The 60,948-nt window shown below is 61.4% G+C and overlaps 1 protein-coding gene across 1 annotated transcript; it reads right to left on the bottom strand.

The window, feature by feature from the left end:
• Window positions 1-29,599: 29,599 nt before the first annotated feature.
• KIF26A (kinesin family member 26A) lies at window positions 29,600-60,407 on the bottom strand. Its single transcript, XM_075530930.1, has 15 exons — window positions 60,366-60,407; window positions 59,915-60,157; window positions 50,977-51,399; window positions 45,215-45,399; window positions 39,630-39,822; window positions 36,579-36,791; window positions 36,043-36,136; window positions 35,615-35,877; window positions 35,348-35,531; window positions 34,780-34,945; window positions 34,467-34,626; window positions 31,498-34,144; window positions 30,488-30,693; window positions 30,082-30,232; window positions 29,600-29,918 (listed from the first exon to the last, which is right to left on the bottom strand). Exons 1-15 carry the CDS (start codon window positions 60,405-60,407, stop codon window positions 29,737-29,739), a joined length of 5,352 nt encoding a protein of 1,783 aa, XP_075387045.1. The 3' UTR covers window positions 29,600-29,736.
• Between the last annotated feature and the right edge of the window lie 541 nt (window positions 60,408-60,948).

Raw genomic sequence — 60,948 nt, forward strand, 5'->3', positions numbered from 1 at the left:
CAAGGGTAGAGAGGCGGAGACATGGGAGCAGGTTGGCCCAGGCAAGGGTCTGTGGCATCCCGGGAGCCACAGACCCCAGGGAGGGGAGCCCACCAGAGAGACAGACACAGGCTCTGTCTCTGGGATGTGAGGTCACCAAGTCCCTGTCCCTTAAAGCTGGCGCTTCTGCAAAGGCAGCCGAAGGCCTGATGGAGACAGGGTGGCATGACAACTGTGACAGCCGGCTTTCCACAGACCCCTCACAGTTCGGACTCTGGGAGACCTGCTGGCATCATGGGTTTGTTGCGGGGTGCTGACCTCGAGGTCTGCAGTTCAAAGCCACCAGCAACTCTGAGAGAAAGGAGCGTCTCTACTTCCCTGATGAGGGTCCCGATGGCCATGGGCTTGGGCCTTTGTGTTCTGCTTGGGCTCTGGGGAAGGCTCTGTCTGCTGGTCTTGAAGAAATGGTTAATCCAGGGCGGCGCATCGGGGCTGCTTGCTGCTGCCCGGGCTTGCTGGTTTCATCTCTGCTGTCTCCAGAGATGGACCTAAGACCCCTCCACTTGTCCTGTCTCATCAGCTTCACAAAACAACCTGGTCACTGATGGGTGACAGCCACAGGCAGGGAAGTACATGTTGACAACACGGACTTGAGGAGCCAGAGTTCAATCCATGGCGCACATTGTCCTGAGCACCAGCCCCTCGCCCAGCTCTGGGAAGCAGTAGCAAGGCGGGTCCCAACCTGGGTGCAGAAGCCCTCCCATCAACAGACCCAGGCCCAGCACCTGCTGTCCCATGCTGCCTGCCCCCACCAGCCCACAGGCTTGGCTGGAGCACATCAGGGTCATAGATGCCCCCCACGTGCCCCAGGGTCCTGCAGACAGAAGCCCTGGGGTCCGATCGCCCTGGGGTAGTCCGGTGAGCAGCCTCCATCCTGCAGGATGGCGAGTACAGAGATGGGGATGATGATGGAGATGGTGGAGATGGCGCTGGTAACGGTGGTGATGAGGATGGCGAGGGTGAAGATGACGGAGGAGCTGGAGCTGGTGGAGTGAGGAGGAAGGTGAGGAAGGCGAGTGGTGGTCATGAGAATGGTGCAAGTGGTGATTCGATGGCAGAGATGACAGAGGTGGTGCCGATGGTGGGAGGGTGACGACTGTACTAACAGTGGCAGGGGTGGCAATGAGGATGAGGAGGATGATCAACTCATCACTGGTGAGTCCGTTTCAAGGCCCGCAGCACAGAGCCAGGCTGCCCCACTGGCTTCGGAGGCTGTGCATCTTTAAGGAAGCAAACGGCCTCATCGTTCTCCAGAGGAACGGCTGCTGGGTTCCAGCCACCGAAGTTCAGTAGGCAGCTGAGCACTTAGTCACTGCGCCACCAGGCTCCGCGTGAGGCCGGAGGCTGGCTTTCATGGCTACCACTGCGTGCTGGACACCTCCCATGGGTCTCTCCTATGATGCTCCCAGCATCCCCGCTCCCGGGAGCAAGAGCAGCGGCTCCTGCAGGCTGCAGCTCACAGAGCTGGACGCTGGGGGGAGGTGGGGGTGCTGGCGGGGCTGGTGCACAGGCACTCACCAGGCTGCCTCTGACCCTGCTCTCACCAGGCTGCCTCTGACCCTGCTCACCAGTTTGCAGCTGAGGACAGTGAGACCCTTGAGAGCGGCAGGGCTGGGAGGCAGCACCAGCTGCTGGGGAAGGAGAGGTGGGCAGTGGCCCAAGTAAGGGGCAGCCAAGAGCTGAGGCCAGCAGCCACCATGGGCCTCAGTCTCCTCATCTGATGGACTGACAGGTGTGGGGTGCCATAGGTCAGGGAACAGCAGGTCTCTGAGCAAACAGGAAGCCCCCAGATCTGTCTGCTTGCCTGCTCCTTCCCAAGCTGCTCCTACTGGCTGTGGCCAGACCTCTGGGACTGGACATTGGCGGGCACAGGCTGGGCCTGCATGCCAGAGGCTGGGTTGGGGTTCAGGCTGGAGCTCCTGGAGGAGGCAAGTCCTGAAAGGGTTAAGGACTCCCAGCCCCCATTGGCTCATTATCCTTTCTAATGCTGATCAATACTCTTCCCTGCCCCCAAGCGGAGCCCCCTCATCTCACATTGTTCTTTATCAGATGCAGGGGAGGGGTGCAAATCAATGGATCCTCCTGGATCATCCCTCTCCCCAACCCAGCCTGCTGACACTGTCAGTCCCTCCCCCACTGCCACGGCTAATGGGATCCCTGCCTCCCGCATGGGGGCTCCTGAAAGGCCCTGGCTGCTCAGAGCCCTGGCTGGACCCACCGAGGAGCTGCCAGCCAGCGCAAGGCTCCCACTGGCGCCTTTGTCTCCCATAATAAAACAGGACGGTTTTATTCTCAGCCCGTTTAGTTCATCAAGCCAAGCGCTGATAATCTGCGTCCCCTCCAGGTGCTGGCTGGACGTGGGGACAAAAGACGTAAATAAGGAGTGATGATGATTGGATCTCTTGGGGTGCGGGGAGCGGGGGGGGGGGGGGGGGGGAGGGGGGGGGAAGCCAGCATTACATCTGAGGGAAAGACCACCAGGGCAGAGGGAGGGGCAGCAGTCAGTAAGGCCCAGCCTTTTCCACAGAGAAGCTGGAGGTGGGAGCAACGCGAAGTACCTCAGTTTCCCCACTGGACACCTGCCTCACATACTGCACCGAAGGAAAGGATACATTCGGAGGTCTGTTACTGCCAAGAGTACCTCTAAGGGACAGTTAGCGTCGCTGCCAGCCATAGCGCACTGCTGGAATCAAGATGTTAGGTCGGTGATGGATGTGCAGCTATCTAGACAGACAGATGGAGAGACGGATGGATGGATGGATGGATAGACGGATGGACAGATGGATATATATGGATGTGGATAGACAGATGGACAGACAGACGGATCTATATGGATGATGGATGGAAGAGTAGATGTATAGATAGATGATGGGTGGGTGAATAGATGGATGGATCGATGAAGGATGAATGGGATGAGCAAGCATATGGATAAAGAGATAGATGCAGAGGTGATGGATATTGAGCATAGATGATGGATGGATAAATAGATACATAGGTGATAGATGGGTGGGTAAATAGATGGCTGTGTTGATAGGCTCACATGGAGCTTGTGAACAGCAGAACACTGCCCAGTCCTGCTTTATATTCATCATCACTGACATGCCCAAGTTCATTGCTAAGCCTAACGTGCCAATCCGTCCCTCTGGGGTCTCCCTCACCCTCCCTTGCCTCTGTGACACCAAGCATGATGTCCTCCTTCAGCAGGTGACCTCTCTTGAAGACGTGTCGGAAACAAGTGAGTCACCAGTGTGATCATGACCCAGATGGTTCTCACTGCCTGCTTTCCAGTAGGGAGTCTCACCAGGCCTTTCTTCCAAGGCCCTCCATGTGGAGGCTCCACTAATGCCTGCTAAGAAGCCTGCCACCTCCAGTGACAGGCAGGTGGTAGCTGCCCATGAGGTGCTGGCAGAGCAGACCTAGACCCCACGGAAGCCAAGGGTCCGTGGCTGCAGGTGGTCAATCACCGGCTATACAAGGCAGCATGCACAGGCCAGGGCCATCCAACCCATCCCACAGGCAGACGGTGGCCAACCCCTCCGATTCCATGAGCCCTGCACAACATGGTCATGCAGAGGTGGCGGTGCTGGGTCCTAGGGCCGGGGACACTCCCCAGGGACAGCTCAGGCAGCCCTTGACATCCCACTCCCCCATGGTGATCGTCCATCCCCTCCTGGAGAGGGATGCTGGCATGTGGGCAGGCCTAAAGCTCCTGGAATGGGCCTCTCTGACAGGGAACAGGGTTGGGGCCCACCCCTGTCCTTGTCCCCACCCTCACCCCAGGAAGGCACCCCAGTAGGATGGGCTCTAGGAATGGCAGGGAGCCCTCCCAGCATGGGGGTTCAGCCTGCTTTCAGACTCCTGGGCACCAGCTGCGCAGCAGCTCCTGACTGGCCCTGGTCCGGTGACTCCAGACCTTGGGAAGAACCCCCTTCCAGGTGCCACCCTGAGCATGTGTCTTGGCTCCCAAGGGCTGCTGGAACAGAAAGACCACACAGGGGGAGGGGGGCTATGACAAACAGAAAATCATTACCTCATCTTTTAGGGAGCCGGGAGTCTGCCAGCAGGGCTTCGCTCTGGGGGCAAGCAAGTCCCATCTTTCCAGGTTCTGGGACACTTTCTCCCCTCCTCCCCTCCACCTCCTGAATCTCGGCTCCTTTCTATTCAAACAAGATCCAGTTAGAACTGGCCATACAGGAATCCTGCCTTGTTAACATAACAAAGAAACCCCAGTCTGATCGGGCTGCATCCCTTCCCCCCCACCCCCCAACCAGCACTGCACTTCCATGTCCAGGGCCTTCAGCAGGGTCCAGGAGCTGGGAAGGCGCCAAGCCTCACGCTGCCCGCACACCACAGGGGCATACGTGAGGGGGCCACCAGGGCCCTGTCCCCACGTGAAGTGCTAATGAGCTAGCCCTGGTTTCCTAAGACAATATTAGCCCTACAGAACTGAGCGCACACGTTAATAAGCCCTTCTCTGCTAGCAAGCTGGCAGCAGGGAGCAGTGATTTATCTGGTGTTTGCCCAGGGGCTCGGTGGCAGGCGGCACAGTGGAGGGACGGCTCCCAGCCGGGCAGCCACACACCCTGCAGGCTGGCATCTTCTTCAAGCCTCAGGCCTCCTCCCAGGGCTCCCCCGGCCAGTGGTGGAGTAGGGAGGTAGCACTGAAAAGGCAGGTGGCGGGGAGCAGGCACAGAGCTGGAAGGCTGTCTGCTGCAGTCCAAGGGCCTCCTTCCTGACTTGTTCGGCAATTGCTCAGAGAGTCTGCCAGGTTGCCCCGATGGCCGAGAGCAGCTGTTACAGGGCCTGGGCACCACAGCCTGGGACACAGCCATGGTCTGGGCATAGGGGAGTGCTCGAGCCCCTCCCTGTGCCCAGTGTCTGGGGCTGCCTTTTTGACACCGGTATGAGCCTTCCCTGCGAGTGTCTTCGTGTCTGTGAGGCCAGCAACCCCCATCGTTCGGTCCACGCCACAACCCGGTAAGGCTGACCACAGCTGCCCCCTAGGGCATCCCTGGAGGACTCCTGTCCAGGCAGGTGAGCCCTCAAGGACTAAGGGTCTCCTGCCCCATTCCAGGTGTCCCCACGGCCTCAGAGGCATGGGAAAGACCCTCGGGGCAGCCCCTCTGTGCGGCAGGGGTGGCTCCCGCAGTGAGAGAGGAGCGTGGTGCTCACGTGCCCATGTCCAGCCCTCACAGCACCGGGCCACGGGGCTCACCACCCCCACTTCACAGGGGCACACTGGGCCCCCGACTGTGAGCAGATGCCCCAGGTGGGATCTGAAACAAAGCTGCCAGGTCCAGGGGGAAACAGCCAAGCGTGCGGTCAGGGAGCTCATACGCAGCGGGCACCCCACAGAGGACCCTCACTCCTGGCCCCGCTCCAGTGAGGAGGTTTGGTGGATTTGCCCAAGTGCCCTCTCCTCAGTGACCTCCCCCGAGTGCAACTCGACGTGGGCAGGGGTGGGGACCTGTCTGAATTGCCCCCACCCCCGGGTCCCCTGAGCCCTGTGTGTACTTCGGAGGGTGTCCGCTAGGGCTGGGCTTGAAGAAGGGAGACCTCCCACAGTCCTGCCTGTGTGGCCACAGCCCTGCAGGGCTCTGCACCCCCAGCCATCCTGCCCTGCTGGCACCATCTCTCCCTCCATGTCTTAAGGGTAGGGCCACTGTGGGGGTTACAGTGGGGGAACTGTCCCAAGTCTCACACACAGAGCCATCCGCAGGCTCCAACCACTCACCTGTACCAGGTGGTCCTACAGCAATACCCCCCCACCCTGCTGCCACGGGGAGCCTACCCCTCCCCTACCAGGTGAGCAGAGGCCACATGGGGTCTGTACATGCTGACTGGGGTCCCTAACATGCCTTACAACAGCCCCAAACCAGGACTAGCAGGGCCTTCCCTAGCCAGAGCACATGCCACTACCTACCACCTGCTCTATGGGCCAGAGGTTCTGCCTGCTGGCCACCCTGCCCTCTCCTTCACAACCCCCCCATGCACCCCTTTTCCTCCTCCCACCCCTTTTCCTCCACCACCACCTCTCAGGGGCCTGGGGACCTCAGAGCTTGGCAGGCCCATCATTTCTTTCCGGTCTAGGAGTCCCCCCACCCCCTGACCACAGCCACCCTGTCCCTGTTTGGACAATAGGTGAGGCCACCTGAGGCTTTGGCCCCAGCCCGGGTCCCTGTCCCGTGGAGAAACTAGGGGTCTGCGCCAGGCCCAGAGAAGGGAGAAAGGCCAAGCATGGGGTGGTGATGAGTCTGAGGAGAGGACTGGGCCCCACCCACTGCCCCAGGCTCCTGGCACCTTTGTGATAGAAACACGGGTGACTGTGTGACCCTCAGACCCTCTGTCTGGGGATGAGTCCAGCCCAGTCCAGTCCAGCCTTCAGCCAAACAATAGTCAGGCCAGTAAGGGCAGCAAGGAGCTCTGGGGTTGTGGAGGGCCACCCCCAGGTCACTGGTTCACACCCATAGCTGCTGCACATTAGAAAGACAGGCTGCCTGCCCTCTCAAGAGTTCCCGTCTCTAACCACAGGGCAGCCCTGCCTCCTCCAGGGTAGCTGTGAGCCAGAGGTCTTTCCGTGGAGAGGAGACCTGGCAGCCCAGGGACCTTGAATCTGGTAACCTTGAACCACCAACCACAGGAGGCCCCAGGCAGCATTTGCCCAGGGGGGCAGCTCAGAAGACAGGAAGGGCCAGCAGGGAGGACATGGGAGAGACTGTGACACTGAGGGGTGGCCGCCAAGGTCGCCAAGCAAAAGGGGACTCAGTGTTGCCTGGAAACCCGCCAGTTTGTGCTGAAAGTTTCAGCTGCCCACAGGGGAGAGTGACCCAGGCAGAGACACCACGTTCCTGCCTCGCAGGGAGGGGCTGGAAGGTCCCTATCAGGCCACCAGCCCTGGAAGAATGTCCTCTCATTTCTGTTTGTCTCTGACTGTTTCTGTCTCTCTTCCTCTCTGTCTCTCTCTCTGTGTCTCCTTCTCTCTCTCTGTCTCTCTGCTCTGTGGGAAGGTCCTTCGCCCCTCCTGTTCCTCCATCTCTGCAGGCCCCCCCAACCCGCATTAGGTGGCTAGCTCCCCTCACCCCCTCTCTGTCCCGCCTTTGCTTTGAGGTGATTTGTGTTAGACACACCCACACCGCTCTGGCCTTCTAACAAAGAAAGCACCACTGGGGGAGGGGGCTCAGATTCTGACACATGTGTCTGGTGGGGGGGGGACTCAGTGCAATCCATGGCACCCACTCTGTAGACCCGCCACTGCCCCCAGCCCCCCAGGCCTCCTGCCCATTAGTGGGGTGGCAGGCCCATCTGCTGCAGACGTCCTTCCGGCCTCCGCCCCAGCCCAGACCTCCCTTCCTGCAGGTTTCTGCTCTCTCTGAGGCCTGGGGCCAAATCTAATCCAGCCCTGCCTGACCCCCCAACTTCCTGCTGGGACTGGAGGGGCCGGAGGTAGGGGGTGGAGCGGCTCCCAGATTGCAGGCAGGGAATCTCATTAGCCAAACCCTGCTGAGGGCACCAGAGGAGGGAGGGCAGAAACCGCCCGCCACCCAACCCCTACCCCCACCCATGGTGGGCGGCCTACTCTGGAGCTGAGGGACAGAAAGGCCTGCCCTGGCTTGTTTGACAGCTTGGCGTTTTCATTTAATTACTAATATCATGATTATATTTTATATAGTTGTTAGATAGCAAGAAATAGGGGCGGGGAATGTCCCTCTCCATACCTGAAGGCCCCTTACAAGAGGTTGGAGGAGAATCAGGAGGGCCCTTAGCCAGCCATAAAGACTAACTGGCCATGTGCCCAAGTCACCTGTCTGTGACTCCTCCAAGTGTTAATCCCAAACCCAAGTCAGGTGGGCGGTACACCTGGGAAGCCCAAACTAGGCCCAAGTGGGATTAATTCAGCCACTGGGGTCAACCAGTAGCTTTGACCACACCTTCCAGCCATAGGCCTCAAATACCTGGACTGTGAGACCTCCCCCCACACACACTCCTTATTCTTCACCCATCCGACTCCTGTCCTGTGCCCTCTCGGCAGTGCTGGGTCTCCCTGGCCTCAGGCTCCCACGCGTGGGTGCGCAGTCCACGAGGTTGCCCCTGTTCCGTGCCTGTAACACCTGAAACTTCTCCGGCCTTTATTAAAACCCACTTGGATCACAAGCCAGGCTTCTGCATGAATTCTTCTCACACAAAGTCAGGAACCGAGGTGGTTCCGTCCCCCGCCCCCCCACCACCAGAGAGACCTCACACAGTGACATATTGTTCTTAGGTCAAACCCAAGAGCTCCGCTCTCCTGTACTTGGGGTCACTGAGGGCACCGCCCCGTGGCACCGAGCACTAAGGGCCATGTTCCTGTGACTGCAGTGAGACTCAAGTCCCTTCACGATCAGTCGTTAGAAAAACCTCTTCACAAAATGCAGCCCCCAAGGACGTCATTCATGCAGGCTATCTGGAGAGACAAGGAGGTTCTCCTGCGGGAGCTCACCGTCAGCGCTCATGGCAGCAGCGGCCAAGGGACCAGAAGACGGGTTGCCTCAGGCAAGCCTGTGTTAGATTGGGGAAGGGAAAGCGAGCTCACCTTGGGCGCACGGAAGAATCACGACCAGTTGAGATGCAAACACAGCAAAAGGAGTTTTAGTTTTGGACTAGGTCGAGCTAGGGCCTTTTCCCTGCACTGCCCTGCGCAGTGGGACCTTGCGTCCAGAAGGGAATCAGCCCCGAGTTCTTTGTTTCCTGGGCTTTTATGGGGCCAGGGACGGGGGGCAGTCCAGTGTTGCTGTTCTTTAAATTTATTGGAGAAAACTTCTGGCATCAGCGTTGTCCAGTGGTGGTTGGTGAGCAGTTCCGCGCGTATTCTCTTGACTGGTCAATTGGGGGTGGTGGTCGCTGCTCCCTACTGGTCAGTCTGGGACAGGAGATGCCTTCTCTGACAGAATTACCTCAGTGTCCAGGAATCTGGAATTAGAGCTTAAGCCTGCCCCAGACTTTGGTTTTATACAGCCTGTCATGGTGCTGGTGCTGGCAGTTGTAAACCAGGACTCCACACCTGCTGCACAAGACTTCATCAGAGGATTGCAGAGCAAGGTGGTACTTTGAGGACTGGGTGGGGGGGGGGTGCCTGGCCCAAGCCCTGGTGTTCCCCAGCGCATCACACGCATGTGAAATTGGGGTGCTGACTACGGATGGCCGTCAAAGAATTGATGTGTTTCGTGGCGCTGGAGGAGAATACGGAAAGTGCCCCGGATGCTAAAAGGACAACGGGACCTGTCTTGGAAGAAGTCAGGCCAGAGTGTTCCTGGATGGTGAGACTTCAGCTTCCGTACTCTGGACGTGTTGCCTCTGAAGGCCCTCTCTTCTTACCTGACTGCTAGTCAGGAGTTTCTGGGTCCCCGCTATCTGGTCCATCAACAACCACACCCCGAGACACCAAGACTCATGACCTTATTGCTGTTGTTTGCTTGCTCTCCGTCAGCAGTTGCTTCCCGAGGCTGCCCTGAACCTGAGCTCCTGCAAAGCACCTGTCTGTGACTTCTCCAAGTGCAAACCCCAAAGCCAGGCGTGTCTGAGTTCCATGTGCTATGACTTCAAACAGGGATCCACGGAGACAGTGGGTCTGTCAGGCCTGGTCTCCTTGCGGACACACCCCCACAGGAAGCCTCTCTTCCTCCTGAACCTGGCCTCAGGGACTGGCTGAAGCACTTCAAGGTGAAATGCGTGCATTTTCAAGTCCACAGGTGCCGTCTCCATGGGGACAGCTCAGAAGCAGCAGCCACGCCCTCTGAGTCCCCCACCCAGTCTCACCCTCCTACCTCCCAGCCATCCCACCACCAGTCACATACAGGCAGGGCCCTAAGCTAAGCCCTTCCCCCTCCTCCCACCCTAGCCGTGGGGGTGTCCTTAGGTGTCACGGGTTGTTTCAGCACCCAGTGACCCAATGGACACCAGAGAGTGAGACCCACCATCCTCACAGTCTTGGCCAGTATGGCCAGCCCTGGTCATCTCTGTACCCGGCATCCCTTCTGGCCAGCCTGACACCTCTAGTCCCCACAGCCTGCACTGTGCTCTTGCCCCCCTGGGTGGGGGCCGGGTGAGGACCTTCCTAAAGATCTCTGTCCTGTGCAGTGAAGTGCAAGATCACTGGGCATCTACTGGGCAAACCACAGCTGCATGGACCACAGACTCAGCAGCTGAAGGGCCCTGAGCTGGGCTTCCAAGGAAAGGAAAGGCCCCCTGCCTGGTGATGGGGCCTAAGTCAGACCAGGAGTATGGGGGGAAAGAGAGACACTCAGGCTGGGCAGAACCAGCTGGCACCTCTCGTCCCCACACCCTGTGCTTATCTGCTTCTCTCAGGACTTTCTACTATGCCCATGGAACCAGGAAGGGTTTGCCTGGACCCCTGCATGCCTGGAAGAGTTGAAGGGGGAGAGGTCACAGAATAACAGGGTCCCAGGGGTCATAAGCCACCCCAAAGCCTCACTAGTCCTGGGGGCCCTTGAAGGACGCCCACTCCAGGCCTCCCTGGCTACAGTTCCCCAAGCTTGGAGGGAGGCCAGGCTGGCAGGCACATGTGCCTCCTGGACAAGCCACCAGGTGTCAGGATCAGGCGGGGCAGTGGGCAGGGCTCCTTCCACACTGTGTCCCGGAGCCTGTCCGGACATGCTGATCAGGCTTCCTGGATCGCACCTTGGCGGACGTCCTGCTGGGAGAACTGAGGGCATCCATGTGGGGTGGACTGGGGAGCAGGACTGCACTCCTGCTGAGTCAAGGTCACCACAGGGGGTCTGGCCACTCTGCCTCTGACTCCATGATTTTCCTTTGCAGAGGGCGTGGGGTGCGGGGAGGGGACACTCCCCAACAAGAGGTCCTAAAGGATGCGTGAAGCCCACCCTGAGCCGGACTCCTGAGAGCGGCTCAACCCACCCCAGCCTCCCCGAACAGACAGATAGGAGCACGCTAGGCTGCTAACCCAAAGGTGGGAGCTGGAGCCCAACCAGGGGCAGCTCAGAGAAAGACCCGCGGTGGGTGGGGCGCTGGGCGGTTGGCTATGAAGAGGTTGGGGAGGGGTTCATCAGGATAGAAGACCCCCACCTCCCTACAGGACAGACTCCCATAGGCCCATACATCCAGGGGTCATGGGGACCCAGGAGCTCTTCCCAAACCCAACAACCGTGTGGCCAGTCAAGCAAAAGGGAGCCAGACCAGATTCACCCAGGGGCGCCCCTGGGGAAGACAGGCACACCAGGAAGTAAATCGTGGGGTTTATGAATATGCAACAGATTTCTGAGGCATGGTCATGAATATGCATTAGGGCAGAGTTAGGATTCCCAGCCAGGAGACGCCTGGTCAGATGGCCCCTTCACTTTAAACGTTGTCCAGGTCAGTCTGGCCAGGTCCTTCTGCCGGTTTGTCTCTGACTTAACCCTTTCACTCCAGAGTCAACTGTACTACAGGTTGTGATTGTCCTTTCTGTGCATGTCCTGGTGGGGGCATGGGGGCCGGGACATAGGGGTGCAGATCTGGTCATAGTGTACATCATTTCAGGGGTGTGGGTGGGGGGAAGATACTTGCCCGGGAAGAAAGGGCTTAAAAGACACAGGACCTCGAGATGGAAACTGCAGGTTAATTGTGGGCAATTTCTTTCTATTTCTATAGGAGCCCTGGTGGCTCAGTGGTTATGAATTGAGCCTCTAACCCCAAGGCCAGCAGTTCAAAACCACCACCCACCCTGAAGGAGAAAGACGAGGCTGTCTATTTTCGTAAAGAGTCACAGTCCTGGGAACCCACAGGGGCAGTTCCGCCGTGTCCTACCGGGCGGGTCGCTGAGCGTCAGTGCTGTGAGTTTGGTTGGATTGTGTGTATGTTTATATCCCCAGGGTGGCCTCACTGGGCAAGATGTGGGATTACAGTTCCAGGGGGCTGAGAAGCTGGGGCGTGGTCTCGCTCACTGTCAACCTCTCCCTCCTCACTAAGCCCTGGGCCTGCCACCAAGGGGCCATAGCATCTGGCCACACACCAAGTCTGGACTGACTGGTCATTTGAATGATGTGGCCTGTGCCACCCAGCTCCATCTGAGATCCTCAGAAGCCTGGGGGTTGCCCACCTGTGAGGGAATGTGCCAGCTGGCCATTCTTCGTGCCCACCCCCAACCAGGGCAGCAAATCCAGAGCCCCCACCACCCTCCCCCAAGCCAAACACCACTTCAGGCTGAGTCAACACAGCCAGGGGCGCTTCCAGAGGCAATAAATCCTGGGCTGGAATCAGCGGCCCGCCAACTGGCCCTATATCACGGGAGCAGCCGTTGTAAATACAGAGCCTGCCGGGCCGCCTTGCTGGCTCTGCGCATCTCTGTGGCCTGATTTATTCATGAGCCAGATCGGCCCAGAGGCCCCGCGGCTGCAAATTGACCCAGCCTGGTGCTGCCGCCTGCCCGGCTCCCCACGACACATGTTGTATATTCATGATCCCAGAGCCCCGGCACGGCTGCTGGCCAGCCCAACCGCTGGAGCCAGAGCTGGCTTGTGGACAAACCCATGTCCCTCCTGCAGGGGACTCCAGAGACCAGGTCACCGCGGGTGGGGGGGGGGGGATGACCTGCTGGTCCCCACAGACTAACTGTGACAGGACACACCTCGTGGGCCTGATGGAGGCCGGGGTCAGGGCAGGTGCTGAATGGAATCAAATGCTTCCTCCCTCTCTCCCTCCCAAGGGGCCCTCTGGCCAGCTCCCCCTGCCCTCCCCCCACCCGCCCTTGCTGCATCCTCACCCCAGGGCCTCCAGCCACCCAAACTCATCCCACCAAACAAGTCTGGGGACCCCCCCCCCACCGTCCTGCCTCCATCTGGAGCCCACCCAGACATCCGCAGGCCACTAATTACCAGGCAGCCGGTGGCTCTGGTCCTCCATTAGCATTCATCCCCATGCTCTGCTCCCCACCCCCACCCAGCCACCAGCTGTAGCCTCACCCTCCCCGCCAATCACGGCAGTGACCTGTGAGCCCAACACCTGCTAAGACCCCTGTCTCTGTCACGTTAGAAGTGGCCGCAGAAGGACACGCCACCAAAAGCATCCCGAAGCCGCCGGTCATTAAAGATTGATGGAAGCCGAGAGGAAGCACACTGTGCAGATGCCAGCCTCTCTTCCCACGGAGGCTGCGGGTGGGAGAGACTGTGGGCGGGGAGAGAGACTGCAGGTCAGGGAGAGACTGAGGGCCAGGGGTGACAGCAAGTCAGGGGAGACTGTGGCCTGGAGAGACTTCAGAGCTGGGGCCTGGGAGCGCTCAGCTATTGACCACCAGGCTGGCGATTTGAAGCCACCAGCGGGTCCTTGGGAGAAGGAAGAGGCTGTCTGCTTGCAGGAAGTTGGAGCCAGCAGCGGGGACCTGCCCACCCCCAGCTCTGCTAAAAGAAGGGTGTGTGGCTCCTCTCCGGCTGCCCTACCTGGACCAGGAGGGTGATCTCAGGGAGGGGCTGTCTCCCCAACTCCATCCTCTCCACTCCTCCACCTTCCCAAGCTGCCTGCTGGCAGCGTCCTACACTCCTTCCAGCTCATTCCAAGGTGTGAAGAGGCAGTCACAGCTGACAGCTTGCTGGACAGAGGTGTGAGGGCGAGAGAGCCCATCCCCATTAACCCACCTCAGCCTCCTGCCAGGCCGCCAGGCCGGGGCTGCATCTCTGCCAGCAATGGCGGGGACTCGAGCCTCTGTCCTATTGACTACTGGACCAGCACAGCGACAACAGCTGGACCTCTGGACAAAGCCGGGCCCTTGCAGAAACCGACAGCTGACTTTGACGTGGAGCAGAGGGGCTGCGTCCACCACACCACTGTCACACAGAGCACGCCCCGAGGGCGGCAGCAGGCCCTCTTTAGATTCTAAAGTGGTTCTGAACCTTCCTAAGGCCTTGACCCTTTCATACAGTTCCTCATGTTGTGGTGACGCCCAACCATAAAATTATTTCCGTTGCTACTACATAACTGTAATTTTTCTACTGTTATAAATAGTCATGTAAAGATCTGATATGCAAAATGTATTTTCATTGTTACAAATTGAACATAATGAAATCATAGTAATTAATCGTAAAACAATATGTAATTCCATATTGTGAAATAATTCTTTCTAATGACAAAATCAATGAAATTTTGTCTTGAAACATGGTGTAGCATGGGTAACAGTCTCCGCACCAGGTACTCGTAGGTGGGTGGACCTGCATGTGGATGGACCTGCCTGGAGACGGAGAGAGGTGTCTCGGTTCCTAAGACCATCAGAAATATGTTTTCCGATGGTCTTAGGTGACCCTCATGAAAGGGTTGTTCAACTCCCCAAAGGATGGAGACCCACAGCTTGAGACCCACTGCACTAGGAGGTGGGACAGAAGCACTAAACACCCACTGATTAGACCGATTAATGTGTGTTCTTTGAACCCCTGAGCCTGAGCCCCCCCCCCGCCAGGAAGCCATCCCCAGAGGGAGGGGTTTGCTGCAGAGACGCAGGCTGGGCCGTTGCCTCTCTGTGACCAGTCCCTTGGGGCGGGCAGGATGGGGAGCTGCGAGACTGAGGCCTCTGTCCTTGAGGCCAGGGGCTGCTCTCCACGGCTAGCAGTCACTTCTTCCGCTGGCACGCTGGTGCCTCAAAAGTTACTCCTGCCACCAAGTGCAGAGGGTCTCCTCCGCCCCGACTTCGGTGGCTCCATGGAACCCCACAGACCACCTCCCTGTCTCAAGGGCTGCCGCTTAGACACCTGAATCACATCTGCAGAGCCCCTTGTTCGCGTAGCAGAGCATTGTGGGAGTGACGCCCATGGAAGGGGTCCTGGGACCAGCGCTCGCCAACTGGCCCAGAAAGCTGCCTGGTAGCCAGTGCAGAACTGAGAGGACAGCGGTCACAGCGCTGGACACGGAGGCACACCTGCTGTCAGAAGAAGGGGCAGCACATCCGAGGCCCCATGTGGCCCAGACAGAGTATGTGGGCATGTGGAAATGTAGACAGCAGGCAGGGGGGGTGTGGGAGTAGAGGTCAGATGGGTGTTATGTGTGTGGGAGTAGAGGTCAGGTGGTAGGTGTGTGTAGGTGCTCGTGGGGGTTAGTGGATGTGGGTGGCCACATTCCAATCTCTTGACCCCTGAAGGCAACCCCTCTGTGTCCTCAGCCACCTGGGGATGGGCCCTGTCCTCCCTCTAGCCTGGCAGTCCTGGGGACAGTGCTGTACCCCATCTTGTCCTGACATGCTCCATCGCTGACCCTACCCCCTATATGCCCAAGCCAATCCTTCTCGGTCACCCCAGATTCACTACAATGCAACTGAGGTCTGAGTCACGCAGCCTGGCCCTTCCCACTGGACTACTGACCCCCACCCGTGGTCCTGGATGCTCTAGGGCCGGGGTCCTCAAACTTTTTAAACAGGGGGACAGTTCACTGTCCCTCAGACCTGTTGGAGAGCCAGACTATAGTTTTGTTTGTTTTTTTTTAAACTATGAACAAATTCCTATGCACACTGCACATATCTTATTTTGAAGTAAAAAAACGAATGGGGCAAAAACACCTGGCGGGCTGGATAAATGTCCTCGGCGGGCCACATGGCCTGTGGGCGGTAGTTTGAGGGTGTCTGCTCTATGGCTTGGCCACTTGCCCACAGCAGCATGACCCAGACAGATGGGCTGGCTTCTCTGTGGGGCAGGGCAGGATTCAGGAACTGAAACTGTTCCCACCTCCCCCGGTGGGGTGGGGTTCCCCAACAGTACATACTACCCCTGAACTCAATGTTCTTCCTACTGGCCTGTTCTCCCAGGGACCCCGCCATCTGTTAGAGTGGATGGATGGATGATGGATGCATGATGGATGGATGGATGGATGGATGGATGGATGGATGGATGGATGGATGATGGGTAGGTGGGTGGGTGGATGGATTATGGATAGATAGAAGGGAAGATGGATGATGGATTGAAGGGTGGGTGGATGGTTGGATGGAGGATGGTGGATGAATGATGGGTGGATGGGAGAAATGGGTGGATGGATGGATGAGCGAGCTGGGGAGGGCGCTTGCCACCCGACTTCTCCTGGCCTGTTAGGAGGGCCCCCTGGTCGAGGGCTGGCTCTGGCCCCCCCTTCACTTCACTGTCCAGGCCCTGACCCTGAACTGTGCTGGAGAGCCTGAGAACTGCCATGAAAGCTAAGTCACCTGGCATGTGAGATGTGAGGGCACCTGGCTGACCTGGGGACAGCCATGGGCCCCGGGCCTTGACCCTCACCCACCCAACCTCAGGGTTCTGAACTTGGGAGACCCCTGAAGGGTACCTGGCTCTGACCCAGGAACCCCAGCCCCAGCACGCCGTGCCCCCTACCCCCGACAGGGTTACAAGCTACTTGGTGTCCAGTGTGTCCTGTAGCACCTGTGACCACCCCTTCCCAGTGGATCGTCTCTTCCTGCCCTTCGGCCCAGCTCTGGCCTGGGACCATGGGATGCAGACCCTGGAACTGGCAGGAGACCCCAGCCCCCTGGGGCCGTCCCCTGGACCTCTGAGGATGGAGCTGACTGGACTTGCAGGAGGAGCTGGGTGGGCTCCTGAGGCACCATCCAGCCATGCTTGGGGTCTGCCAGTAGGCTGATCAGCATGCAGTCTGCAGCTCTAATTAGGCCCAAGAGGGTTTCTATGGCGACCCCCTGTCAGGACAAGCACGCCAGTCTGCTCGCTCACTCTGGGGGGCAGGAGGGCAGTGGGCAGGGACACGTGTAAGGACAGAGCCCCAGACAGAACCTGCCGTAGCCCAGAGCCTGAGAGCCAGCTCTGAGCAGAACACCAGGGCTGCAGGGGCCAGAACTGGCTGGGGGGTTCTTCAGAGGTGGCCAGTGGCCCCAGAGTGGCCCTGCACATGCAACTGTCCAGTGGGGCTGGATCGGGGATGCAGCAGAAGCCCTGAGGGGGGTGGGAGCCAGGGAGAAAGAGTGGGCAGTGAAAGGGGCACTCAGAACCAGCACATGCACACATGTGTCCACACACATGTGCACACAAGCATACAATGCACACGTATGCAGGTCTGTGTAGCTCCTACAGCCAAAGAAGCTCATTAGGATCCTCCAGAGCTGTGAGAACAGGGAGGGAGTGGAGGGGGGTGGGGACTGTATTTGATCTCAGCTGGCAGGCCTCTGGGCACAGAACTGGACCTAATTGATCCCCTCCCACCCGCTTGGGGGCTTCCAGCACGTTTTCATCTGTAGGACAAGGAGGGAGGGGCATCTCCGCCCTCCACTCCAGACACCCTGCAGAGTCGCACTGGAACCCCACTCTCCTTTCACCTGCCTCTGGTGACATGCCTGCCCCCCAAGCTGAGAAGCACTAAGCGCTATAGTTTCAGGGCTCAGGTTAGGAATGGGGTGCCCCACTCTTTGAGGAAGCCAGTGGATCAGCTGAGACACAGAGGTTTCGGGGGTGGGGTGGGGAACCCCTCTCTCCACACCTCTGCACTCTGCCTTCCAGGTCCCACCCTCTGCAGCCCCTCCTCCTTGCCCTGCTCCAAGGACCCACCCAAACAGGCAGCCTAAGCCTCAGCAAGCCCCCCACCACCACCACCAAACCCAGGTCACTCAGCCCCCAAACACACAAGGCTCGGGCTCAGGAGAGACCCCAGGATGGTGCCCCGGGAGTCAGAGGACAGCTCCGAGGTGTGGGCAGCTCCAGAGGTTTCAGCCTCCATGCCCACACCCTGCCCTGCACCAGGCGGGGCCTGCAGAATCCGGGAATCAGAAAGAAGCAGGCAGAACCAGGCAGGCCCAAGACAGGGCACAGGACACCTCCAGTTCTCCTGCCCCTCATTCCAGAAGCAACAGGGGGCCCCTCGGCAGATGGGGTACACACACTGACACATATGGGACAGGCTCTTCCTGGGAACATGCAGGTACATACTGACACACGTGAAGCAAGCTGCTTCTGGGCAGACACACATGTGCACACACACAATGACACACATGGAATTGGTTTTTCCCCGGTAAGCACACGACTGTGCACACAAGCTCACACACTGAAGTGCGTTCATAAATGAAGGGTCTTCAGAAAGTTCCTGGGGAAATTCCATTCTCTTTCTGTTCCATTTTACTGAGACGTCTCTGAAGTCCTCTCATACACGCACCCATATGCACACCTCTACCCACTCACATATGCATGCACACTCACACGCAAAAACACATGCGCACACATGCAAGGCCCCCATGTGGGTATACATGTACACAGGCACATGCATGCACTATTACACAAGCACTCATGCAGTCACATATGTGCACACACAGGCACTCACAAGTTCATATACCTATCCACAGACGCACATGCATGTACATTCATGAACACATGTGCACTCATACACACTCATGCACACACATCTGCAGACTCACTCTGGCACACGCACACTCGTACCTGCACACACATCTCAATACACAGGCACACCGGCAAGCACACACACATCCAGGCACAAAGCACCACCGGAGAAGCAAGCAGACACAAACTTGCCAGTGCTGTGGGCACAAGGATAGCAGCCCTGCCCCCGGGGCCCTGGCCTCACCTGCCCTGGGGCTGCCCCCTAGTCCCAAAGCCCAGCTTCTTCCAGGAGGTGCAAAGGTGATGGACGGCTGGCCGAGGCCGAGCAGCGGCAGGGCTCCGGAAGGTGCCGACTATTAATTGCACCCATTGCCAACCAGGACAGCTCCGCCCGCGGAGACAAAGGCGAGCCGTCCCCTGGTACATAATTTATCCTCCATTAAAGCTCACGACAACCTGACAAATTAAATCTCTTTTAAATTTAATCTGCCTCTAATAGTTAGCAGAAGGGGGGCCGGCCTCCACCTGAGGGTCTTGCCTAAGGGGCGGGGGTGGGGGGCCAGGGACCGGCGGACGGGCAGCACACTAGGAGCCGGACGCTGGACACTGGCTTTCAGAGAGGCCTCTGCAGTCCCTCCCAGGGCCACAACCGCCTTTATCTGTGGCCCGCAGGCTCCTGGCAAACAGGAAGAAGACGCAGGTCACGGAATGGAAACCAGCAGGGGTTCATGGAAAACGCAGAGAGGCCACGCTGGGTCCCTGGAATGAGATTTCCGGCCAGCCGAAATATTCCCCTCCACCTCCCAGGCCACCAGCGGGACACAGCCCGTGGACAGGCACCCCACAGACAGACTTCCTGGAGTGGGGGCCTCTGAGCACTTAATTCAGGGAGCCCAGCTGGAGCGAGTGCCTGCGGGTTGAGTCTGAGAGCGTCCTCTGCCCTTCGAGTGCTGACCAGCAGCCTGGAACTGTGCAGCATGTCCTGGGCATTTCTCTCTGATGTCATAGCCTGTTGCCTTCCTCTGCCCTCCTGAGCAGACCGGTCCTACGAGGGGCCAGGGAGCCCAGCTTACCCCTTGGTTGGCCCTGTGAGCAGGGCAGAGGCGGACCACAGGCTGCCCCGGTTCCTGCCCTCCAAGTGAGGCATTGGGGCTAGGGCAGGGGGAAGCTGCAGTCCCCACCCCCAAGACCTGGAGCTGGAACACTAGCTTTTCTCCGTCTTGCTGGAGGGTGGCCCGAATCATGCAGGTGCCCACCACGCCAGGCCAGGGGAATCATGGGTCCAGGGCCTCAGGGATGGCCAGCAGCCCCCTTCTAAGTGTAGGTGGGAAAGGTGCCCCCCTCTGACAGCAAGAGAGCACTCCCCCAGGTGGGGAGGGGCTGCCTGTTCCTCATACCCTGGGTGGGTCCCCAACCAGCTTCACCCCACACCCCCTCCACACACACATGTACGCATGTGCATGCACACATGCGCGCGGGCACACACACACACAACACACACACACACACACACACACTGCTCGTCCTGTACCCCGAACCCCACAAGCCCCCAGCACATGCAGCTCTAGGAGTGGTGTTGTGCCCTCCCTGACCGCTGACCCCACACTGGTCGCCTGAGATATCACAGCTGCTCCCAGTCTGGGGCAAGAAGCTCCCAGGTCTAGAGGTAGCCCTGACCCCCCTGGCCAGTGTGGCTAGGTCTTAGCTCCCTCCCTGGCCCTCCAACAGAGGTCGGATGAGCAGGGACAGGAAGGACAGGCAGCCTCAGATGCTGGGATAGCGAAGGAAGGGCCATTCCCATGAGGTCAGCTGCGCCTGGACACAAGGGCCAGGCTGGGACTCAAGGAGCCAGATTCAGACACGGATGGTAGGCAGAGGGACACTGCAAACCTCCCAGCTGCCAGGACCCCCTGCCCCTCGCTGTCCTCTCCTGCCCTTCCCCGCCTCAGCTGGAATAGCAGTCTCAGGACCAGTGGCCTCACCAGCTTCCCTTGTCCCCAGACCTGCCCCCTTCTGACAGAAAGAGGGGCTCCCATGCCCGTGCCCCTCAGCCACAGGCAGAGCTGGATCCCACAGCACCAGGGGCCACTCCCTCCCTCCGCAAACCAACCTTGTGCCAAACACAAGCGTATAATGATTCTGTTTGCCACGTCACTGCCTAGACTGGTGTATGGTAACCCTGGGAGGACAGGCTGTGGTGGGCAGCGACGGAGGCCCCACAGAGGCCACCTGAGTTTAAGCCCATCACTCCAAAGGGAGGGTGGCCCCACCATGTCTGAATCCGATTTATGGCTTTACCGAGTGGCCGGCCCCAGAGTCGCGCAGGGTGGGAGTGGGGAGGTGGAGAGGATGCACAGGCGCCCAGAGCTAAAGTCAGTGGGCTCACCATTGAGTGGGCATCAGTACAAACACCCATCCTTCACCCTCGTGCCATCTGGCAATTGTAAGGGCAGATCACCTGGTGTTGAGTATGTCTGAGACATGTGGACACAACTCAGGTCTCAGTCACTGACCCCAGACCACTGTGGGGAGCCAGGGGCCATTTCATGCCCAGCACCCCACCTCGGAGGTTCCAGCACTGAGCCACTCAGTTTTGTCCAGGCACATCCTGTCAACCCTGAACTCCTGAGACCCAGCCGGGACTGGGGCAGAGAGTGGGGGAGCCTCCAGGCAGCGTGCCCGGTGTGTGTTCGGCATGTGTTTCTCTCACTGAGCAGGGCATGGGGATCTGCCGTGTTCAGCAGGACATCCATGCCGTCTGGGTGTGTACACATCCCAGCCTGTGGCCTCCCTTCAGGGCTGGGAAAGGAGGCAGAGTTTTCCAAAGTTCCCAAGAACAACTCACAGAGCAGCACCCTTGGGAAGCCTCTGCACCCCACCCCCCACATGCTCCGCCCCTGGAAACTCAAGCTGCCTTCCTGACAACACCCCATCGTGCAGATGGGGAGAATGAGGCTCAGGAGGTGCTGGCCTTACCCGACGTCACCCCCCGCCAAATGACCGGACTCCTCCAGGCCGGCATGCAGGGCTCTTGGGGGCCTGGGGGGATCTGCCCAAAAGGAGGTGGCAGCCAGCTTCCAGCCATCAGGGGGGGAGGGTGGCACCAGGGTGCTGGGCTCACAGAGTACCTCAGGCCCAACCCTCTCCTCTCTGCCATGACTTCCTGGGTGCAATAGAATCAGGATTAGTCCATTTCTAATGGCCTCTCCAAACCCCCCGGTCCTCCAGGCCTGGCCTGGGTTGGGGTCCAGGGAAGTGGGCTGGGGGTCAGGACCTCCCTGACAAGCCCAACCAGCACAGGACACCAGTCACTTCCCTGCTGAGGTGGATCAGCCAGTCCAGCACCGGTCCCACAGACCTCAGTGGCCAGAGAGCCCTCAGACCTGGACACACCCCGTGACTATATGCCCCCCGGTGTGCTCAGTAAGGAGACATGGATGCCTTTCTGCAGGTTAGGTCTCCAAGGAGAGGGCCCATGGCTACCTCCATCTGTGACCCACTCCCCCCCCACCCCACCCCCCCAGCCAAGTCCAACACAAGCTAAAGCTTTGGATGAGTGTTTGGATGGTAGATGGATGAGTGGATGGTGAATGGGTAAATGGACGGACGGATGGATGGACAGACAAGGAGGGTGGATGAATGGATGGATAAATTAGATAGGTGAGTGGGTCAGTAAATGTATAGATTAATGATAATTGGATGGATGGATGGGTGGATGGATGATGGGTAGATGGACGATGGATGGACAGACACACTAGTGTGTAGGTGAGTGAATGGATGGACAACACTAATGGAGTGTTAGTCAGACAGCGAGGTGAGTGGCTGTGTGTTGAGGGAGCACTAACGTGGCAGACTGGCACAGGGGGAGCGGTGAGTGGGGGTGAGAGGGCGGGACAGGCAGGGCGGCTGGGTGAGGAGGTGGAGAAGCAGTACCGAGGACGGTGCATGTTTGAGTCACAATTGTTTCCTAAGGTAAGCTCTTTCTTGGCACCCAGCAGGTGCTGACTGATCTTCTCTGAGTGAGCATATGGGGGGAAGGGGCAGGGACAGGGGGTGGTGCTATCCTGCCCTCTCTATCTGGGCACACGGGCACTACCCCATGTTGCTCCCTGTGGGTGGAAGGCAGGGCTGCTTCCAACCAGTGGGACCACCAGGCCCAGTGAGGGGAGGGGCAACCCCAGGCCTCGCCCAGTGTCCTGAAGATCTGAGGCCACCCTGCTGCCTCTGCTCCGCTCTGCTCCGGCAGTGGGCTCCTGGGGGCTGCAGAGATGTGGCCCGTGGCCTGCCCGCCCCTCCTGAAGGGTCCTCAGCTCCAGGAGGCTCTGTGTGGGGCCCACTAGAGGAAGGCGTCCGAGTGACCTTAGGGATGTGAGCTCTTGTCCTCAGCCGAGCGTGGCAGGCACACTCTGGTTCAGGGCCAGAGCCCAGCCAAGGCCACACTTCGAGCAGGTAGGTGCCAACAAAGGGGCCCAGCGGCCCGCCAGCCAGGAAGTGGCCCAGGGAGGCAGGAATGAGGTTCAGGAGTGCTTCTCACAGGCAATGCAGGCTATGGCCTGGGCCAGACTGCAGCCTCCACCCTCCAGGGTCTGTCACCGCCTGCTACCTACTCGTGGTGAGCAGCCCTGGTTCAGCCACCCGGGCCCTCCCTCCCCTTCCTGGGCTCCAAAGTCCTTCTCCTCTCCCCACCCTAAGAAGACCCTTCCTTCAGCCTCCTGTGGGGCTGCCGTGGCCTGGGGTCAGAAACCAGCCCTCCGAGGGGAAACACACAGGCTTTTGAATGAAGGGGCTGACGAAGAATTCCTCCCATACCTTGAACCTGCAACCCGAAGGCTCATCCCCAGAGAAGGGCATCATGCTTGATAAAGCGGTGGGGGTGGGGGTGGGAGGGGATAGGGGAGACCCTCAGGAGATGGGCTCACACAGTGGCTGCAACCCAGGGTTCAAAGGGCAATCACCATGACGAAGGTGCAGAGCCAGGGCCAGGGAGGGTTCTGTTCCGTGGCACATAGAGGTGTTCTGAGTACAAACCACAGCACCAACCACGGGACACATGTAGGCACACACACGCATGCGCACACAACACACGCAGTGGCTTATGCCTGCACACTGCCCATGTCCAGCGACAGAGTGTGTGTCACCCAGTCTAGAAACCACAGAGAACAGTCCCAGTGGCTTAGCCCACACCCACACCCACAGCCGGCGTGGTCGGAGCAACCTGCACCACGTTGACAAATGAGGCTGCCTCACAAGCTACTAGCTCTGCCCTCTACCCTGTGCACACCCTGTCACTTGGCCCAACTTGAAGCCTGTACCTCATCTCCCTGCAGCCACAGCCGTGAGATCCCTGCTGCAGGGCCTAGAACAAGATCGGCTCCACAGGGAAGGGGGGGTGTCCGAGGCCCTTAAGTCAGTTCTGATTGACAGTGACCCCACGCCCCGCAGAAGGAAACTCCACCAGCCTGCGTCATCCACATGGTGGGGTGAGCCCACTGTTGCAGCCACGCTGTCATCCGCCCTGATGGGGGCCTTCCTCACGTCCACCCTCCCCTCCACTTTACCAGGCACGATATCCTTCCCCAGGCTGGCTTCTCTGGACAGCGTGTCCACAGTCTGTGAGATGCACTCTCCTACCCTCGCCTCTAAGGAGCCGCCGATGGCTCTGCTTCCCAGACAGGCCGGTTTGTCCTCTGGGCAGTCCGTGGCTCTTTCCTTCTTTCTCCAGCCCACCACTCAAACGCTTTGGTTCCTCTTCGGGCTCCCTGTTCAGTGTCCAACTTTCACATGCACACGAGGTGACTGGAAATACCATGGAGTGGGCCAGCCACCCCGTAGTCCTCAAGGCACATCCTTGCTTTTCAACAGTTTAAAGACGTCTTGTGCAGTAGATTTGCCCAACGCATTATGTCCTTTGATTTGTTGATTTCTTCCATGAGCATTGATTGTGGATCCAGGCAAGACAAAATCCTTGACAGCTTCAACCTTTGCTCCATTTGTCGGGTTACCTGTCAACCCGCTTGTGAGGACAGGTCTTCTTTGTCCTGCTCTTCCAGTGTCCTTCCTGGAACCGCGGGTCGTCTGGGCTGTGAGCCACACTGAAGGCTGCAGGCCTCGATCCTCATCAGCAACGGCTTCAAGTCCTCCTCGCTCTCAGCACCAAGGGTGTGTCAACTGCATATTGCAGGCTGATAATAAGCCTTCCTCCGTTCCTGGTGCCGCACTTTTCTGGATATAACGCAGCTTCTCTGATTACAAGCATACGGACTGATTAAGTGTGGTGAGAGGATACAGCCCTGACACACACCTTTCTTTCTTGATTTTAAACCATTCACATTCCCTGTTTTTGTGAATACTTCCTGAATTTTGCTGAGTTGCCTTTCTTTGAAATGGGCACGAAAATGGAGCTCCTCTGGTCAGTGGGCTGAGTATCTGTCTTCCAAGCTTCCTTGCACGGGGAGCGGGAGCCTCCACTGCTTCATCAGCTTCCTCACTTCAGTTGGTCCCCATCAACTCCGGAGCCTTGCGTCTGGCTAAAGCCTTGAGTGCGGCTTGGATTTCTTCCTTCGGTACTTTTGGTTCTTGCTCATGTGCCACCTCTTGAAACAGTGGGCTGCTGACCAGTCCTTCTTGGTACAGGGACTCTGTGTACTCTTTCCATCTTCTTCCTATACTTCCTGTATCAACATTTTGCCCCATAGAATCTTTCAATGCTGCGACTCGAGTCTCGGCATTAGCTAATAAGAAGGGTAGCTAGCAGCTGGGCTTTTCAGTGTCTCAATCTCTTGGCCACTGGCTCTGACGAGCCTGAGGGGGGGTTCCCACCACCACGGCCTCCACCAACTGCACCTTACTGCCTCCCCGGTGCTCAGTGCTCAGGAATGAATGCGTGCAGGAAGCGTTGGTGCCTCCTGGGTGAGCTCCACATCTGGGAGGGCAAGATGGCAGAGGCCATGTGGACTAGAGGGAGCAGGGCCCCATGCCACAGACGCTCGGCGCCTCCGCCCGGTGCGCCCCCCCGGGCAGCACTGTATGGCTCCAGGCAGGACATCATGGCGGTGTGGCTTCTGGCCAGCTGGAAAAGACCTGCGTGCTGGAAAGGGCCAGGACAGGCTTGTGGCCTCAAACGGGCAACTGTCCGCTGACTTGAAACCTGGATCCTCTGGTTATGCTCAACCGACCCAGGGCTGCCTCCTACTGCCCTGGGAGCCAGCCACCTCCTTCCACCAGGCCCTCCTCACCCTCTGCTTACCAGCCAAACTCTGGGCCACTAGAATGGGACGTGGCCTGTTCCCCAAGACACAGGGAGGTGGGCTGTGAGGTGTGGGGCTGTGTACCTGGACACATGCCCCTGACCCACGAGGAGCAGAGTCCTGGGATCTCTCCCTCCAGCTCAGACATCAGAAACCGCCCACAGGACATGTGTCAGCCAGACTGGACCATGATTTTCAGCCATTCCCGCAGTAAGGTCAAAGAGTCATTGTCCCCTTCACAGTCTGCCAGTGTCTTTGATCTTGTAAAGGATGAACGAGGAGAGGGAAGGGAGCAGACAGAGCCCCACGGCCACCATGCGGGAAGGAGACAAGGGCCTTCCCCTGAGCCCCAGAGAAAGCTTGGCCGTTGAGAAGCCACCTCTGTCTGGGAAAGCTGCCCATGTGTGGCATTTGTGTCACGGCAGCCCTGGGTAACTGATTCTCACGTGCGCGGGCAGCCATGGTGCACGCACGTCAGTGTACACACAGTTGTGTATACTTGCACGCGTGTGCACAGCCTGATGTTGCAATACTCACATGAGCATACGTGTATTCCTGCACGGGCACACATGCGCACACATACGCACAGGCTAATGCTGCATCTCACATGTGCATGCACATGTACACACATGCACAGGCTAATGCTGCATTTCACACATGCACACGTGTGGTGCTCACACATGTGCACACAGACCACACATGCCTGTGCAGGCTCACTCCACCTCTGTGCCAGGCTCCATCATTCCTGTGCCCACCACCGGTGACTGCCCACCGCCCCAGCCACCATGGCCACCTTGCTGTCAACTGCACCCCTACATCCTCACCACGTGGTCGCTGTCACCACTGGGCCATCCTTCCCCCTGCCATGCTATGGGCCCTGTGGTCACCCTGTGGGTGACTGTGGCACTGCACAGTGCCTCTGGGAGGTGAACTCTCCAGGTCCAAGCCTCAGGGTGCGGCCTGGCTTCTCTCATCCAGGCTGGCAACTAGATGCTGTGCTCAGAGGGGACCCTGAGACAGATGAATCGGGAGCAGGCTTCCCAGTGGGTGACTCTGACCCCTTCTGCCTCAGGCAGGAAAGTGGCTCAGCCTGTGGCCCCACCTGGATGCCTCGCTCTGAGAGCCAGTGGGAAGGCAGCTCCCGGGCTTCAGGCCAGTGGACAATTTGGACCCTCTCAGTGCCAACCCCTCTCCCCAGCCTGGTCACCTCCCAGCCTGACCTCTGCCCTGTGCTGCCTCCTCATGTGACCCCAGGTGCCCAGGGCTGGGGTGGGCAGGGAAGGCAGGCAGGCTGGAACCCTTGGGGTGAGTCAGTTGGCACCTTGCCCTGGGAAACTGGTGGGCAGGGCGGCAGGGCAGCTCATAGCCACAGATGCTGCCCAGTCAAGGTTCCAAGGGTCTGTACCTCCAGGCCAGCTCCCCAGGCTTCATGTCCACCCCACTCTCTCCACAGAGCACAGGGGCTTGTGCAGCCTCCCAACCAGGGCCTCAGTTTCCTAGAGGTCTGATGAGCAGGACACACACAGGCCCCTAGGGCCAGCATCCCTCAGATGGCTGCCTGCCCATCATCAGACGGCTGGGTCCCAGGCAGCCTCTGCTTTCCCATCCATAAAACAGGCACATCCCAGCATGCCCAGGGCTCCCAGCCAATAATGACAGGGTGGGGCTTTGATGTCCCGCATTAGAGGGCCCCCCACAGAAGAGGATCCCTGGACTGTGGGAAGGGGCCCTGACAACAGGGGACATCACCTGACTTCCCTGGGGGTGGGAATGAGTGAGGAACTTGCCCAGTGACTGGGGGGCAGGAAGCAGGGTGTCTCTGCAGAGGGAAGGAGGCCCTGACGGCTGCCTTAAGCACACCCCATTCCCGTGAGGCACAGGGGAGGCAGTGCAGTGCATGCTGGGAGGGAGAACTCAGCCCCCAGAACAACCTCCCCATCCCTGGCCCTGAGACTTGGTGACCTGGCCCCCAGCCCCAACCCTCTCTGCTCTGAGGATGGGACACCTGGCTCCAGGTTGGGTCCATAACTGCAGAGCAGACCAGCCCTGGGGCATGGCAGCTGGGTCTCTCCGCCCCTTCCCTCCCACTGCTCGCCCCCCCCCCCCATGCCCATGTCCGGGGACCCAGATGCAGGCTCAGGTGTCCTCTGACTTGCCCATCCCAGAAGTCACCTCACCACAGGGAGAATGGGGTAGGTGAGGGGCTGTGGGCAGGCAAGTGGACACCTGAGGGCTGACGTGCAAGCGAGGGGCCACTGGTCTGTCCCACTGTGTCAGTGGAGTTGGGGCCCAGGGAGTGTTTCAGATTGGGGTGTGCCAATGTGGGGCTTTTCCCCACCTCTGGGAGCTGGCCACGCCACGGGGGTGGGGGGGTACAGCAGTGACTGAGGCCCACCCGAGCTGTGACAGCGGTGCTTCAGCCAAGGCATATTGCAGGGTTCTGAGGGAAGGATCTGCAGTCAGAGATTGTGGGTGGTCAGGTTCTAGGGTGGGGCACACATGGGAGGCAGACCTGAAGGGCTGCCCAGGCCCAGAACCTAGGGTCTGGGCGTGACGGGAGGCCTGAGGCTGCAGGAGGCATGGTGGGCAACCTGCGGCATGCAGGGAACAAGGTGTGGTGGAGGGGGTGTGCTGAAGACCCCGACAAACCGGGAACAGCCAAGACACAAGGAAGGGCCCATGGCAGAAGCTGGGGACATGTGGAACCAGAACACCGGCTGGTGCTGCCACAGCAAGGTGCGGGCTGCTAGTTGGTGGCCCTGGGGCTCCGGGGCCAATGCCAGTGGGTGTGCCCAGAATCTGTGCTCTGAGGAAGGAGACAGAGCACTCAGGAAAAGGGTGCTGTTCCCCTAGCCTTGAATCCTCCGCTGACACAGCCCAATAAAGGGAACCGGGAGCCCCCAAACTCTGCTCCCCCAGCCTCTCCGGGCCTAGAGTCCCCCAGAGTTGGGCAGGGTCAAACAGGGCTTGGGAAGGGGACAATGGGGACATGCAGGTTCACTCACCACCAGGCTCCTCTCTGGACACCCTCTAGGGCCAGCCTCCCACCTGGGTGATGGTGACTGCTGACAGGCGGAGGTGTGTGCCCCTGGGGCCCCATGGCATAGCCCCCCAACTCCTCCCAGCCCCCTCACCCGTAGCCCCTGAGCCCCTCCTCCCAGGTGTCAGTGACAGCAGGGGCCAAAAGAATCCATGTATCTTTTATTAACAGGTAAAAACTGTAGTGTGTTATCTACACATTTGTACAAGGCCTGGCTGACCCCGGAGAGGCACAGCCCCCACGGGAGGAAGGTCGTCTCAGGGGTCATGAATGCACATGCTCCTAAGATCCCCACCCAGCCCAGTGTGCCCACAGCCAGAGGGGTCAGCACGGGGACGGCTTCTGTAAAAAAATCATAAAAACACGCGCCCGACTTTAAAACCTCGTTGCAAACGCCACATCCAAAGGCAAAGGATACAAAAATACAACCTAACAGAAACCTTACAAAATCTTGTGCCCCCATTTTTTGTTTTGTTTGTTTTTTGCATGGGTTGTGTTATTTTGCTGTTTTGGTAAGAATTCCTGCCGTGGAGGGGGTACTGGGGCCCCCACAAAGCCCTTCCCGGTCCTGGGCCGGAAGGGACAGCTGCCAGACGGGGCAGGCTACTGGCTCCATGCAGACCCAAGCCCGGGCATGTTGGCGAAGGGCCTTCCCAGGTGAAGGGTCATCGGAACCCTGAGGAAGACCCCGGGGGGCTCAAGGCCGCTCTGCTACGCACAGCCTGGCAATGAGGAAGGCTTGGCGGGCCTGCAGACACCATGCCGGTACCACTGCCCAGTTCCTGCAGGGCCAGGGCCCCCATGCAGCCAGCCTACTGGTGCCCCGGTTCTTAGCACCAATGCAAAAGGAGAACCAAGCTCCCGGGTAGAAGGCACTTGTGTTGTGTTAAGTGTTGGCAGCCTCTTGGCGCGCTCTCTCTCTCCCCCCCTCCTGCCCTCTTTCTCTCTCTCTCTCTCTCCCTTCCTCCTCACAGCTCTGCCAGCTCCCGCTCTCCCACACTCCACATCTCTCCAAGTCCCTGGCCCTGCATCCTCATCCCTCCAACCCTGCCACATCCTTGGCCCTCTCCACTCCCATTCTCACACCCCTGCACACCCACTCCTGCTGGCAGCCCCAGATTCAGACGTCCACCTCCTGTGGGCCCAAGGTGGCAGCGGGGGCTGTGACACTGACGTCAAAGCAGGTGACCATCATGACGTGGGCCTTGCACAGGTTGACACACTGCTCCAGGGCAGTCGTGGCATGCTCCAGGGCCATCAGGTACTCAGCTGACTCGGGCTCCAGCTCCGGGGCCACCTCAACTGTCGGGGGATGGACACAGGTCAGGCCCAGCTCAGGCAGCCAATCTACCTGGTCTGCACTCTCTGTCAGGTGGGGCAGGGTGCTCTACCACGCTAATGACCAACGGGACACAGGACTCAGAGTGGGGGTCGGCTGGGGGGGCAGGGGACGGGTGACACTCACACTGCTCCAGCCAGCGGCCCCGCTCCACCATCAGCCTGCCCTGCGTCTCCGCCAGCTCCTGGCATAACCGTTCACGCCGTGCCCGCACCTCCCGCAGCCTCTGCAGCCTGCGTTCCGATAGCCGCAGCTGGGCACCCATGCTGGCTGCGCCCTAGGGACACGGGATCAGGGCCCACTGCTGTGACCAGAGTCCCAGCCCGGGCCCAGCACCCAGCTGGGTTACAATGGGACCAAGGCTCCCACTTGGGATGCCCCCACCCACTGCCCTGTGAAGGGGGCAGAGGACTGGGCTTTTGTACCTTCTCCGGGTCCAGAGAAGCCTGCAGAGAAGAAGAGCAGTCAGTAGGGTTGCCAGGACCCTGGCCCTCATTCCCACTGCCTGCCCTGCTGCACACAGCCCCCTCACCTCAGGGGGGTCCTCGCGAGAGGCTGCCCGGTGCCGCTGTAACCGCTGAACGTCGTCGATCTCATACACCTTGATCTCAAAGGGCTCTTTCCGAGGGCCGGCCAGGGGCGGCGGCAGGTCCACCCACTGCCCCGAGACGCTGGGCTTCCGGCCCAGGGCGGCAGCATCAGGCAGTGGCGCAGGAATCAGTCGCCGGCGTTGTTGACCTGGGGCAGACAAGACCAGGGACGGGGCAGGTGACCTCAGGGGGCCCAGGTCCATGCCCCTCCATCCACTTGGCCCCCTCGGCTCTACCCACCAGCCGCACTCCCGTGGGGCCACCCCACACCCAACCTGCTGCCCTGGTCCTGGGTTAAATGTTATCCACCCCACTCCACCTTCCCTTTGGTCCCATCCTGGACCCAATGGCCCCAGCCCAGTTTCTGCCTTAACCCTGCTCTCCCTCCAGCCCAGGGACCCAGAACTGGCATTCTGGGTACAGGTAGGAGTTGTCCTGTCTTGGGGCTAGCCAGCCAGGGCACAGCGGGGCTCACACCAACCATTTCTGCGTCTCTGGGTGATCCCATATGGGCTGCTCCCACAGGAAGGGGTCAGCCTTGGGCAGCTGGATGCCGAGTGCCCAGAAAACTGCTCAGCCAGTGAGACCTGGACCCTCCACAGACAACTGTGTGTACACACCTCCCAGGGAGGCACTGCACTGCTCACAGGCTGATGCCCTACAGAGTGCGGTGGTAGGCAGGGTGCACGCAGTTCAAACCCACCAGCTGATCCTTAGGAGAAAGGGGAGGCTGTCTGCTCTCCTAAAGACGTACAGCCTCAGAAACCCACAAGGGCGGTCTAGCCTGGTGATAGGCTTCCCAAGCGTGGGAACCAACCCAAGGGCCATGAGTCTGGTTCTGCTGGTACAGCTGGGGGATGGCACAGCCCCCGGGGAAGGCCCTGTACATTCCCATCCCTAGGTCCTGTGACCCTCAGGAGAATGGTGGGCTGCCCCCAGAGAGCAGACTCACCTGTAGCCCTCCTCCTGGGGGACCTGAGGCTTCGGGCACGGGCGCCCGGGGAGGCGGCCCCACTCTCGCTCATGGAGTCGGGGGCCGAGGAGGCGCTGCCGGTGGCCTCACTGTCTCGGATCATGCTCTCATAGCCGCTGCTGCCCCCGCTGTGGTAGAAGAGGGCTGTGCGGCCCATGGCGGGGGGCAGGTCCCCACTCAGCACGCTGCTGTTGTCGCTGCCCTGCCCGCTGCTGTAGCGCTGCGGCCGCCGAGGTGCGGTCACCTTGCTGTAGGGCGAGGGCAGGGCCGGGGCGCCAGGCAGTCCCCCATGCACACAGCTGTCCTGGCCACCCTCTGAGTCTGTCAGGCCCCAGGAGGGGCCACTGGGAAGGGGCACCCCACCGCCGCCTGCCAGCTCCTGGACCCAGCTGTGGGCAGCCCGCAGCGCCTGCTTGGTGCCCATGACGGTGCCCCGGCTGGCCTTGGCTCCGGCACTGGGTGTCCCCCGAGAGGCTGCCCGGGGGCCCACCACAGAGCCGCCTGGTGGCCTGCTCGTCCCTGTGGGGGCCAGCGATCTCACAGAGGCACTCAGCACTCTTGGCCCACTGGCCGCCAGGCTGCGACCCTTGCCTCCTGCAACTGGGGGCTTGGAAGTCCCGACACCCTTGGCAGGGCTGCCCCTGCAAGGGGGGGAGGGGCCTGGCATGGGACTGCCAGACATTGCCCCCAGCCTGGGCATGGCCCTGCCCAGGCGCCCCACAGGTTCCCTGGCCCTGCTGCTGCTGTGAACCGGGCCCTCTGGCCTCTCCAGCGATGCAGGCCCGGGCAACCGGTGTGTGGTTTCAACCTTGCCAGGCCGTACCTTCAGGCTGGCTGTGGCTCGGGGGGCGGGGTGGTCACCCCGGCCACCAGGCCTGACCTCCTCTTCCCCTCGGAGGGCAAGGGCCAGGGCAGTCCTGGAGATGCCTACCGCTGGGCCAGGGGCCAGGGCTGGGCTGTTCTTTGGCTCCAGGCTGGACTTGCGTACTGGTGGGGCTGGGGGCCCCATCCCGCCAGGCCTCGGGAGGGGCGTGCCCTTGGGGGCAGTGGTCTTCTTGCTAGAGGCAGCCTTAAGGCTGCCCAAAGGGGCTGTGGCCTCAGCAGGCATGTCACAGCAGGACGGGGAGGGTGTGGTCACACCCAGCGTGGTGGCCCCCCGCCGCAGTGGCGGGATGCGTGCCTCAGGTCTCCGGACCGCTCTAGCTGCTACCTCACATCCATCTACCACCCTCTGCCCACGAGGCAGAGCCTGGGCTTCAGGCAGCCATGGGGAGGGCAGGGTGGGGGTGGAGGCCACAGGAACAGCATCGGCCTTGTAGGTCCGGAGCAGCCACGGGTCCTCAGACAGGCCCCCAGATCCCGGGGCGCCCTGGTCGCCCGTGGCTGTGGTCCTGGTCTTCCGTGGAAGGCTGGAATGGATGGTGTGTGCCGGGGGTGGCCGCCGTGGGGACCCCATCCGGGACTCCCTTCCAGGCCCAGAAGAGGTCTCAGAGACCATGTCAATCCCTGGTGAGGCCTGGGCTGGGCTGTCTGATCTGTCCTCTGAGCAGCCTTCCAGGATGGGAGAGGTCCGGGGGTCCGGCCCTGCCAGCAAGTCCAGCCGGGACATGAAGGGCGGCTGCGGTGAGAGGCCTGGGCTGTCGGAGGCACAGACACTGGCCTCGCTGAGCCGGGAGCTGTCAGAGCCATGGCCGCCCCCGCAGGTCCAGGCCGGCGCCTCCTGGGGCCAGCTAGGGGTGGTGGCCACTTGCGCTGCGGTGTACGCATCGAACTCGTCGTTGATGCTGCTGATGATGCTCACAGGCCTGGAGCCCGAGGCCAGGGCCTGCAGGGAGCAGTCGCTGCCCAAACTGACCAGGCTGGCGGGCCGGGCGCCCAGGGGCAGCTCCTCCACCACTGTGAACACCAGCTCGTCCTCGCCGTTGAGCTCCACCGGCTGCTGCACCGTCACTGTGGCGGTCAGCAGGCTGCGGTCCAGGCAGCGGCTGCGAGCCGGCAGGCAGGGACAGCTCGCAGGAGGGGTCCTCACCGTGCCCCCGCCGCCGGGGCCCCCTCCCCCAGGCTCCTCTGGCCGCGGGGGCAGAGCAGGCTCCGGGCTGGGCAGCTCAGGCCTGTCCTTTCTCTGGTCTCCCTGGGGGCCGGCAGCCTTCTTGGGGGACGCTGCTTCAAGGGGTGGGGCCTTCCTGGGGGACGGGGTCTCCGAAGGCGGGGCCTTCCTTGCAGCGCCAGCAGGGCTGGCGGGGGGCAGTGGGGGGCCCTCGCTGCCATCAATGAACTCCAGCCGCTCCTGCAGCTCCGCGAAGGTGCTACAGCGGAAGTGGTCTAAGTCGGGGTCCCAGGGTCCCTCTGAAGGCCGGCGGCGGCCCAATGCAGGGATGATGGGCACACAGTCTGGGGGTCCCTCGTTGTCCGTGAGCTCCCGATCAGACAGGGCAGCCCCACCAGGTCCCACGTAGATGACGGTGTCACATGACTGCTCACTGCTGGACGAGTAGTCGGGCTCTCTGGGTGCCCGGCGCTCGGGGTCCAGGGCCGCAGTGCGCGGGAGGCAGGGCCGCAGGGTCGGGGGACGGCGGCAGCGGCCCTCCTCGCAGGAGCTCTCACCGCCTGACGAGCTGGACGTGTACTGCAGGTGGGGAGGGGCCCCATCAGCGACCTATGTTCCCTCCATGGTGCGCTCCCACCCTCCAGCTCCTGTCAGGACCGGCTCCTGTCCCCTTGTGCCCACAGCTAGCAGGGCCACTGGTGGTCATCAGCACCTGATGGCCGTCACCATGCAAGACAGCTGCATGGCGGTGGGCAGGGATCAGCGCCTTGGGGAGGACACGCGTCCACTGCTGACAGCCACTCGCGGCCTAAGAGGGGCAGGCTAGGCGTGAAGACATGGGTTACTCTCGTAGCCTGTGCCCGCAGCGCCCCACACCACTAGGACCCTGAGACCCACTGACCTTGGTCTTCTTCCTGCGCAGGCGCAGGATGCGCGCAGCCAGCTGCAGGGTGCTGAGCGTCTCGGCGTGGTGGGCTGGCGAGTCAGACACGTGCGCGATCATGGTGGCGCGGCAGGTGGTGGTCAAGGACTCTCGGAGCAGCATAGTCAGCCTGTGGTCCCTGGGGGTGGCAAGCAGGGCAGGGGTCCCAGCTGGAGAGTCCTGCAGACTCTGGTCTGCATCATCACTGCCTTCCCTTCCCTGGGCCCTGACCCCGCCACCCTGGGCTAGCAGGGACCCAGCTGCCCAGCCATCCCTGGGGCCCACCCCTCACCTGTAGGGCACATGCTTGGCTCCATTGACCAGGGCCAAGATGACACTGCCCAGGGCGGGCAGGGACAGACACAGGGGGCCCCCAGTGGCATCCCCACCCTGGCTGGAAGTCACCGCCTCACAGCTTCCCAGGTCGATGAGGTGCAGGCGGCTGCGGCCCCCAGACACTGTGACAGAAGGACCCATAGTGAGAGGGGCCACCAGCGTGCACAGCCTCCAGACCCCACAGGCAAGCACCTCTCGCAGGCAGGGGGGTGGGGAATGTGGGCCTTCTCTCATGCCACCACCACCTGTGCTCACCCACCCCATTTCAGGAACACATTCTGCTCATGTGTCCACATAATTACACCACCCTGCACACACCTCCCTTCAGGCACACACACCATTCTTGTGTGCACACTCATTGCACTGCACACAGATACTGCCTCGCACACACACCTCACACACCATCCTGCAGCCATACCAACTGCACATCCACACATACCACCCATGGAAACACAGACACCGACCACACACGCACAGGGCACACAGCCACGCACCCCCCACACCCCCCAGGCGGCCTCACTTACTCCCCCCGCGGCTGCATTTCTGCATGCAGTACTGGTAGACGTGCAGTGTGAACAGCAGGTGGGAGCTGGCCCGCGCCTCCTCGCCACAGGCCGGGCGACCGAAACTTCGTGCAGCCAGGGCTGCGTCCAGGTAGAAGGCCGCCCTTTCTGCAGTGGGGGCCCGCAGCTCACTCTGGTTCTGGAGCTGCAGTGGGTAGCGAGTGGTTCAGCCTTGTGGGTGGGCGCCCCACCCACAGTCATGTCCCACATGCCCCAGAATAGGCATACCTGCGCCCCGCATACAGGGTCCTCCCGCAGGTACATGCCCGGGGACTGTGTGTCCTGGAGACTGCCCGACGCCAGGTCGGCCAGCAGATCACGCAGGCTCTGGTCGCGGCCGCACACCTCCACGGCTGAGACTCGCACCGAGAAGCGGGTACCCGTGCGCTCCTTGCGTTCGTGGATCAGCTTGAAGAGCCAGGAGATGGCGCAGGGCGCGACGCCCAGGCCCTGTGGCGAGCTGTCCCTCCCGATCATAGTGTACGACTGACCTGGGGGGGTCACGAGTGTCAGCATCCAGCAAGGAGCCTGCCTAAGCCTTTCCACGTCTTCTCCCCAGCCCCAGCCACCCGGATGGAGCCAGGTCCTCCCTCCCCTCCAGAGACCGCAACAGAGCTGGTGCAGCAGAGGGTATCCAGGGGTGTGGGGGCGCTTACCAAGGCTCGTGTGGCCAAAGGAGAAAATGCAGCCGTCGGCCCCGCTGATCACAGCTTGCAGCACGTCGGCCACAGTCCCGGAGCAGACCTCTGCCTGGGGGACACGGAGGACGAATGGGCGGGGCGAGCCAACTGTGCCTCCTTGGTGGGGGGGCGAAGACGCAGGCGCTGCCCGCATCCACACGCACACAGATGACACGGGAAACACACAGGTCGGCCAGGACGCACCAACCAGGCAGGCAACAGGCATGCACGTGCGTACACACATACATCCCAAAACAGCCAGCGCACACCGCCACAGCCCACCCTGCACCGCTGGGGAGAGTGGGATGTGCCAGAGCATCCAGGAGGAAGTACCCGCCTTCCCAGGGGCACGCCAATTCTGGCAGCCCCGCCCAGGACCTCAGCCCCACCCACCTGGGCAGCCCTGCCCACCAGAGACCCCACTCGCCCTAAAGGCCTGCCCAGAGGCATTAGAATGTTCCACCCAGAGGCTCTGCCCTTCAAGAAGACCCTGGCCCACCAGGCAGCAGCACCTGCTCGGCGTCCTGGGAAAAAACAGCATCAAAGGCGAACATCCGGGGCACTGCGGCAGGAGCTGTGCGCCAGGGGCCTGCACTGCCCGGAGGTCTGGCGGCTGGATCATACAAGGTCACTTGCTTCTTCCTCGGGTCCACCTTCAGGAAGGCTGTGGACTCGGCAGAGCGCTGGGCGCCCTGCGAGGGCCAGACTCGCAGCATCACCTTCACCTGGGGAGATAGGAGGGTAGCCTGAGCCGCTGAGCACGACGGACGCAGCCAGGTGACAGGATGGCGTGGGCCTCATGCCCAGCGAGGTCAGAAAGGCCCAAGGCAGGTGACTGTGTGTGGGGATCATGAGCCCCGGGGAAGCAGCCCCAGACCACACAGGACTCCAAACCACACAGCTCCAAAGCAGTGAGGTACTCTGGCCCACCCTACAACCCTGCAGATGGTCCACAGTCTCAAGTTCAAACCCCCTGGGCCTGATGGATGGACAGATCCAGGCTGGCCCATCCCTGTGACCGCCTCAGCTGTGTGGCCTGGGCCTGGACTACTCCTTCCCGTCCCCCAGTGACCCGAGGGACCTGGCCAGGTATCAGCAGCTAGGGGGCCAAACCCACCTGGAGCCCAGCCTACTGGGCCTCCAAGAAAGTTTGGGGAGGGGCTTCATGCAGTGGGGTCACTGGAGGGCCAGATCTCAAGGGACACCCCACCCTGTGTTTGCATTTCACCTGGGGGCGCTGAATCTGTGGTGTGGCCCATGACACCCCCCCCCCAGTGTCCCTGGAGGCACGGCAGCTTCCCAGGGCAGGACCTGAGGGGCTGGCTGTCCCCAGAGCCCATCCCTGGCCAGCCCATGCTGTGTGCTCAACCAGCACGTGTGTGTGTGTGTGTGTGTGTGTGTGTTGTTGAGCGTGTCTGGCGCCCTGCAGGACAGGGCCTTGAGAGTTGGGCCAGGAATGGGGGAGGGGGCCTGGAGAGAGAATAGGCCAGAGGTGTCTCACCAGCAGACCCCCTGCTGAGACCAAGCAGCCCACAGTGTCACTGTGCAGGGCCGCCCCGGCCCCTCCTGCTGCAGGGCCCCTCCGAGGTCTCCACCATGGTGCAAATCAAATTACCTGAGACTCATTTCAGAACCGGTATTTTTCACGGCTTTAATTGTAAGTGACAGATACAGGACGCCCGCAAAATTGGTTTGCTGCGGGTGGTGCTGCGCGCTGCGTGGCAAATTGATATGCAGAGCCGCTGGGCGGTGGTGGTGGCCTCCTCCCACCCCTGCCCCCCATGGTGCTGCTATAGCCTCAGCTCCATTAGTCGGAAATCGATTCTTTAATTCCCCGGTGTGGCCAACAAAACAATTTCATTCCCAAGCGCCGCCACCAAGCAAACGAGAATGTGCACTTCCCGGTAATTTTTGGCAATTTTTTTCCTTCCAGCGTGAACTCGCTGCTGCCGTTTCAGGAGCCAAATGGGCTCTTCGGCTTTGAGAGGGTTCCTGGCCAGAGGGAGGGGCGCTCAGGATGCCGGCGACCCCGGAGTGACACCGCTGTTACTGGAGATGGCGGGCGGCCCACTGAGCAGCGACATTAATCCCCACACAGGGGCCGGCAGGCCACCCCAGAGCTGGTCAGTCCCCCCCAGCCCGGCGCGCAGGCCATTGTCTGAGCCGAAGAATCCTGTCATTATCAGGCAGGGACGGGGCCCTCCCACGCGACCAGAACCATCCAATCTCTCCCTGAAGGAGCACATCACACAAAGGCGCCAGGAAGGGGGTGCGGAGGAAGACGCTCGTTTTGCATTAAAAAAAGGCTCCGCACCTCCCGGGAAGGGGGTGGGGAGGAGCGCGGCCCCGGCCGCTGGCGGGATGTCTTCTTAATACCACAACATGATGAATTAGCTTAGGTAGCAAGCACATTAGTGTCAGAAGCAACCTGACTGCCTTCGGAGGCGCTCACAGCCACTGAGACCACTAGGGGTGGCGGGCCAGGTGGGAGTGCTCCTGGCTGGGGGGAGCTGCCTGGTCAGAGCTGGGGAGATGAAGCGCCCCCAGGGCAATGGGGAAGGCACCTCCCCCAAATTATCATAGCAACTGCAGCAGCCCTCCCTCCAGTATCTTCCCACTTCCCCTGCCCTCCCTGCCTGCACACTAGCAGATCCCCCCCAGGGGGGGGCGTCACCCCTGCCCACCACTGCTGATGGTGGAGCTGGGGCCACAGTGAAGTGACAGGACCAGGTCACCGCATAAGACCCACCAAAGCCACCCACTTCAAGAGCCCCAAGGCCCCAGGGGTAGGCAGGCAGGTCCCCTCTATCCCCTCTGCCATGCCTGCTGGCAACAGAGTCCAGACTGGGCCACCCGCCACCCAGCACACTGCCAGGCAGCAGAACTGGCAAGGTGACTGACTGCCCTCCACCTGGCCAGTGGGCTGGGCCTACGATGAGGCTGCCACTCCAAGGTATGTCCCTCTTGAGGCCACCCAGAGGGACAACACCCCCACCCCCAGCCGCGGTGATCAGCAAGAGGAGAGGCATGATGTCCCGGGTCCTGAGGCCAGTGAGGACTCGGTGGTGTGTGACCAGATCAAACCACCACTGGAAGCACTTTGCCTGCAGCGGCCTCCTGGAGGACACTGTCCAGGTTGGAACCCGGTTAAGGGCTATTCCCACCCCTGCTGCTCCCACCTGGAGCTCCTCCACAGTCCATCCCTGGTTCCCTGAACTGCAACCATGCCCACCCAGGCCAGGGCTGGGCCCAGGGACCACAGAGGGAGGGGACTGTCCCAGGGAAGGGGCCGGGGTCCTGGGGGTGGGGTAGAATGGTAAAGCTGATGCTCACAGAGGCTGGGCACAACTGTTCCAAGCTGCCCTCCAACCAGGGGCAGCAAGGTCAGGCTGACCTTCCCTCTCTGGCTCTCAACTTCCCTGCAGGGACCGAGGTGGCAGGCAACACACTCCTCCGGACCCCACAGCGGCCAGTGAGCCTCCTATCAGACCCACGTGGACAGGGCCATCCTCTCCTGCACCCCACAGGCTGAAGGAGAAAGTGCCCTCTGCCTCCAGGCCTACCTTGCCCATGGCGCTGCAGGGGGTATCCTTGGCCTTGGCAGCCCTGAGCAGGCAGGGGGGCACAGGGGGCGGCCACAGCTGCAGGACGCCGCTGAAGTCCGTGGGGTATGTGGAGGCAGCGCGAGTGACCGGGGCCGGAGGGGATGGCTGGGGCTTCTTGCGCTTGGAGGCCAGGCTGAGCTTCTGTGCAGCCCTGGTGGGGGGTGGGAGGAGACACGGGGCTCAGCTTGGCCATCAGCTCCCTGGGCCTCCTGGTGGATGGAGCATGGGTGGACCCTACCTCATCCCAATACCAGATGACCCAAGCTCTCAGGGGACACTCCCAGGCGGTGTGCCCATGCCATGCCCCACCCGACTCTCGTTTACCCCTGAGTGGGGGCCACTGCATCCCAGGAAAAGTCCCATGAGTGCAGCCCACTGTCCACACACCTCTCACCCTCAGCCATCCCTGTGCCCCCACCCTCTGCCCTTCCCTGAGGGCGCCCCACCCTGCTTAGAGCCCCTGCCAACAGCTCTCAGTGTGGGGCCACGGCCCCGCAGCACCAGGGACTGCAAGGTGCAGATTCTCAGGCCCCAGACCAGGGACCCCAGTGGTAACCAGCCCTCCAGGGATCCTGCCACAGAGCCTAAGTCAGAGGTCTGGGCAGCAGAATCCCCCCCCCCCAGTTTTTGCAGGTGCACACACAGACAGGAATGCAGACACGCACACACATGCACATGGACTCACGGGTGCACGTGCACAAGCACACACACAGTGCACAGACACGGATACACACACATGAGCATACATAATATACATGCACACACAGAAACACAGACACACACATGCTGTCCAGCTCCCTGCCCCCAGGGCTTCCTCAGCATCCCAGCAGGCCCCTGTGGCACCAAATTCTTCTGCAGAGCCTATGCCACTTGGCCTCTCCCCAGAATTCCCTCCCACCCTGTCCAGGGACACCAAGGACCCCACATGGGTGTGCATTCAGTCACGTTCTCATGGTCTGGGTAGGAGGAGACAGTAGGTAGAAGGTAGTACGGGCCACCCAGACCTTGCACCCTATTCCCCACCCCTGGCCCTCAGGAGTCTCAAGCCTGCATTACCTTCTCTAAAGATCCCCAGAGTGGTCAGCAGGAGCCCAGAGTGGTGGCCAGCCCCTCCCTGCTCCTCTGCAGCAGCTCCCACCTGCAGGCACCCTGCTAAGCCCCTCTCCTTTTAAATAGGAGCTGTCTTTTATGAGGCCCTGGGGAGAGTTTCCCTCCTCAAAAGGTGTCAGTACAGAGAGTGAAGGTAATCTACAAGGAGAGGCACAACCATGAACGGACCCTCAGTGCCCAGCATCCAGGCCTGGGCTATGTAGTGCCTGCCTCATGGGACCTGGGACCCCAGAGTACCTCCCGCCCCACAGCTATGTGACCCCCAGTCCCAGCAGGACAAGCCACCCGGTCTGGCCAATGCAGCTGCAGCCTCAGACAGGGCAGTCAGCCGGGCAGGCCAGAGCCACCACCATGCCATGACCCAGGAGGGGCCGGAGCTCAGAAGAAAGGGGGTAGCAAAGGGTGAGGGGCTGCTGCAGGAGCCTGCCCGTGGGAGAGGGGCCAACTGCCCCCAGGCCCGGCAGGCAGGACTGCGTGCTGACCGGAAGGAGTGAGCCAGCCTGGTCTGAAGCCAGTTCTCAGTCTTCTCAGCTGGCCAGGTGTCCGGGGCCATCAAGTTGATTCCGGTGGAGGGGCTGCCGACATGGTTTCCTGAGGTGACCAGACTTTCTCCCATGGTGGCTGGGAACCAGGGACCTTGCCGTTAGGTGGGAGGCCCTCATCCATCTGCCTTACCATGGCCTCTGGGCCTACACCCCCGATGATCAGGCCCCGCTGTTGTGTCCTGTCTGCATAGGGACACCTGCAGCTCCCACTGTGGCATTGCTGTGGCCCAGCAGGCCCCAGCTGGCTGGTACATTTCCTCCTGGCTGGGCCACTGGGGTAGGTGGAAGGCAGTGGCCCAACCCACAGACCAGCTGGCAGGGAACAGAGGCACCCACTGAATGGCCAGGCCAGCAGATACCATGGCCAGACAGGGCCCTGCCAGCCCCTCTGGGCCTGGTGGGATCAGTTCAGCTGGGGTACCTGAACTGGTGTGCACAGCAGCTGGGGCTGGGCCACTAAGGCCACGGTGCTGGGCTAGGTGTCCCTGAGGGCAGTCTGGAAGGTCCCAGCCAGTGGGGATGCATTCCCTGTGGGCCATCCTAATCAGTCCCCTTTGACCCCACCCCCAGCTGCCCACTGGTTTCACCCAGGCTCTATAGGGTCCGGTAGACTGTGACTCACAGGTGCTTCACCATCAGTGAGACCAGGACTGCACTTTCCCTTTGATGGCCATCAGTCTCCTGGAACCAGGACACTCCCCCAGCCCCGCCCCCCCCACACCCTGTTCAGGGCGGGGAGGGGTGTGTAAATGCTGCAGGAGGAGGTGGCCGGGAAGGGTGGGGTTAACTCTAAAGCGGAAACTCAGAAGAGCTGGAGGTTCACCTGACAACATATTCTTTTCATCCCTAGAACACACCTCCTCCGCCTGATGCCACTGAACTGGGCTGGGGACCTCTGGGATTCGCCTGCCCTGCTACCCCAAGTATTATAGAGACACCTCTGCCCTGAGACACCTGTTTGCACAGCTGTGCACCCACACCAGTGCTCAGCACAAACTCTCAAGTAGATGGGTGGTGGATGGATGGAAGAATGGATGAATGGATGGATGGATAATTAAAAGATAGATGGATGATTGGGTAGGTGGATAGATGATAAGAGGATGAATGGGTAGATGGATGGATGGGTGACTGGATAGATAGATAGATGGATGGGTGGATGGATTAATGGGTGGGTGGGTAGGTGGATGAATAAATAGATGGATGAGTGGGTGGATAGGTGGATGAGCAAGCAGGCAGAGAGGGAGGAGGTGGAAGAGGTGGATCCAGCCCTGCTCACCATCCCACAGGTAGCTCTGCTGGTGTCAGGCTGACAGTTCACAACAGAAAGGGCATGTTTTACGTTTTTGCAAAGAAAGCGGCTCCCATAAAAAGGGCCTGTTGGGACAGGCAAGGTCAGTTAAGGCCAAGTCAGTGTCTCCTTCCCCAAGAGTCCCCCACTGCTCTCCACCCAGTGCTGGGTCCAGGCCACCGAGGCTGTAGATTCCACCTGACACCTGCTGCTAGAACTTCCCATGAGCCCCACCTGGGGCCCTCCAGCATCCCCCAGCCTCTGGTGACTCCCACCGTGTCTGCACTTCCACCAGGTCCCCGGCCAGGCCAGGCCTTGGGGAAGGTGGGGTTGACTGGGCCTGCAGGATCCCTGATGTGGGTGGGGGAAGCTGAGAGGGGTACACAAGCCCCCAAGGGCGATGCTGGGACCCAGGGCAAAGGGTATCAGTCAGGGGACAGGGGACCTGATTCAGACTCTGTACAGCCCAGCTTGAGGTCACCAGGGCTGGGGTGGAGGTGCCTGGGGTGGGGTAATGGCTGTGGAGACGGGGATGGGGGAGAACAGGAAGGTCTCTGAGCTGGTGGGGGTGGGGAGCGCTAAGAAGAAGGTGGCTCAGTCCTGCCCTGGGGAAAGGGTGACCGGACTGCCTGTCTACCAGGTCTCCCTTCATAATGATGTCAGATACCTCACAGGGGTTGCACACCAGGGCCCTGTGGGGGTGCAGGAGGAAAAGAGGGCCACATGGTCCTCAGGTCAGGGAGTGGAACTCAGATCCATAGACCAGCGGTTCTCAATCTGTGGGTCACTACCCCATGGGGGTTCAATGACCCTTTCACGGGGGTCGCTTAAGACCAATGGAAAACACATATTTCCAATGGTTGGGGGGTCACCACAACATGAGGAACTGTATTAAAGGGTCTCGGTATTAGGAAGGTTGAGAACCACTGCCATAGACGATGTGACCTGGTCCTAGAGCCCCAAGCAGCACCCCCACTTTCCCACAGGTCTGCTCTGGGGCTAAGGGACCAAAGACTAAGGTTCACTTAGGTTCACCAAGACCTGGGAGCCCCTGAGCCCCCGCTTACCCCCTCCCTCTTTTCTGATCCACCCAGCAAGTGGGGAGTCTCTAGACTCTGGTGCCATCCTCAAAACCCCAGACAGAGCTGCTCTGTGCCCCTTAGACCTGGACACGCCAAGGACAGACATGGTCAGGGTCAGCTCTGCCCCTCCCAGTCCTCGAGAGAGGTTCAGACAGCTAGCTTACTGCCCCATGAGGGCCAGGGGGCTCTGTACAATTGGTCTGCACAAGCCCTGCCCCTCAGAACTGCAGCCCCCTCCCCCAAGGTTACAGGTGCCACCCCCCCAACGTGAGAGAGGTCCTCCAACGGCAGGAGGACCAGTTCCCGGCATCACGTGCACCCCACCCCTCAGACACCCCTCGGGGAGCCTCCCCTGCTTGGGTTCAGGCTACAGAGCTGGTTTCTATGGAAACATCCCAAGGTCAGCAGGCTCAGAGACAAAGGCAGCCGGCAGAGGAGCTGCTGGGGGCCCAGTCTGCCCCATGCCTCTCAGGCATCCAGAGGCCCAGGAGCTGGGGGCTTCCAGATGTCCCTGCCTCAAGAAAGCCCCACATACCCCCCAACTGAGGGACAGAGCAACAGTGGCCCCTGCAGCCCTGAATGCAGACCCCCAATAATGTGCCCAACAGGCCCTGGGCTGCCCTGTCTGCCCCATATCCAACACCCTCCCAGTGACCTGGGACCCCTAGCCAGCCCTGCAACCCAGGTCCCCATCAGGTGCCCTGCACTGCTGAGCTGGGGCAGCTGCAGCCACATTACAATTCCTGCTGAGCTCCAGGCAGGGGAGCACTCATCAGCCACAGGGACAATGCCCGCCCTGTCACATCCCAATCAGTCCCTGGTCCCCAGGGCGCCCGCCGCTGATAAGGGCCAGTCCCGACCCGCAGACAAGCTTATCAGCGCCTCCAAGGACCGCTAATGGGCGAGTGACCCCAGCCGGCCGCCATTACCACTCATTAGCTGCCGATGACATCTTTAATCCCAGCCACAAGGAGGCCGGCCTACTTCAGAGAGGTCTGGGCCTGGCAGATGGGAGGGGCTCCTCGGCCAGCGCTGTCTCTGTGGCCAGCATGCCTAGGACCTGGGACCCAGAGAGGCCCAGGCCTAGGCCAGGGACAAGTCCCACTGTGGGTGCTCCAGGCCTCCCCTCACCCTTCGCTGACTCCGGTGAGATCTGTCCTGGGTGATGAGAACCCAGTACTCCCCTCCCCTCACAGCCACTCCATGGTACAGAGAGGGAAACTGAGGCCTGGACCAGCTAAAAGGTTTGCTAGAGGAGGCCCAGGTTGGGCCCAGCAGATGCTGGGTTCAAACGTGGGTTGTTCCCAGCCTCTGCCCTGCAGCCACCACTTAACAAGGACTCTAAGCCTGGACCCTGCTGTGAGGGTAGGGCAGACATGGCTTTGCCTCTCTGACTACCTCCCACCTAGTCACCCCCACCCCACCCCATCTCATGGCCCCAGTCCACACCCCAGGGGTACCCGCTGGCCACCCTGGGCCTGGTCTGCTGCACTGAGCAGGGATGACCTCAGTACCTACCTGATGAAGAAAGAGGCTGCGGCCGAGGTGCCCCCAGAGCCCACCACTGTGGGGGCTGGGGTGACCAGGGCCGTAGTGCAGGTCCCTCCAAGGCCCCACGTCTGGGACACGCCATCAGGGCCCACTGCAGGGGAGCCGTCTCGGACGGTCTCAGCCACTGCCACCGCCGCCACCGCCGCCTCAGCCTGCAGGGAGGACAACAGAGACCTTGGGGGCATACCAGCAAGGGACAGGCTCCCCAGTCCAGGGACATACCCTCAATGGTCCCCTCCAAGGGAAGACCCCACAATATGGCTGAAAACCAGAAGGGAGGGATCTCCTTGGCCCCAAGACGCCGCCCACTTCGCATGCTGCCTCTGCACCTCACAGGGCACAGTGGGTGCCGAGAGGGAGTGGATGTCGGTGGGAGGCCCCTGGCCCCAGCGTCCTTCAGCCCTTGGGGACACCAGAGGTGAGACTGCAGGCGGCCAGCTGGGAATGTAGTGTGGGAGCAGCCCCAGGAGGTACTGGTCAGTGCCCTAACTGTTCGGTGTTTGGCCGCTGTGGGGGTCCCGGCTGAGTGGGCACTTCCAGCAGACAGGCTAAGCAGAGCTCTGGGGAAGGAGGCGGCCTGGTACGGATGTGCAGATGTAAGTAAACGCCCGGACAGAAAGACAGACAGATGGGTGCAGCAAATAGGGCCCACCTCTGCTGCCCTCTTGGGCCACATGCTGCCCTAGGCCTTCCACCCCCTCCCCCAAATGCCATCCTGAGCCTTGGTCCTGGCCCCAAGGGGCAGGAAAGCAGCTTGCTCCAACAGGGTCACCCCCAGCACTCCTCTCAGCACACCAGGGCTCCCAGCACCCAGCTTGGTGGTCCTGGCAGAGCACGGGGTCTGTAATCTCCCAGGGAGCTAGAGCCAGGGAGCCAGGGACCACACACGCTTCCCAGGGACATGGCCAGAGGCCTGATGGCATGCCACTGGGCCCAGGCGGGAGACACAGAGCCCAGCTTCCTGGCTCACCGCAGTGCCCTGCCCCCACCTCACCCAGGCCCCTCAGCCACCCCACCACACCCCAAGTCAACACTAGCTCCCAGCTAGTCCTGGATTAAGAGCATAGCTGTCTGCAAGACAGCACCTGGAGAGTAACCCCACACACACACACACCCCACACACTACCAGAAGCACCCCACCTCACCTACCTCTGCTGGCCAGAGGCCGGACCCCCAGTGCAGGCACCAGCAGCCCACACGCCTATTTCTATGGAACCCTCAGCAGCCAGCTGTGAGGGTTCACTGAGTCCACAGCAACTTGAACATGTATGACTGTGTAGGGTGCAGTGCAATCTGCCAATCAGGTCGCAGCTTGGTGAGGCCTCCTTTAAGCGGGAAAAGATGGGGTGGCGGGGGACTCAGGGGGATTGCTCTCAGACACTTCGCCTTCCTGCTTGTGGGACTCTGCTGCCTCCAGGGTGGCCCCACCTTGGCCGCCGGCGCCGAGAGCTGCCGTCACCCGGATGTATTCCTACCGACCATGGATCCACGCGTCTCTGCACCCACGGGCCTGTGCCTCCCTGCATCCTGCATCACTGCATGCAGCTGCCTGAGTCTGGAGAGGGACTCCTGGGCTAGCCTCGGACTTATGGACTTGAGCTGGCCTGGGAAGGGGGGCCTTCTTGATATATAATTGCTTATTGAGATAAAGTTCTTTCTTGCACATAGATGAGAGTCCCTGGAATTGTTTTCCCCATCAACCGAGCCTAACACACCAGCCTACCCAGTCCTCTCCTCAGACTGCCCACCCTACGGTACACCACCCTCAGTACCCTGCCAGGCCTCCCAGCCTGGGCACTCTCATCCTTCCAGCCAGCGTGGCCTACAGCCTCGGCCCCAGGCACCTCCTGGCCACACCGGGTGTCTTACACGCCCCCAGAGCTCAGCCTGGCAGACACAGTCAACCCCTAGGGGCCGAGAGACCTGGGACACGCACTAGGGGCACTCAGGAGGGGCCGGCTCAGGCAAGACCCGGTGAGCTGCCCTGGGAGGACCGCGGTGGGTACTCAGGGCACGACGCTGTCCAGCGGGCCCCAGCTCAGCCGCCGCCGTACAGCCTGCCTCCTGCCCGAAGGTCCGGCAGCGCCCGGCCTCCGCGCGGGCCCAGCGCCCCACTGACCTGTCTCAGGAGCTCCCGGGCACTGGCTCCGCCGTCCCCACGCGCTGCCCGGGCGCGGCTCCCGAGGGCAGAAGGGCCCGGCCGATCCCTGCCAGAAGCAGAACCCGGGCATGCCAAAAGAAGCCGGGGGAGGGGCGGGAGCGGCGAGGGGGGAAACCACAGCACAGGGGAGGGGAGGGGAGGCAGGCGGGCGGCCGAACAGAAAAGCGAGATGGGGGGGCTCAGCGCAGCAACGAAAGGAAAAGCGGAAGAGAGGAGAATGAGGAGAGCCGCGCCAAGACCCCGCCCACCCACGCCCAGGGCGCCTGGTCCAGGCCCGCCCAAGACCTCTACCCCTACCTCCAAGGCGGTCCCCGAGTCCGAACCCGTGCGAGACCCCCACCCCCACGATGCTCCCAAATCCAGACCCACCCGAGAACCCCGCCCTCACCCCCACGACGCCACCCAAGTCCAGATCCGCCCGTGACCCTCAACCCCATCCTCACAGCGATACAAGTTCAGACAGGCCCGAGACCCACTCTCCTCCCCCCCACCCCAATCCAGACCCGCCTGAGACCCCACCCTGCCGGCAGCCACCTGAATCCCCCGCCATGCGCCCCCATCACAACATGGCCGGCCTCCAAGGCCCTCTACTGCCATTTCACAGCCCTGACCCCATGGAGACCCTGTGGATGTCCCCACCCCACCTGTGTAGAGACCCCTCCCATGTGGTCCCAGGCCTGTAGCGAGTGGTCCCACTTGATGGCCACACACCTGCTCACAATGCACTCTTTGCCCCAGTGAGGAGCCACACCCCACAGAGCAGAGGCCCAGAGGTGTCAACAGGATCCCCACATGACCTATGGGGGTTCCCCACTAGCCCATAGCAGGGCCCTTCTCTGCTGGGTGAGAGCATTCCCCTACTCTGCACTGCAGACCAGCCACCCCCACCACCCCCAACCACCACCAAGTTTGCTCCTGAGGGCTTCAGGATGTAGCTGTCTGGGTCAGGAGGACCCACGCCCCACAGGGGCTCAGCCTCCCCTCCACTCAGGAAGGTAAACTGAGGCAGGGGGCCGGCAAGTGCTCAACAGAGTCCCGGCTCCCTCCACTGGCCAACCTGCAGGCCCCTGAGGGTGAGGTCTGCAGACCACCCACGGCTAGTGAGTAGCACCTCCAGCACCCCCAGGCCAGGGACCCTCAGCCTGACCCACAGGCCCAGACAAAGGGGTGCTCTTGGGGTCCCTCAGTGGACCCCAGCCTGGTCTGCTCGTGACTGAGGGCCAGGGTCGAGGTGGACATCCTGTCCCACCAAAGCAGCACCTGCAGCTCCTGCCCTGGCCTCACCAGGCTCCCAGGCCTCACTGTGCCTTCGTAGGGCCTGCGGCTGGGCCCTCGACACCCACTTTCAGCCAGCTGGTGGGAGGACACCCCAGGGCTGCCTCCTAACGAGTGTATGTATGTCAGATCAAGATGCTCCACCTCCTCCCCTGCAGGCCCCCCACCTCCACCCCTGCAGGACACAATCTGGAAGGAAGAAGTGAAACTGTCCTGCTGGGCCATCCTGCAGCCAGGGCTCCCCAGGGTACTCGGGCAGGGGGTGGCCTGGCTCATGGGGACAGGAAGTGTCCGTGGTTATGATCACAGCCACAGTTGCCAGCCACTGGGCAGTGGGCAGTGGAGGGCAGCCCACCCACAGCCAGGCCACCCTCCACAGGAGCCCCCACCACCCTAGGTGGGCAGCCGAAGTGGAAGCATCCCAGGCAGATGCCCACCCTGCACCCCATGACCCCACTCCCATAGCCCAGACACTGCCTACTCCAAACAATGTGGACCCACAAAGTCCTCCAGGCTACCCTGAACAGCCATTCCTGACTCCTGTGCCAGTCTGATTACAAAGTCACACCCCCCAGGCAAGGTCAGTGGGGGTGCGAAAGGGGGAAAGGGTGCTCCCCATCACCCTAGGGGTGCCCAGGCAAAGCCTCACAGGTGGCCGCTTCTGTCCCCCCTAGGCTCGGACGTGGCTTTCAGAGGTGGCCCAGGAGTGAGGTGCAGGAGAGCACCACCACCAGGGGAAAGTGGGGGGAGCTGCTGCCCCCAGCCCCACATATTCCAGGCCCACAGCTCCCCTTCCTGAAAGACACAGCAAACCCACAGGGCATCGAGGCTCCCCAAGGAAAGCAGCCCTCTACTTCCAGGCCTCCTCCTGGGACCCCTGATGCTCCCCTCAGCCCAACACCCTGGCTCCTGCCTCTGGGACCCAGGCCTCTGGCCCCAGGTGGTCCTCCCAGCCCCCACCCCCACCCCTACCATTTGCCCAGGAGCCCAGGAGGGGAGGGAGGGGCAGGCTGTGCTGGGTGGGTCCCCGAGGCTGGCCCAGGCCCCCTAACAGATCCAGCTGCTCTGAAAAAGGAGCCTCATCAGGGTCGGGCTGGGGCTGGCAGACAGAGCAGTGCCCCAAACTCCAGAAGGAATCTGTCCCTGGGGGCAGGAGATTTTCTCTGTGCCTTGATGTCCCACAGTCCCATCTGCACCAAGATTCAGAAAGGTTGTCCCTGGACCCCAGGACCCTCGATTGACACCTGACTCTGCAGCCTCCAGGAAATGGCCCACTGGGATGGGAGCTTTGGGGGCTTTGTCAGGAAGCCCTCAAGGAGCCATTAGGGCCTCACCGTCATCCTTGCCTCTGCCTGGGCTTCACCTGCCTCTCCCTCCCAGCTCAGAGGGCCTCACTGGATCCCAGCCGCCATGCCCGATGGGGTGACCAGGCCTGGCTCTTGAGGAAGGCATGCTGAGTTATTGCAGACACCCAGCACAGCCCCTCACAGCTCACCCTGTGCTCAACACCCACCCTCCTGACAGCCCCATCCTGGGGCTCGGTCTTCTGGAGGAAAACAGGGGTGCACTGAGCAGCTGGGGACCCCTTAGCAACAAAGCCCTGTGACCTGGAAAGGCCTGCCCCCAGCCCCAAGGGGGTACTTCAGTGGTCCCAGAAAGGCCTGCCCCCAGCCCCCATCGACAAAGCCCTGCAATCCAGGAAGGCCAGGCCTCAGCCCCCAGCAGGCACCTGGACACCCCCCTCTGCGTCAGCACAGCATCATCACTGATAGGGGCTCAATGCCAGCCAGGGCCCCTGGGCTGCCAACTCCTGATCCAGAGTACCCACAGTTCTAGGGGGCTGTTTTCACAATGGGGTACAGGCCCAGACCTTGCCAGGTCCCTGCTGGGCCCCCCTGGGGAGGGAGTGCTGACCAGGTGTCATGTTGGAATCAGTCATGTTCAGAGCACCGACATGAGAGTGCTGGAGGCAAGGACTAACCATTCCCAGGTGCCCCTGAAGACCCTAGGAGTCCCCAGGGTGAGGTCACTCGTGGCCAGAACAAGAGCCAAGGAGGCCAACATGGACACCCCGAGATAGCTCTGCTCTGGGCAGCTTCCACAGCTGACATGCCCACCAGCCCCTAGATGTAAAGTGGACCAGAAGTCCTGAGCCGGCACCTTGTCCTGCCCTGGGCACTCATCAGCCAGGTGGCCAGGGCTACCAAGAGGCCAGTAGCCCCCCACCCCAGACACCCATGAGTCAGGATGGTCCAGGGCTCCCAGAAGCTCCCCACCCACCCCGATCACTCACCAGGCAAGTGGGTGGGAGAAGGCGGTTCACTCCAGAGATGCCCCACATGCCCTCCAGGCAGGGCTGGGCCTGGATAGTAACAGTGCTCAGGGCACCCCCAAGCCCCGCCGGAGACACGGACACCTGAACGCTGGGCCCAGGAGGCCAGACTGGCCCCTTCCTCCTGTCCAGCCCGGCCTGGCCCGCCGGCCTCGCTGTTGGGCATGGCCCTTCCCTCGAGGTGGTCATGGTGCTTGGGCCTCCTCGGAGGGCATGGGGATCCTCCCGGCGAGTGGGCACCTGGAACAGCTGCAGGGCCTCCCGAGTGAGCTGGCTCAGGTGAGTGGCACAGACGTCACAGTGTCGCTCAGCCTCGGGGCAGCATGCTGACAGAGTCCCGGGCACTGGGAGCTTCTCCACAGGCAGAACAGGGAGGCCAGGATCCTGGGGGCCAGGAACAAAGATGTGGTCAGGGCTGGGCAGGACCTGCCACCACTGCTGACACACACACAGTTGGTTTTGTGTGTTTGGGCTCACCAGGCCCACAGTTGCCAGACAGGTGAGAACTCCCATAGCTGCCCCTGCGCCGCCCCCGCCCACCCATCCTCAGCGGGCTTGAAACAGCTAGCAAGCGGGGCGTGTTTGTGGGCTCCCCAGACAGAAAACTGGGCCCTTGAGGGATGACAAGACCGCTGTCGCAAAGCTCCTGGAGGCTGGGGTGAGGAGGGGACCAGACCGAGGCTGCAGCCAGGCCTGGTCCAGCCGGCAGAAACCCTCCAAGAGCCTGACCTAGAGCTACCTGTGTGGCCAACTCATTCAGTCAAGGTGGGGCTGGGGGGCTGGAGACCCCACTCAGCAAGGGCCCGGGCCTAGGCCAGAGGGGCAAGAACGGTGATGCAGACTCCAGGGGAATGAGGCAGTGAAGCCGGCCGAGGGAACACACTGCAGCAGGAAGCAAGGAGGCCCCGTGGAAGGGGCTGGACTCAGGGCAAATTCAGCCCCACCCACCCACCCTGGCTCTGAGCGGCTCCCCTGAGCTGGGGGAGACTGGGGCGCTTCTGCTGGGAAGCTGACGACTAAAGAGTGAGAGAAGGGAGTTGGGGAGCAAAAGGGGATCTTCACCCAGCATAGTCAGGGAAGACTTGCTGTAGGAAGAAGCACCTCCAGGGAGGGGGTGGGGGCAGAAAAGGGGGCCACTCCTTGGACAAACCTGGCCCCTTAGGAGGCCAGTTAGTCCTTATTCCCACGGCTGCCCACCCAGGAGGGGGGCTCTTTGGTCTCAGGCTGGCCACAGTGCATCCGGCCCCTTTCCAAGGGGGTGGCCTGCCACAGGGTGTCACCCAGCTGGAGCAGCCCCCAGATGGACCAAAGCAGCCAGCCAGCCCCACTATGGCTGGGACCCCCAGGGCTGCATACAAGGCAGGGTCGGCAGTTCAAAACCACAGCTGCTCCCCGCAACAAAAAGGAGGCTTTCTCCTCCCTCCCTCCCCACCCCCCGTCCCACAGGGCCGCCTGCCGTGACCCTGTCTCTCCCTCAGACGAAGTGCCATGTGGCCTGCTGCTCTCCCGCAAGCCCTGGCTCAGTCCTGCCACACTGCTGGCCACATGGGGAGCCTCCATGGCCTCCCCGAACACACTCATGCCTTAGGTTAGGGAGCTGGCCCCACGGCCCCACCCCCATGCCCTGAGCCTGCCTCTGACTGGCCACACCAGATGCCACCGGGAAGACTAACAATGTGGGGGACAGCTGTGGCCCAGGGAAGGGACAGCTTGAGTGGCTGGCCTCTCCACTTGTCCCCAGCCCTGCCTCCAGCCCCTGCCCCCCAGGGAAGACCCTCCCAGTATACCCACCACACACAGGGAAGACCTGTCCCCAAGGATGAGTCCTATGGGGTGAAAGGTGGGCTGGAAGCCACCATCCTGTGACCCAAGCTCCCCGCAGGGGCTGGGGACTCAGGAGCCTCTGAAGTGCCTGGCTTCTGGTCCCTATTATGGGCCCTCACCTTCAAAGCACCCCAGGAAGTGCTCTGAGGTCAGAGGTGGCAAGATCGAAGGGTCCACGTGGTCCACTTCCTAGGGGCTGCCACCCTGCAGGGGCTCTGAGGCGAGGGGTATGGAAATTCATGGCTAGGGCTCAGGACCCCCACATCTCAGCACATTCTGACACACACACACACACACACGCGCGCACGCGCACGCCCAGGGCTGAGGTCTCTGCCGCTGCTGGCCATCTCTGCAGGCTGCTGGCCAGGCCAGCTCTGCTGACTCTACATTTCCACGCAGCAGGGGAGGCTGCAAATGCCCGCCCGGGGTGAAAGAAGGAAATTGCTGGGGTCGTTAGCCAACTGGAAAGGCAGCCCCTCCCTCCCAGCTCCAGGTCCCCCCACACATGGTCCCAGTCCACCCAGCAACAGCCACAGTCCCCAGTCCATCCCAGCCAGACCCACTCTAGTCCCAGACCCAGACTCAGATCCAACACACCCCATACCCACCCCAGATTCAGTCCCCAGCCCACTCCTGCCTGTCCTAGTCCCAGAGCTAGACCCAGCCCACCCCAGCCCCCAGCACCACCACCCCAGAACTAGTCCCAGACCCAGACTCAACCCGGAGCCCACCCCAGACCCAGATACAACTCTAGTTCCCAACCACAACTATAGTCCCAGCCCCCAGCAACAACCAGACTCGGATCCAACCCGCAAACCCACTTCCCAGTCCACCCAGACCCAGTTAAAGGCCAACCCCAGCCCACCCTAGTCTCAGCCCCAGCTACACTCTCAGCTCTCCCCATTGCTCTTGGGCCTCTGCCTGCACTGGGGGTAGAGACCCTGGAGGAGCCCACCCTGCCACCCCATCCTGCTTCCAGCCCAGCCTGCCCCTGGCTAGGCTGCCTCCAGCTGTCATCAGGAATTCAACTGAAGCTGCAGAAGATCCCCCTACGCCCACATTCAGGCTGGGGCTTGATTACTGAGTCCAGGGGGGGGGGGGGGGCTGGCTGGGTCACTGGAGCTGAAGAAGTTCGCATATCCACAATGGCCAACCCAGCCTGGCCTACCCATTGCCCACTGCTCCAGGGCCCAGCCACTCCAGGGTCCAGACCCCTGATGCTGTGGCCAACACTAGGCTGGACAACGGCCCCACCCACCCACCTCTCTATACTCGATGACTCCAACTGTCCCAGGGGTCAGCCCCCAGACGCCTGGAGCACTCCAGTCTCTGAAGCAGAGCTGGGCAGCCGGCCCCTCAGACCATCCAGTGTCTGTCAGCAGCCAGAGAGCGGACAGTGTGCTGAGGGGGAGGGGCAGAATGGAGCCCAGATCCGCAGCAGTTTGGCCTGAGGAGGGGCCAGACATGTCTCCCTGGGAGACAAGCTCAACCCCAGGGTCTGGTACTCCACAGTGAGCGGCCCAGCACACTCTGGGCCCAGACACTGACCTGGACAAAGGCCACCTAGCCCCTCCTCCTGCCCTTGGCCAACACCCAGGCCCCCCTTCACTTCCTGCCCCTCCCTGGCCCAGCCAAGTTCCGCCCAGAGCCCAGCCTCCACGGGATGCTCCGGAGTCCACAGGCTGGGCCCCTCTGCAGCGTAGGCCCTTCGAACAAGGGAAGTTACCCAGAAGCAGAGCATGCCTCGATTTCCTCCTGAGGGTCTAGTTCAACAGACCCTTTCTTGCACTCAGTCTGTTTCTCTTCATTGGATCCCTTAGCACTGTGCAGCCCACCCCCCACTTCCTAAAAATGACACCTTCATTCTTTACTCCACACCCTGGGCCTCGGGTCACCTTAAAGAATCCCAACATTTGTTCCATGTGGGGGTTACCCATGGGCCCTGATGGCTCTGACCTCCCACCCCTCCCCGCAAAGCCCCAGCACTCTGGGGCGATCCTGTGGCTGCCCGACCCAGCTGTCCCCCTCGGGCCCACACCCTATCATGAAGAAAGGGGCCTCCACTGGCAGGGCAGGTGGGGTGGCAAGGAAGGAGGGCCTGGGCTGGGGGCTGCTTCGGGTGGGCAGCTGTGAGGCAAACAGAGCGGCCTGGGTGTGGCCACAGGCAGCCTGTTTCCCGAGTTCACAACAGATCCAGGAAGGCCCGGCTGCTGGGCAGACTGCTGCCCTGGAGGAAGCCCACCAGCTCCCGTGCCAGATGGGGAGAGGGGCAACCATGAAGGAGGGGCCTTCCAGCCCCCCAGATGTCCTCCTGGGACCCAGCGGCTGGCTGCCCAGCCTCCCAGGGCACATATCCGAGTAGTCGGGTGCCAGGGCCAGCCAGCTGGGCAGCTCCAGCACAGACAAGGTCATTGAGGGCCTGTCCCAGCCAGGATGACAAAGGGGCACAGATGGGGGATGGGCACAAGGAGGGGGGGGAGCTCAGAGTTCTTGGCCTGGCTCACAAGGACCCCACCCACAACAGAACGGACACTGCCTGATCCTGCACCCGGTCCTGGTCTCAGGCACCTTGGCCGTGGCCACAGGGCTGTGATCCATCCACAGGGTCTTTAGAAGTTGACTGCTTGGCCTTTCTTAGCCGTCTGCCTCTGGCTCTGGGCCGGACCAGCCTGAATGGGAACAGGCCTAGAAGGAGCCGTGGCAGGAGGTAGGACAGGAAGGTGGACAGTCAGGCAAGGCACACACCCTGGCCCAGCCCTGGGCAGGTCATACCCAGCCAGACCCAGCTAGCTCCACCCACAAGCAGAGTGGCCCCCAAATCCAGCCCACTTGTCACGGTGGGACCACAAAGTGGATAAGGACACAGCACACAAGCAGCACCAGACTGTGGCGAACACAGCGGACAAGGCCACACCCAAGCCCTGGGGCCACACCACCTACTCTGCTGTCACTGCGCCCCATCCCTCCACACAGGCTCATGCTTCCCACAGACCAGCTGGGGACAGTGAGGTCCGTGGTGTCAGGCAGGTCCACTGCCGGTCTGCCCACTGACATGGGCACACCTCCTCGTACCACGGCTCCTGATGACCACTCGGCTTACATTAAAATGAGACCCTGAGGCCAGAGAAGGCAGCAGCGAGAACTGACAGAAACGGTCAGCTCCTATAAGAAAGAAAGAAAGGTAAGAAAGGTCCACTACAGCTGGACAGGGAGCTGGAGGAGAGCCGAAGCACTGTGAGCTTCCTGGCGGTCAGAGGAAAAGGGGGACTAGACTTTGCTCTTTAAAGAGAGAGCTTTCTGTGACTTCTAAACCCAAACTCATTCCTATAGAACCAAGCTTTTAGCAAGGGGTCTGGTTTTGGAATTGGGGTGTGGCAAGGAGAGCCGTTCCCTTAACTGTAGCCCCCCTGTATCCTGTCCCTCCACTGCTGACAGGGAGGCCACTGGACCAGCTCTCCCTCCAACCACAGCCAGCCTCCAGTGGACACAAAGTTCACCTAGGGAGCCCACCTTCCCTAAGCCCGACCAGCTGCTGGTCCGCCATCTCCAATCCTGGCTGCCCAGAGACCGAGGGTCCCCTCACTGAAGCTAAATGCCTTCCCACTGCCCTCCTCTCATTCCTGAACCCCCAACCAAGCATGAGAAGGGGCTCTCCCCCATCCCACACTGAACCCAAGTCTGGGGCCTGGCATGGTCACATCACAGCGGGGACGGCAGCTGGACCACCCCACCGCTCACTGGGGAGGGCCACCTCCCATGCCTGGCCTGCCCAGGCTCCGTCTCCCACAGCCAGTGCATGTGAAGCTGAAGAGAGCCCTTCCAGGCCCAGCTTCAGTAGAAGTCCCTCCCAGCTGAGTCACCCGGTCCCCTGCCAGCTGGGTGGCTGCCTCAGGGAGATCCCGCCCTCCTCACACCTCCTCTGGCTGCCACCAAGGCTCCCTGACACCTGGGCCCACCAGGAGCATCACAGGCCCGAGACACCAGGGCCCCTGGTGTGGGCCACTGGCCAGCCCCCAGCTTGGCCTTGGGGAACATCATGCCAACATCCTCGGACAGCTGCATGCAGACTTGAACAGAGCCCAGCCCCCCCTGTCCTAGGCAGCAGGTTCAAAGGTGGGGCAGTGAGAGGGGGACAGGGGACTTCCTGGGAAGAAGAGCCAAGGCAGCACTGGCAGGACTGTCACCCTAGCGGGCTCCCCCAGAGAGAGTCAGGCTGTCCAGGCTCAGGCCCCGGCTGCCCTGGAACGAGGAAGGCCACCTTGAACACTGTGGGAACTCAGCCTGGGGAGCAAGGTGAGAACCACTCACTGCCACTGCAGGGTGCTAACCAGCTCAGTGTGGGTGCTGACACATGCGGTGTCATCTCTGAATGCCACATCTGGGGCAGCAGCTGGAGCGGTGCCCCAGGGGGTCCCCCCTTCAGACAGGGATATGGTCCTCCCAGGGAGGGATCGAAGGCAAAGGAGGTTCAGCCCTAAAGCCCACAGAAAGTGCAGAATGGGCAGTCCCTCTGTGAGCGCTTCTGGGGGACGGGCCACATACAGTGCAGGGAGAAGGGGGGAGGGACAGAGGGGTGGTCCCACAGAGCAGGGTGCTGGACAGGTATATAGTCTTCAGGGGGTAGCTGGGGGGAGCTGAGCTCTGAAGTAAAGCGAGGTGCTGGGCTGGGGGTGTAGTGAGATCCTACAGGGGGGAAAAGCAGGGGTCCTGGACACTGTGTCTAACACCAGGGACCCCAAGAAGCCTTGAGCCCTGTCCTCTGCAAAGAATCACAGCAGCAGGGGGTGGGGGCACCCAGGCTTGGGCCAGAGGCGAGTGGGAAATCTCATGTCCACAGCGGCCAGTCCCTGTCTGCCCACCATGGCTCTCTCTCTCTCTTTTTTTTTCACCATGGCTCTCTGATGTAGTGCTGGGCAGGGCCAGTGGGTGGTCCCTACACTGTCCAGGAGCCCAGGACGCCCTCGGACCAGCTCAGCTGCTTACCTGCCAGCCCAGGGGAGGGGCTTGGAAGAAAGGCCTGGTGCTTTGCACCTGAACAAGTGGCCCCCTGGAACTGGGGACGCACAGCTGTGCTCCATAAAAGTTGAGGTCCATGCTTCATGTCACCAGACCACTCCCCTCCCAGCCCCTGGCCCCCAGACACAGTCCCTCCCCTCCCCTCAACAGCTCCCCTCCAGAAAGTGGTCCACATCCACCAGGCCTCAGATGAGGGGCACAAGGGGAGCCTGGAGGTCACCAGGGAAGGACCAGCTCTCAAAGGGAACGGGACAGGGACACAGCAAGGGCCCAGAGACACCTCCCAATGGTCCAGGGTTACCCCCAAGGGACCATAGGTGCCCTTCAAGGACCCAGGGCCCTGGTCTTGTCTGGGGGAGCCTTTGCCCAGCCTTAGGCAAAGCACCTCACATCTTAACAACACTCCTGAGCCTCCCCCTAGCTGAGGACCCACTGAGAAGGGCCCTGAGACACGGACTCGCAGGTACCAGACAAGAGCAAGGTGCTGGCCATGTGTCCAGGCTGGACCCCTGGTCTGCTGGGTGAGCAGGACTCTGGGGGGCTGGGGAGGAGGGTGAAGTGCCATGTCAACCAGCAGACTCAGAGAGCCGGGAGGCTGTAGCAAGTGCCCTGCACAGTCAGAGCTGTCTGCAGGGTACACCCATGGGACCCCAGATCAGGGGCCTCAGTCCACCAGGGCCTGCTGTGGCCTTCAGCCCCCTCCACACTCCTTCCAATGACCACCCACCAGGACAAAGACAGCATAAAGCCCCTCCTCTTTGTGGGCACCTGTAGCTCATGGGCTCTACCCTGAAACCCCAAGTGCCTTATAACCCAGGTCTGGGCCTTGTAGGACGCAGTACTCCAGAAATGCTGGTCTCTGGAAGGACCACAGCAAGAAGGCGGCACCTGCCTCCTCTGGGAGCTGACCCTTTTCCCTGATGCATATCCAGGCCCCACCTCCAGGATCCCTGTCCCCTAACTCCAACACCGCCCACAACCAGACACTGCATTATCCTGAAAACCAGATGTGATGGCATATCATTCTACCCATGAAGGGCTGGCCACTCCAACAATCCTCTCAGTGATTGCCCGGCATGCACCCGGTCCTCGGACAGGCCATCTGATACCTGGGTGCCTCTTAGCCTTTGATGCAGGGTTTGTGTGCTTGGAGTGAACGTGTTTGTAATGACTTTGCCCTAATACCTGCCCAGCCAGCAGGTACAGCAGGGCTCCTGGGGCACCCCCACGACAGACAGGCCACAGCTCCCTCGCCCTCCACTGTCCTGGAGGGGCTGCTGCCCTGCAGGAGGGCTAGGCAGGAGCTTGTGCCCTTGGGCAGAGGCCAGGCTTGTGGCCACCAATCCCCAGCCTGCATACAGAGGGGCCCTGCCACCCCTGGGGCTCACCCACCCCACCCCCAGGCAGCACTATATTTAGAGGCATGGGAACCCTGGACTTCCCAGGAATTCTGAAGGGCGGGAGGGACTGGCTTCCTCTGGAGACCCCCACCTCCACTGCACTGCAAACTTCCAGCACATTGTTTGCAGGAACAATAGCCTCTTGCCTTCCAAGCTCTGGCCCCAGAACCAACTGCCCCTGCCTTGCAGACACCTGCTGGGTTGCAGCCTGCCCCCCACTCCTCGACCCCAGCATGACACGGATCTGGGGGGCATGTTGGGCCGCCCACACTGGTACCCTCCAGGCCCTGCGGCCCAGGTGTTCAGTCCAGACACCTGGCTGAGGGCCCAGGTGCCCCAAGGGCGACAACGACGCACCCAGTAACCTCTCTTCTGCTGGCAGGGCAGGGGCTGTCCCGCCCAGGGTGGAGTCCCCACTGTCCCCTCCCCCACTTAAACACAGATGCAGTACCAGCTGTGAGGCATCTGGATTCCAGAGAGAGTCGAAGCAGCAGCAACGCCCCTGGGAGATTACCCCGATGCACGCACACACGCCCGGCCAGCAGGGAAACTGAGGCTGGAGAGGGCTGGAGAAGTAGGCAGCCTGAACACAAGGCTTCCTGCCCGCCCAGCCGGCCGCCGGGGTGTGGGGAGTAGGGGAACTCGAGAGGCTCACTTACCCGGAGTTGTGTCCCGGGCCCACTGACCAGTTTCCACGCCTGTCGCTTGAGCTCTGCAAGCTTCGTGTGGCAGTGGCGGCACCAGCCACCTCCGCCCGCCGAGTGGCCTTGCTCGGCGCTGGCCCCAGCGCCCTCTGGCGCAGGGCGGCCGCATGGGTCCTGGTCCGATCCGGGGGGCAGCCTCTTTAGAGGGGTCACCTCCAGCAGCGGCAGCGGCTCCCGGGCCGGGCCGCCCTCGGCCACCTGTAGGAGGTGGGGCGACAACGGGAGAAGAGCAGTGAGCCTAGGGTGCCACCAGGAGACCTGCGCGCCCGCAGGCCCTAAAGTGACGTACCCGCCAAAGTTAGGGTCTTTGGGCCCGGCCTGCAGCCCAACGTCTCCCTCCACCCGCCCGGGTCCCTGACGCGGCAGCTCCGCGCCGAAGGCCGGGCCCGAACTCCGCCGCGCGTACCCCGGGCTGAACTGCGCACAGCGGAGCACCGCGGCCGCCCATGGCCAGCGCGGGCGGCGACTACGTGATGCGGCCCGGGGGCGCCCCCATGGCCCGCCCGCGGAGAAGTTGGCGAGGTCGCAACCAGTGGCCCAGAGCGCAGGACGGTGGCGGCGGCGAGCGCGCTCAGGGGGCGGGCCGGGGCGGAGCTGAGGACCCGGTCGGGGGCGGGGAACCCCAGGGCCGCCCCGCCCCGTCCTGCCCACTGCGGGGGAGGGGGACGCAGGGGGGCGGCCCGCCTTCCCTGCGCGGCCCCTCTCGCCCGCAGGACCCCAACCTGTTCGGTGAGTCCTTGCGTAGGGGAGGGACGCGAGGCCGGGACACCAGGCTGGCTGCGCGCGCACGTGGCTTCCGGCCTCTCTTGGGACCTGGGTCTCCGCTGCTCCTCTGAAGTGCGGGCCCACTGGTCATTTGGGGGACTAAGGCCTTGACCAGGTCACCACTGCAGGAAGGGCTGACCCCAGCGACACCAGTGTCTCCCGTGTACGGGGCGCTCCGCGCGACTCTGCCGCCCGTGGGTCCCACTACCACGCGTGGGTGAGTG

This window comes from Tenrec ecaudatus, chromosome 14 (genome assembly GCF_050624435.1).
Source record: "Tenrec ecaudatus isolate mTenEca1 chromosome 14, mTenEca1.hap1, whole genome shotgun sequence".
Taxonomy (NCBI): domain Eukaryota; kingdom Metazoa; phylum Chordata; class Mammalia; order Afrosoricida; family Tenrecidae; genus Tenrec; species Tenrec ecaudatus.

Bases quoted from the DNA above. Each gene is read 5' to 3' on its own strand.
- KIF26A (XM_075530930.1), bottom strand. From the start codon at position 60,407: ATGGGCGGCCGCGGTGCTCCGCTGTGCGCAGTTCAGCCCGGG. The intron at 30,233-30,487 runs GTGAGGGGGCTG...CCGTGTCCCTAG, and splicing joins CTCGCGAGGACCCCCCTGAG to GGCGCAGCCAGCATGGGTGC. The intron at 29,919-30,081 runs GTGAGTGTCACC...ATCCCCCGACAG, and splicing joins GGGCCGCTGGCTGGAGCAGT to TTGAGGTGGCCCCGGAGCTG.